The sequence below is a fragment of the Lepisma saccharinum genome (assembly GCF_977018435.1).
Source record: "Lepisma saccharinum chromosome 15 unlocalized genomic scaffold, izLepSacc3.1 SUPER_15_unloc_1, whole genome shotgun sequence".
Taxonomy (NCBI): Eukaryota; Metazoa; Arthropoda; class Insecta; order Zygentoma; family Lepismatidae; genus Lepisma; species Lepisma saccharinum.
This window is the reverse complement of record NW_028142892.1, coordinates 92,960-165,048: the sequence shown is the minus strand read 5'-3', so window position 1 is coordinate 165,048 and position 72,089 is coordinate 92,960. Positions and strand designations below refer to the sequence as shown.

The window sequence follows — 72,089 nt, the reverse complement described above, 5'->3', positions numbered from 1 at the left end:
TACCTAATTGTACAACATATACACAGACATAAAAGAGAGAGCCTTCCCGCAACTTACTTCATGTACAATTTATATGATTTTACAACTGTGAAAAGAAAACATATGTGTTCTGTATGCACACATTTATTCTTATTTTTCGAAGTTGAATGAAAGCACATGTTTTTACGCTCTCGTAATACTAACCTTGCTCCACTGATTTTAAATTGCTTCCATCCGCTTTTTTTTCTGTGTTAGTTCCACATGTATGCAACATTTGCTTTCAATAGACAGAAGGAATGTTAGTATAGCAGGCTCCGAGTTTACAATTTATTAAATTAAACAATAATTTATGTAAGAATATACTTGTACTTACCGAACACAAAATAATAAAAAGCACATGTGAATGTTTGCGTGTACAAAATGCTAATTAGCGAGAGTTAATTAAGCAAGGCAAGTAAAAGAAGCAAAATAGAACAACATATGGCGGCGTGAAAATATGTAAAAAATTCGATTCAGAGGTGGATCGAATTAAAGTTGGGGGATATTTTGCATTTTTTCCCTATAATGTACAAAACATTTACCGTACATAATCTTTTCCATTTACAACAGTATAAAATAAGAGGAATGTGTGACAATATCCATATTAATTAGGAAAGTATGTTGTATGCTAGGTTAGCTAATTGTGTCTTCTACAGCTTCACTGTATAGAGGGAAGATGGAAAAAGAGAGCTCTACGGAAACTGACGCTCTTAACAATATTGTACGCCCGTGAAAATTATATATAAATAAGGCATAAGCGTATTATCTGTTTTCATGTCAGATTTTACCAACCTGTGAGCTGTAGTGTTTAGGTGACAAGCGACCTGCTCAAATATAATACTGTTGACAATATTGTACGCCCCGTGAAAATTATATATAAATAAGGCATAAGCGTATTATCTGCTTTCATGTCAGATTTTCCCAACCTGTGAGCTGTAGTGTTTAGGTGACAAGCGACCTGCTCAAATATAATACTGTTGACAATATTGAACGCCCCGTGAAAATTATATATAAATAAGACTTAAGCGTATTATCTGCTTTCATGTCAGATTTTGCCAACCTGTGAGCTGTAGTGTTTAGGTGACAAACGACCTGCTCAAATATGATACTGTTGACAATATTGTACGTATATTGTATTGTATAGGAGACTAGAAACATATAATTTGGCGAAAAAAACAAAAAAAAACCCAAGTAAGGTCATAGAGAATAGTTAAAAAAAAATAAACAATTATATTTTGCATTGCACAGCATTGGATATTAAATAACATACCCCCAAAAAATCTCTGCATTATACGTTCTGTAAAAATTGCCTTACGTACCAAACTGCTGTGTCAAGTAAACATTTTCAAAGGCACTGTCGTACTTGTGTGCTGGGAAAACAAATATGTGCGAGCAAACTGTGCTCTAGGTGTGGGAAAAATATTTCTATTGCCAACTTCAAGCGACACCAGCTTACTTGCCACTTACACTTACTTGTAGCAAAAATAAGCACCACCCATATATAAATAAACCCCCCCAAACTAACGCTAATTAGAATTAGCTTACAAAATTTTTCTCGTAAGGCATTTTGTAAACACTCTACCACCAACAGATCACATATAAATAAACATACCCCCAAAAAAATGCGCTCCATGAAAAATTGCCCTGTGTGCAAAATAAGCATATCAAGCAAACATTTTGCAAGACATTGTCGCACCTGCGTGCCAGGCAAGCATTTGGCTGCCACCGAACTGTGTTCCGGATGCAATAAACGCTTCACAATTGCGTATGCCAAGAAGCATAAGCTTACTTGTCTAAGCGAAAGTACATCTGGGGCTCAGCCTTCGACCTCCACCAAGAGGAAGGCAGAAGCAACCTCCATCAATGCGCCACCCACGAAACGCGTCAAGCGTATGACGAAAGCGAACCAATCTGCTTTCGAGCGTTTGTTGGAGGATTTTGTCCTCACTTCGGAGGGCTTATGCGACGTTCGTAGCTTTTTAGAGGAGAAGCGAGCAGAGATAATTTCCATCCTCGGTGATGCGCTTGGAACGCACTCCACCAAATTCTACGCATCGCTACGTTGCCAGTACAAGAAGCCGTCCGATGAAATTTACAGCTTCTGCCACAGCACCAAGGCGAAGACGCTGCATCTGGCGGATGTCGACAACCTCGAGGTCATCTACAACCAGTTTGCCGAGGAGCTGGCGGTTAAACAAGAAGAACATGAAGCTGAGGGCTCGGGGGGTTCGCTGTGTGGCGGGCCTCACGAACTGCGCGTCAAACTTTGCAAGTTTACGCCTCTCTCCGCCTCCAGCTACGTCCCCTTACCACCTTCCATCGCGGCAAAGACGGCCGTCCTGAACATTCAGAACGGTGACGCCAAGTGCTTCGTATGGTCGGTGCTTGCAGCTTTGCACCCTGTCAGCAGGAAAAACCATCCACATCGAGTTAACCACTACCTACCCTACGAGTCGGAACTGGAAGATGCTATGGCTGGGATCGACTACCCGGTGGCGCTTTCGGACATTCGCAAGTTCGAGGCCCGTACACACAACCCTCGGTTGGCTATCAACGTTTACGGCCTCACCGACAAAAATGTGGTGTACCCTATCCGGGTGAGCGATGTAGACGACGATGATGCTCGGGAAATTCACCTTCTGCTCATCAAGGATGAAACTCATCACCACTACACCCTTATTCGCTCCCTCTCTAGACTTGTTTCGAGTCAACGGAGCAGTGAGAGTCACCACGTCGAGGTGTGTCGCAGGTGCATGTCAATTTTTGATAATCGAGAACAGCAAGATTACCAGCGCATCAGAGGTCCCAACATCGCTGCAGAGAAGCTCGCTCGCCACAAATTTTATTGCAATGCCAACGAGCCGGGTGTGGCAGTCTTGCCCAAACCTGGCACCGTGGAGCGTTTCCACATGCATGGTGCCATGGTGGAGCACCCCGCTATCATCATCGCGGACTTCGAGGCCTTCCTCAAGCCCCTGTCCACTTGCGATCCCGATCCCGAAGTTTCCTCCACCACCCCTTACCAACTCCACGAGGCATCCAGTTTCGCATACGTTGTGGTGCGACGAGACCAGCACATCGCCCCCGAGCCCTACGTGTATCGCGGTCCCGACGCAGTTAAACACTTCCTCGAGAGGATGGTTGTGGAAGCCAGCGAGATAGGGAAGGTACTGTTGACCCGCAAGCCTATGCTCCCACTGTCCCCCGACGATCAGCGTAGACACGACGAGACCATCGCTTGCCCTGTCTGCGTCGAGGAGTACACTGCCAACAACCGTAAAGTCCAACACCACGATCACTTTACCGGTAGGTATGTTGGTCCTTGGTGCAACGGATGCAACCTAATGGCTCGGGACCCGCGCTTCATCCCTGTGTTTTTTCACAATGGCTCGGGATACGACTTCCACCATCTGGTGCTTCACTTGGGGTACGACGACATGCGAATCAACGTCCTGGCGCAGAACGAGGAGCGTTACATTAGCTTGAGCAAGTGGGTTCGAATCCCGGAATCACGCTCTACCGTCGAGCTTCGCTTCCTCGACTCCCTGAGGTTCCTCCCGGCCAGCCTCGATGCTCTCGCGGGGAAGCTCAGCGACGAGCAAACACTCATCACCTCTGCGAATTTTCCGAACTTGGACGCCGGTCTCTTCAGGCGTAAGGGGGTCTACCCCTACGAATACGTCACGGACCCTACCAAGTTCGCGGAGACGATGCTACCTCCTCGAGCAAACTTCTATAGCAAGCTGCGAGGCTCGGACATATCTGAGGATGACTATAACCATGCTCAGTCCATGTGGCGCGAGCTGGATTGCCAAAATCTCGGGGACTACCACGATGCGTACCTCAAACTTGATGTGACGCTCCTCGCCGACGTGTTCCAGGCGTTTCGTGCAACTGCGAAGACCATCTACAAGCTGGACCCTGCATACTTCTACAGTCTTCCCGGACTGGCTTGGTCGGCCATGCTTCTTCTTACGAAAATCAGGCTTGAGCTTCTTTCGGACGTGGACATGATGCTGTTCGTGGAACGTGCCGTGCGGGGTGGAATGGTCCAGGTGCCGCTGCGATACGCACGCGCCAACAATCACCACATGGCCACCGGTTACGACCCTTCGCAACCGTCCAGCTACATCATGCACACGGACGTCAACAACCTCTACGGATACTGCATGATGAAGCCACTCCCCTTTGGAGGCTTCGAGTGGGCCGATCCCTCCAACTTCGACGTTGAAGGTTTCCACGATTCGGAACGCGGATTTTTTGCCGAGGTGGACATCGAGTTCTCCGAGAAGGTGCAGGATTTGTTCTGCGATCTTCCGCCAGTCCCGGAATTCAAATGCCCACCCGGCTCGAACCAAGCAAAGCTCATCATGGACTTTGTGCCCAAAGAGCGTTATGTCCTGCACTACCAAACCTCCGGTGGTTGATGAAGCGAGGGGTTACCGTCCGCACGGTACATCGAGTTTTGATGTTCGAGCATTCTCCATGGATGAGGCCATACATCGAGCTCAACACCAAACATCGCACAGTCGCCACTTCTGTTTTCGATCGCGATTTCTTCAAGTTAATGAACAATGCGGTGTTCGGGAAAACTATGGAGAATGTGCGAAATCGTGTAGATGTGAGGTTAATATCAAACAAAGCACAATGTTGCAGGCTCGCAGCAAACCCGTTATTCAAATCAAGCACCATTTACAATGAGCAGCTGGCTCTGATTCACATGAATCGAGGTGAGGTGAGGCTCACCAAGCCCATCTACGTTGGAGTCGCGGTTCTGGATCTGAGCAAGCTACACATGTTCGAGACGTACTACGACATATTACGTGCACACTACGGCCACAACATCTCGCTTCTCTACATAGACACGGACAGTTTAATATATCAGGTTCACACAGCCGACGCGTACAAGGATATGGCCACGGTTCCATCTTTGGTTGACCTCTTCGACAACTGCCTGGCGCCTGGCAAACTCAAAGACGAGAAGAAAGGTGATCTGGTGCTCGAGGATGCCGGTCTTCGCTCCTAAACCTATGCTATTCGGGCAGAAGGATCCATCACGAAAAAGGCTAAGGGTGTGGACAGGCGGGTCGTCCGAGAGGACCTCAAGTTCGCGGATTACGTCAAAGCCCTTATAAATGGGACGTCAATTGCAGGAGTGGAGCAGCGCATCCAGAGCGTCGACCATGTGTTGACAACCAACCAGGTGAGAAAGGTTGCCCTGGACCCACGCGACGACAAGATTTGCGTTCTGAAATGTGGGATTCACACGCTCCCATGGGGCTACCATCATCTAAAAATTAGCTTAGAATGTGGTAAATGGCATGTATGTATGGTTGTATGAAAAAAAAACAATTTATGTAACAGAAGTTCTAATTTAATATACCCAAAATATAAACAATATTTTGTTTATCTTCAAATGCGAAAAAAAACAGGTGGAGGTTTGGAATTTTTAGCGGGACTAACTCCCTGCCGCGCCCTACGGGGTGAATATGGGGCACACGCAGGGCCAAAGGGGAAGTTCCTTTGTGCGCTCAAGTGTGATTTATTATAAATGCATTAAAATTAATTTGTTTTTTTTTATTATTTTTTATTCCAGATTATTCTCACAAATGTAAGAAGGTGTTCCTCGCAGTACATCCTAAACATTGCGTTGCAGGTTAATCTAATATTTGAACCTGCGGTCAGTATAATTTTTGAGAATTATGTGATTTTTTTTTTTTTTTACTTAAAACTGTTCGGTCACTCTTTCATTTTTGACATCATACACAAAAAACTTCTCTGCAATCAGGATGACGCTGCACAGAGTATCGGCAGGCAGCGCGTCGTGGAACTCGCACACGATCTTGATGTTGGTTCGATCGTTGACCACCACCTGCTTTCTCTTAGATGTGTTGATGACGAACATCGGCCTGCGTGTTTTGAATTCGCTGGGCGCGTAGTACACGTCCACGCTTCCCTCGGTCACGCGTTTGTAAGCCGTGTAAGCTTCGTAAAGTTTGAGGTAATCGTCTTTGGTCATGTCGAGGTTGTAATTCTCGCGCGGGAACACTTCGTTGCGTCCATTTTTGAGATAAACGTTCTTGATCTTGCAGTCGTCGAACTTGCTGGAATCTTTTTCCTGATCGTTATTGCGTCCGGTCTGAAAGAGCACAACAACGAAATCTGGCATGTCGAACTGTATGTTGTTGAACTGCGTCGTCACGTCGAATTCCATGTGACTTCCCGACGCCATCTTCTGCACGCACTGGTAACCGTGAAAGTGAATCGGCACCTGCGGACTTTTCAAGATCTCCGCTTTGTACTTGAGGGCGTAGTTCGTTTCGTATTCCACCACCGGCATTCTCAATTCCATGCTCCGGATGACGCATTTCGCCGCTTCGGGTAAAGTGTTGGGCAGCGGCGTGGTGCCGTCCGGACCCAAAGTAGCGTATCGCATCAGTGCGTCGTTGTCGTTGGCCGCTCTTCGAAACGTGACGCGCAGTCCTCCCTTCCACATGATCTCCTTGTAGCCCGAGAAGAAACCAGGCAGCAGACGCATGGGAAAGAGCACCGTGTGACTTTTCGTCGATATTTTGGTCCCGGCTTCGAATCCCCCGGCCTGGTAGTACGTTGCGTCCGTTTTGGATAATTTCAACGTTCCCACTGCCGTCGACGTGATGCCTGGATAATCGATTCTGTCGATGACGGTGTTATGTTTCCTCACCTCCACCTGCGAGAACAGGTGAGGCACGAAGTTGTCCACGAGTATCAAGTTTGCTGCTGCGGGAAACGCGTCTCCGCTTTCTTTCTTCACCACGTCGAATTGAAGGTAGAGGTCCGCTCTGTGAGGATGAACAAACCCATCCCCTACGTCCACGTCGTATTCGATCTCCCTGTTCGCTTCGTTCAGATTGGCGAACGTGCGACGGTTGGGAGGGAAAGATTGCAATTCGTAACTTTCGATTTGCTCCATTTTACATGTATGGTTATTTATTATACGTTGATCTCCACGATGGCCGTCGTAGTGGCACCTGCGAAATCCACCACGTCTCCTTTCTCGTTCGTCACCACCAACTCTATGTCGTCTATGCGGTTGCGACATACTGGAAAATAGATCGGCGAAGAGGGCGTGTAGATGATCGGTTCCATGAACTCGGAACTTGGTTTGAAAGTGGCTATGATTCCCGTCTGCTTGTGACTTCCTAACAATCCGTCCGAAGATTTCGTGATCATGCCTTCGGCCACGTTACAGTGTACGTTCAGAGTCTCTATGGCCAAGAATTTAGGAATGTTGGTTGCCGTGTGCTTGATGCCAGCTTCGAGTTTGGCGTCGTTCTCGAAACCTAAAAGTTCTCCCATGGTGCCCAGGTCCACGGTCTCCGTAGCGGATAGGATTTCCACTCTGTGCGTGACCGAATTTTGAGAAAGGTATGTGCCTTTGGGTAACTGAGCTTGCAAAGTGGAAAGATTGTATTGTCCTGGCGTGACGACGATGTGTTCGCTTCCGACGCTAATTTTGTTGTTGTGCTGCGTAACATTAGGTATGAGGTACATGCTGTAGAATGCACGCAGAGCCACGGATTTAGGATAGACGATGTCGTCGTGCAGCGTGAGTTTCAAGATTGAAGATTCGCTCGTGAGATGGAACACGCCCATCCTAGTGATGCTGTTTGAGGTTCCACAGTGCTTTCTGGAAATCCTCGATCGTAGGGTTATTTATTTTAGAGAGAAACGTGAGTACAGAAAGGCAGAGATGACCGCAGTTCACGTCTTCGAAATTTTGAATGCGTTCGTCGTTGTAGTATATAGAGGTTTTGTTCGTCTTCAGATAATAAATTAAATTTGTAGGTGGAACACCTCCGAAAGAATCGAAAACGAATGCTTTGTTATTGTCGTTTTTGTGGTAACATATCCAATGCGTGCCTGGATTTTCTTGACCGTCCAAGTTGACTACCCCGCATTCTCTTCTTTTAACGCTTGAAGGTAACGAGTCGGACATGAAAACTCCTCTGAAGTGTTTGATTTGTAACGGTTCGATCAGAGATTCAATATCTCGGTTGGTGAGTGCCGTTGTTTCTTTTTTTTAAACTTTTTCATCACGCCCTTGCCTCCTTTTTTCTCCATGGCCAGGTTGTGACGTTTCTGTTCTTCCAATTCCGCCTTGTTCTTCTTCGAGTCGATGACGGTTTTCGCGATGGCGGCGCTACCGCCGGCTAAACTTCCAACGGCCCCCAATGCTGCCAGGATGGCCGGGATGCTGAATATGAAACCTCCGACCTTTTGCTGTTTCCGCGAACGCTGCAAGCGTCTCAATTGAGGTGTGCTGAGAAGTAATTTCATTCCGTGTCCTTTGCTCAAGCAAGAACGTTTCTTCTCGCGTTGTTTCTTGGTGAGTAACCCATCGAGGGCACCTAGATTTTTAAGATTGGAGTATGGTATCTGGTACACGACACCCTTGGGCTTCATGTTGATGCTCTATGTGTTATTTTTACGGTATGTTATTTATATATATATTCTGAGATTTTTCTCGTGTAGTTTTTTTACGGTATGTTATTTATATATAAATGTTCCGAGATATTTTTTTTACGGCCTCGCAGTCGTTACACAAATTCTATTACGTGCTTCGTTTTCTTGCCAAGAAGTTCCTTTGTCCCCTTGTACACGATTCGAGTTTTGTTCTCGATTAAAATAGATAGCTTCTCGTCGGATAACATGTTAGCGTATCGATCTGGTAAAAATAGACTGTATTGTGCGTTGAGCAACAAGCGTACCTTGGGACCATACTGGGTAGAAACGATTGAACCGGAAGTTATCGTGTAAGGTTTGTCGACTTCCAATTCCTGAATTTTTACATACTCGACTGACAAATTTAGCATTTGTTTTAATGCTTGGAGATCGCTCATTTTTTCAGTCGTCATATCAAAAAAATTTCAGAGTGTTAGAGAGAAATTTAATTGTTTTTCACTATGTGTGTTATTTATATATACCAAAAATTATTTTTTTATGATGTGTGTTATTTATATATCAAGTTTTTTTTTTACTGGATGTTATTTATATACCCCACCCCAATTTTTGTTTCGTGTTCATGGCGATGGTGGTACCCAGTGCGGCGACCCGTTCACCCAACGATGCGTCTCTGCTCACGAACCTTTCGAAAGCTGCATGCTCCAATTTTCTGTCTGCTTCGTGACGTGCGTCCAGATCCGTCTGCGTGGTGTTGTAGGCGATGTCGTGATCTTTGCATGCGGCGTCCAACGGATTCACACCCTTGTCTCCTCTCTCCAATCTTTTCTCGAGTTTGGTACCCGGTCCGCAGTACTGGTAGCCAGGTAGATGCATCTCGAAAGGTAACTTGTTGATGATGTCGTTCACGAGTCCCTTTCCTTCGGCCACGTTCCAAAATTTCGGAGGCAGCGTGTTGATGATTTTGATCAGGTAACCTATGCCCTTGTCGTCGTTCACGATGAAGTTGGAAAGTTTCGTGCTGATCATGTCCACGATGCCAACCTTCTCGTTGTAGAAATTACGGTTGCCTGCATTCTCTTCGCCGGCTATCACCAACAATCGGTCCACGAGTTTCCTAACGTCGTCCACCCAAACGAATTCTTTGGGTAACGTGTTGTAGCGTTTGACGCCGCTGCCTGTTTTGACCTGGTTCCAAATCGGTTTGATGAGATTCCTGTACTTCTCGCCGCTGCTCGATTTCACCCTATTCTGCGAGGCGTCGTTGTTCTGGTACAAGGCATCCGTCATGATCAGAATTTCCTTGTAACTCTGGTAATCTTCGTCGGTGTAATCTTTCGGCTGCTTTTTGGCGACGAGTTCCCACAGTCCCACCGTACCCGGATACCTGTTCCAACTATCCTTGTCGCCTAAATTGACTTTAATGTCGTTGCCTTCGAAGGTCACCTTCGATTTCCCAATCTTCCACACCACACCGCCGCCTTCGCTGGTTTCCATGCTGGGATACAATCCGAACACTTCATCCTTGTCGAATTTCCCCGTACTCAGGTAGTCTCGCGCCAAAGGTCCCAACTCGATTTTATCCGAAGACGACGACGTGCTACCTATGGCTCGACGTCGTGCCGGTGCATCCTTCAGTTCGAACGGTGTCGAAGGAATGCTCGAAATAGGCGTGGGTACGGCGTAACTTTTAGCTGCGAGCGGTACGAGTTCGTTGATCAAATTTTTATTTTGTTCCGTGACACTTTTAATTTCTTTACCTAGACTGCTGATGGCATCGATCACGGGTTGATCCTGACGTTTCTTCTCTTCGTAGAATCCGCGATTCTCGGATTTCCAACCTTTGAAGCGTTTCGCGAGGTATTTTCGCAACTTGAGATTTTCGTCTTCGATTTTTCGTTTCGTCATGACGTTATTTATATACGTCGTTTCTCACAACGTTGCAACGTTTAGAAAGTCGTTGATTTTGTTTCTGTATTTTCCGTCGTTGGGTTTCCTCGTCATGTCGATCGTCGCGAATCCGAAATCGTCACCGTTCCAGCAAGTAGAGCAGCAGCTTTCCGAAAATTGATTGTAGTTCATGTCTCCGCCTACGTAGTCATCGTACGCGTGCTTGAGGTTGGTGTGATCTTGACGAAACAAACATATGAAATTAGCGTTGTCGCGTACTAACTGTTTTGGAATTTTGGAAAACGTTTGAGCTAGGTAGAAGCAATCCATTCCTTTGTGACGACCTTGCGTGAAAAAGTTGCGAATTTCATTTTGATTTTCCAGGATGGCGTCGTCGAACACAACAACTGAATTTTCACGACAATCGTCGAGTGGTTTTATTTCCGATGCGAACGTTGCAATGTCCAGACCATCGTACAGTTTCATCAGTTGCTGGTATTTGGATTGCTCCAAACTTTTCGAGAACACGTACAGGTGCCTGTTCTTCCAATCTAACCAATTCGGCGCGAGGAGAAAATTGTCCACGAGCAGTGTCGTTTTCCCACACCCCGAAGGACCTACGATCAGACAGCGGATGCTGTTGGGAAGCAACTCACCGTTCTTTTTCTTTCTCGTTTGACTTTCCGGATCCGGTAGACGCTTCACCACGTTCCACGTACTCACAAGATTACTTCGTTCGCGTCGATCCAACTCTTTTCCGGAAGTCCCAGCCATTTGACAAACAGTTTGTCACCTTTCCTACGCAATACTTTCTCGATGAGGTACGTGTCGGGGTGTTTCGTTTTAGAGAGTTCCTCTTCGTAAAATCTTCCTTTCAAAATCTCGCCGCTACTATCTTTTATTATATACGTGTGTCGGTTTCCGGGTAGAACTCGAACCACCGTAAAAAGTTCCGTGCTCCAATTTTTTGTGAACCCCTTCTCAAAGGTGCGTTTGAATTTGCTGATCCTCACCCGGTCTCCAATTTTGTATTTAGCTTTTTTTGTCGTGGGTGTGTACTTTGGACAGTAAACTGTAGAAATTAAACGCTGCTCGTCGGACTTGGTAACGTCGGCTGGCTTCATGCCTATCGTTCTGTGTACCGTATCATTATAGGTGTCGACGAGTTCCGGCAGGATGTCGACCCATTTGTAATTTCCCCGAAGCGTGAATCGTTTCCACATGTGTGTTTTCAAGGTTCGATTGAATCTTTCCACGATGCTGGCTTTGATGTGACTGAAGGTCGAATAATGTCGAATCTTGTGTTTTTGAATAAACTTTTGGAATACGGCGTTGTAAAATTCTTTACCGTTGTCCGTTTGCAGAAACCGAGGTCGTCTGCCGCCGCTTTCGCGAAAAATTAATTTGAATGCTTCCGCGACGCACGATCCCGTTTTCGCCTTCAAAGGTAGAGCCCATGCGAATTTCGAAAACGTGTCTATGACGGTGAGAAGGTACTTGTTGCCCTTGTTCCATTTATGTACGTTTTTCAAATTGCCGCTACTCATCTCCACGAGGTCGCTTTGCCAGAGGTCGTCGATGCCCTTGGTTACCACAGCCAAACGTTCGTAGTTGCGGCGTGCAGGTTTATGCAATTCTTCGACGATGGCTTGCCTAGACATTTTTTGTTTAGAGATTACGTTTCAAGAGAAGCACCAGCGTGATGGGATTCAAAGATGGTGGCACTTCGCTCGTGTTTTGAATGATCAGCTTATCGCCGGCACTCACGTCGAAAACGGTGAGATCTTCGTCTTCGTGTATTTCATATATGTTGCGCGTTTCGTTCCAACGTGCCAGAGGAATGTTTCCTGCTTTCTGGACACCACGATTCGATATCAAAGTCATGGTGGGAACGCTAGCTTTTCTGCCGTGAGACCAGTACGAAAATTCGTTTATCCAACATGAGAATCTCTTCTGCATGGTCTACACGCTTGGTGTTGCCGAAAATGTCGTTAGGCATTTTTGGTTAACGGTTATTTATAATAGGATAGACGATTCGTAATTCTACGAAGAGGGGAATAAGTTTGTCGTAATCTCCGAGGAGTTCCACGTACAGGTAATCTCCTGCGGAAACATCGTACGTAATGTTAGAAAGCATCTAGTCGTGCTTGATTCGAAAAATATTCTTGCCGGTAGAAATTTTGATTTCGCCTGCGTTCACCGGATTCACGGTGATTTGAAGTTTCCCGTCGATCGGAATTTCGTAGAAATGTAAATTGTTATTAAAAACATAAAACATCTTGCCCACATCGTCATTCAGTTTCGTCCAAATGCTGTTGAGATGAACGATCAGTAAACCATTGAGTTTAGATAACACGGAAGGTAAGAGGTTATTGAAATTTGGCGGTGCAGTCTCCATGTTGATCTGTTTGCGGAAGCCAAAAAGATTCATTGTTCTTGTTAGTTATTTAAGAATACGGTCAAAGTTTTTTTTTTTAATAATAAGAGGCAAAGTTTTTTTTCCACATGTATGTAATGCATCACAATACAAGCGCGCGCGCGCGTGCGTGTGTGTGTGGCACATCGTTCCCCCGAGAGAGGTTTACAAAAATCACGATATACGGAGTTGGAAAATTACGATATGGCGCATTCGCTTATTACTGTTGCCGGCCATAAATCTCTCTCTCTCTCTCTTTCATCTTACACCAACGTCGACATCTCTATTTTTTTAGTTGGAAGTAAATTGTTAATATACTCTAGTTAATAATGCTACATATTATACACACACACGCACGCGCGCGCGCGCGCGCTTGTGTTGCCATCCACCCACCTCTCACTCTTTTACGGCAGTACCAACTCTCCTTGTTTAGTATATGTAGGTTGGCAAAAATTGCTTTATGTACTGTAAGCCAAGCCTCAAGCAAAGTTGCCAGCTCCTTGCTTGAGGTTAGGTTACACCAAAAAAGTTGTAGGTAAACTGTCGGTTGTTTATCTCTTTCCTCTCTCTCTCTCTCCTCTCTCTTTTTTGTAAAAAGCTATGGCAAAACCACCAGGTTGCCAGCTTCTTGCTTTATGCCCCTGCAAACCAAGCCTCAAGCAAAATTGGCAGCTCCTTGTTTTAGGCTACGTTACCCCCCCCAAAAAAAACCTTGGTGATTTTTTCGAGTAAAATATTGGCAACACTGCGAGAAAATAAAACTTATGCCTTACAAAAAAAATCCATTAAAATAAGCCTCAAGCAAGATTGCCAGCTCCTTGCTTGAGGCTACGTTACCCCCAAAAAAACCTTGGTGATTTTTTCGAGTAAGCAGCTGGCAACACTGCCAGAAAATGGGGCTCATTGCCTTACGAGACAAGTCCATTAAGGCGAGCCCCACCGAGCCCCATTTTCGGGCGCGGTACCGGTCCACTTGCACTACTGATGTTAACGTCTTGAAGTGTAGACCTCAGCGTTGCTGTTTGCGATATCGGCGACCGTGGCGCTCGCGGCCGTATGTCGGCACTATAAACACTGTCCGTGAATTAAGCGCCCAAGTTTCCGTAACTACTTTAAAGAGTGATTTATTTACTTACAATTTATGAAAGAAGGTGCTGAAACTGGCCGCCACACATTTTTCACACCTCTTGATGATGTTACCCATAACCCGCAGTTCCCGTTGATTAATATTGGTAATTTCTGTAAAGATGTTACGTTTCAGTTCTTCCAGGGTGCGTGGATTTTTACTTGTACGCAGCATTGTATACAGTACCTTGGACTGGGCTTTTCTCAGCGGCGTGCATCGTGTTGCTTCGGTCTGTTCGTGTATGCGCGGTGAATGATTTCCATGTGGAGCTTTCAAACAGAAGCGGCAAGTGACACGAGGCCATTCAGCCTAAAGCTTGTTTGTTTGTTAAATTCAGCCTAAAGCAAAACATTCACCGCGCGTTCGCGTTCAACAGACCGAGGCGGCATGATGCACGGTATTGAGAAAACGGCTCTCTCCGAGCGAAACGTGCAGCTTGTCTCAAGGAATATAGAGATTAGGTAAAGCCATCCGAAGATTGCCGATCTTGCACGAACGCGTGACGTCGCCGGAGAAGCAGTGAGCTCGGCTGAAGCAGACTGTCCCTAGCATTTATATGGGAGATTCAGAGAGCGAAAGTATATTATTACTTTTAGGAGGGGGAAAATAATAATTGTCATCCTCCAAGATGGTATTGAGGCATCCTTTTAATGATAAGTAACATAATTGAAAACGCGCTACTTTTAAAAGGGGGCAAAGTACATGTGAAAGAATGTATTTTGAAAATCCATATTCCTGAAACTTTCTGACCGATGCGCTACAAAGAAATTTGCGTGTTCTCCTTTAGAATTTCGTCATTTTACAAATCATAATATAATTTTAACAAAAACGTGGCATGCTAAAGAAGAATTAAAGAGATTAAAAAAATTATTGATTAATAGACTTAGTTTATTTTACTTCGCTTATCTGTTACATATGGCTAATCGCAAAGATGAGGATGCGTGATGATATGATGAAATTGAAGAAAGGAAAGTAGACTAATGGCCGGGCGGGGATTCGAACCTGGGGGCCCTTGGCATCGTAAAGCGTTGTGCTAACCACTTCGCCACGGAGGTCAGCATTACAAGGAAATAAACAGAAATTGACATCTATGTTTTAATATGCGAGAAACATTTGCGAGGAGGTTATTGAAGTAACAACTAATTATTACAAGACGTTGTGATGAAAATTTTTAATATATCTGAAATATCGAGAGTTGACCTTGCAATCTCTAAATGTACTTTTAGGGTTACGCAAAACCTTTACTCAAAATTGATAGTGTAAATTTATAAGCTATTAAAATTTAAAACTTATTCCTGTTCGAAAAGAGAAACTGCTAAGTCAAATTAATATTTCGTAGAAATACATATACGAGGGCCACTATTTATATTTTGAGCCTTGGCAACACTGATTGAAGTTAGGCGCGATTTGACGTTTGCACGGAATCGTCTGGCATTATTGACCATAACGTACTTCAAATGTTTTGTCAATAGCTTCATTTGTGTTGTTTATGTTGCCTTGGAGATTGCGCGACAACAATAAAATTGAATTAACTCGTGAACATTTTCGTGCGATGATTTTTTACGATTTTCGACGTGGATTATCAAGACAAGAGTGTATCGATCAACTTACTTCCACATTTGGCGATGAAGCCCCATCCTTTGCCACTGTGAAACGCTGGTATAACGAATTTAATCGTCGCCGCCATTCGCTCACCGACGAGATTCGCGAACGTCGTCCAAAATCAGTTGTTGTTCAAAAAAACATTGATGCTGTGCAAAACGTAATACTGCAAGATCGTCATGTGACATACTGTGAGATTGAGGCAACCATAGGCATTAGTTCCACCAGCATATATAAAATATTACATGATCATTTAGCTGTGAGAAAGGTATGTTCTCGTTGGATCCCACACAATTTGACAAAAACTCAAAAAGACGCTAGCGTCAATTGGTGCAAACAAATGGTCAATAAATACAATCGTGATGCTTCAAAAGACGTATATAAGATTGTTCCAGGTGACGAATCATGGATATATGCATATGAGCCGGAACGTAAACAGCAGTCGACTGTATGGGTGTTTCAAGATGAACCCAATCCAACAAAAGTTGTTCGCGCTCGAAGCACATCGAAACAAATGGTCGCCTGATTTTTCGGGAAAACTGGTCATGTGGCAACTGTGCCTTTAGAGGAACGTAGAACAGTCAACTCTGAATGGTACACAACAATTTGTTTGCCAGAGGTCTTCGGTCAAATATGGAAAACAAACAAACGCCGTTGGATCATTCTTCATCAAGACAATGCCAGCTGTCACACATCTCGTCTAACAACCGACTTTATGAACAGTCAAAAAATAGAATTGATGGGTCATCCGCCGTACAGTCCTGATTTGGCACCCAATGACTTCTTCTTGTTCCCGAATGTCAAGAATAAATTGCGTGGACAACGATTTTCGTCGGCGGAAGACGCCGTTGATGCGTTCAAAAACCATATTATGGAGGTGTCTCAAGAAGATTGGAAAAACTGCTTTGACAAATGGTTTGAACGAATGCAAAAGTGTATTGACCATAAAGGAGAATACTTCGAAAAACAATAAAGCAGTTTTCAATGCCAAATTCCTGTTTTTTCATTGTTAGGCTCAAAATATAAATAGTGACCCTCGTATTTGTCTTTCATGAGGCCAAGAGAGTATTTGGAGGGGACACTGGCTTGGGAAGGCTATAGCCCCGGATCTCGATCTGCAAAGGGGCTTTCCAGAAGAAGGGGCGAAATGATTTTTTTTAAAATGGCTCAAGAATACAAAGATATAAGTGGATATTTGACAAGCTTAGTCTAAAATTTACAACTGAAGTCGTACGTGTGTGGGGGGGGGGGGGCTACGTGTGGTAACACAGTGGAATATGATTCACAATATTAAAATTAAAATAAATATGTGGGAACAATAGAAATCAAAATATGTTGTAGCTAGTGACAGCGCAATAGTAAAGATGGAGGGGTAAATCATATTTTCCCGGGGCAATCATTTTTATTATTCCGTCGTTTTACTGGGGGCAGATAAGAGAGAGAGAGAGAAATTGTCGAACGTGAATTGGGGGGCGTTCCTGTCCCCCCCCCCGTAGTGTGGTCACTGCCTATGGCTATGCTGGAGAAGAATGCACCAATTAATACGCTATTAAGTAAAATAGATACTTTTAAAACTTTTAATCAAATTATTTGTGAACTATGATTTAAATTTAGAGAGAGCACATACCTGTTTAATTTAATTTGGATGAGTTAACTTCTGAAGCCTGGCATTTCCGAGCCTTCTTCCGGTGTAACTACACTGCCCTTTGAGCCATATCTGCTGCGTTCAGGTGGCGGAACGAGCAGAATACTAATTAAAACAAATATGTATATAAAAAACAACGTGTTGAAGCTATTGACGGCGCCAAAGAAAAGACAGAAGAACAACGGGGAGTTCAGTGATATTTTACGGGAAGCAGCAGGCACGTATCCAGGAATTCCTTTCGGGGCGGCGGCTGAACACCATTTTTTAAAGGGGTATCACAATTGTATGTTTAAGGCCAGTGGTGGCAATTGGGTTCCAAAATGTGGGGGGGGGGGGTGGACAAGGAGACAAGCATTAAGAGGCCATAGTGTGATAGTGTGGAGGCAAAAGAATGGGGAGCAACTATCTCCTAAATCGTCGCCACTGTTTAAGGCTGTCTTTGTTTGTTTGTTTGATTTGTTTTATTTTACTTCGCGTTTTGTGCCTCTTGGCTAAGTTGCGAAGATGGGGATGAGGGATGAAATTATGAAATTGATGAATGGACATTTACAAACAACCATGCCCGAGCGGGATTCGAACCCGGGACCCCCAGCGTCGCAGCGCGATGTGCTAACCACTCGGCCACGGGGTGCGGTGTTTAAGGCTGTAATTTTAATCAGAATGTGAAATCGGGACATTTTCTACCACTCAACTCCTCTGTTTCCATGCATTAATATTGTGTGCCGGAACCATCTCAGTATGTATGTTTGTCCATTTCTTCTCATCAGGCATCAAAACATCTATGTACCAGAAGTGTGTTTACGAAGGTATTACACATGCACGGAATGCACAATCCACTCGACAACGCAAGATTCAAACTGTGTGCTGGGAACTGGAATCAGACAGTTCACGAATATTTCTCTCTCATTCGAGCCTGAACACCACTAATGTGTCTTGTCCTCCCATGTTTGCAGCTCTTATAAAAGCCGAAACCCACCAAATTTGCTCATATTCATGCCTAAGCACTCGCAAGTGTCCAAAATTGCCTGTTGACTGTGTGTCGATCCCAGTAGCCTTAAACAAAAGTATTTTTATGCCATGAAATTATTGGACTGCATACACAAAATTTGGTCCTGGTACAACCAAATCATCACTCAAAACTTTGATTTTCAGTTGATCTGTGCAGCTTATTTCTTTTTTAATAAATCGCTCCAATGCCCAGCCCGATACTGCCGAAATATTCACTTTAGAGAGAGAGAGACCTTCGATCTCTTCGTCTTTCGACCCGAACTACTCGTAGAACTACTCGACGTTCCGCTGTCGTCAATGTCTTTTGCTTTGGGACCGAACTGGAACTAGTGGTAGACTTCGTTACTTTACGGTATTTAGTCCATTTCATTTTCGAATCACTAGATCTTATAAAGCAACCAATGGACACTGACTTATCACTAATCGACTGTATGAATTGTCGCACTTACCTCTGAAGTCTCCACCTATTATGTTGTACAGATCAACCGGGAAATTGAAGCTGCGTATTAATATCCTCATTATATTCTAGAACGTTTCGCAGATATCACGATTCGTAAATATTGCCAGTAGTTCGACTCCTCTTTTTCAAGAACGTTCCCTCTCGCGCTTTCCAGAGATTAAAAAATTACAATGAATCCGAATCGCCCTACCTGCGGCGCTACCTTTGTTGTGCAGCTTCTAAATGCTGACAAGTCTCTTCTACATGGTGTTCAAGGTCGCTACGACAACACCGAAAGCGTAAGAAAAGTTTACGTGCAATATTATCAACAACAGGGTTATAGAACATTCTCCGTCTTGTCTCGATAATTATTCCTCTCCTTAAATCATCGTCACATTATTCAAGAAGTCAAAAACCTAATTTTATCAGTGTAAACTGAAAAATTTCCTTGGGGAGCGGGGGGCCTCGAACCACCTGATCCCTACCTTGGATACGCGCTATTAACAATAACAGGCTTATAGAACATTCTCCGTCTTGCCTAGATAATTATCTCTCTCAAGTTATCACCATATTATTCAAGAAGCCAAAAACCTAATTTTATCTAGCGTAAACTGAAAATTTTCTGAAGGGGGGCTTGAGCCCCCTGATTCCCACCTTGGATACGAGCTGTTACCAATAACAGGGTTATAGAATATTCTCCGTCTTGCCTCGATAATTATTTCTCTCCTTAAATTAACGTCACATTATTTTATTTGACACCACAAGAAACAAAAAATCGCATTTTATCTAGTGTAAACCGAAAACTTTCGGGGGGGCTTGATCCCCCTAAGCCCCCCCTTGGATACGTGCCTGGGAAGCAGTCACGTTTATTACACCCTTACATTTACATACAATATTATAAAGTTCTGCTTTTAGATCTCGCACAATGCCTTTTTCACAAAAATGGGCAATCTCGCATTTTTTATATCAATCAAGCTGTGATATTTTAGATTTCTTCCGTTAGTTTTCTGATAATAGTTTCACAGCTTTCCATAGCATTTAGGCATGATTTCAGTTGACAAGAACAAAATTATATTATTTCAAAACATAGAGCAAAGAGAAATCCAAACGCGCTTAAGTTAAAACTCCCTTACATTGGAAGCCTGGAGAGAACAAAACAGAGGTTCCTTCGTAACACGATTTCTTGAAAACCATTTTACACATTTGAATCAACTTTGTGATAAATTGTTTGGAAAGGATGAATCTTAACAGTAAAAGTTGTAACTTTTCCCTTGCTACTATATTTTAGAAGATATTCGTTGTCAAATTTCTCAATATTTGCATAAGGAACCAGCCTTTTCCGTGCCGAGTGTTTCGATGGTGACGTCATGCATCCACGGACAACTGCGCATACGATCTGCGCCGCCGAACGAGCACCCCCTGAGCTTGTCTCTCTTCGGTTCGCTTCCAAGCAACACGTGTCGCTTGTCGGTATGAAATCTCCTGTAGACTGAAGTGGTCGGTGTCGCTTCGGTGTGAAACTCCAGTGTCGTTTGTCGCGTGTCACTTCCGTCTGAAACCTCCCTAAGAAATGTTCGCGTACGTGTGATTTCAAAGAACTTCATTGTTGACTTTCTTAAAGTTGGTAGGAATTTCTGATTCTTGTCTACAATAGCAAAATTTTCGTAAGATGAGTTGAATATTGAGTAGTAATGCAAATTGAACACCGAAATATTTCAAATTCTCTCCAGGGTTGCATTTTTAGCTTACGGTGCAAGGTCTGGACCTTGCACGGTACCTGTGGGACAACGAATGACCGTACATGGGAGTTTTAGCACAAATAACATATGTTCTTTGTCTGTGGTTTTAGGAACCTATACTTGGCAGCACTGATTTGTGTTTAGTGGATATTAGAAGCTTTCTAATTTATTTCAAGACTGTTTTGGTTCTGGCAATCTTTATCTTATCTTGTTTGCAATGCAATTGATTTCATTCAATGTACGCAGAATTCTATCGTTTCTGATACAGCAAACATGCCAATGGAATAACCAAATACTAAAATATGCCCTTTCAATTGTTGCTTGTGTACAGTTAAACAAAACACTCTTTTTGAAGACTGCTTTTGTATTTCGTCCTATCTTTATTAATAATATCAGAACACCAACGCAATACTTGTAACGAGAGTTTTCTTACAGTGTGGAATATGTTATGTAAACAATTGCAAGAGAAGTTGTTTGAAGCACGTAATATCAGAAAGAAAAAATAATTCAAACTGCAATATTTCTCAACACTCGCTTCGTAACGTCGAAAATACTTTTCTGTGGCGTTACGGGCTATAAATATGTTTTACATTGTTCTTGGTTTCAGAAGCCTCCGTTAAAGTATACGTTTTTTCTTCTTTTTCTATTTTTTGATGCAAGAAAGCAAGGAGCGCAGCTATGAGTATTTCTATCGAAGTGTCCAGCGCAATTCTTATAATTGTGGCGTTGTTAACAAAGGTTAGTAGGTTTTAAATGCTATTTATAAACTTAAAGTACTTCACCATATTCAACTTGCGTTACTTCCGGGAAAATGAAAATCAACGCTAGTGAGCGTGAAGATAAATGTAACGTAAAAAATCTCATTCTGAATTATGAGTGAAATAACTTTCAGTTTGCAGTCTGTGAATTAATATAATTTAAGCCTAGCAACTCAACATGAATATGCTTGAGGTTTCCTTCACAGTGGCGAGCCGTTGAATTTCGTAAAGGAGGGGTTACGGCGACCTTTGAAATGGCCAATCTAATTTTTATATTATTTTTCGTGCATTTGACAGTGGTGTATTTCGGTTCATGGACAGCAATATAGCATTTTCGTCTGTTATCGAAGCTCCAGTATATTTCCAAGTTTTGCAATTTGTGATTATTTTTATGAATATCATGGCTTAATCTACATACCAAGTTTATGTAAATTAAATCTCTTAAATCACAGTTTTCTTTTAAAGGTAAAAGCTCATTGCAATTTTATCGCATTGGTAGAAATCGGTTACCGTTATTGACATATTTCCTCACATTTTGCTTCTGCACGCTCATTCCCAGTGAGGTATCAATCTACATGTGTAATAATATGAAATTCCTTTATAGCAAGGCGACTGTAGACGTTACTGTACAGTGGGATCCATGAGTATTACCGTGCAAATTATCCATGACTATTTTCATTAATTTTTCTCTTGCATCCTGTGTATTTTGAAGCGATGGATTTTTATGTATGCTGGTGCAGAAGTTGTCAACAGCTTGTTTTGAGTTTTCTTTTAATTCTTGAAGCTCTTATTGGGTCAAATAAAGTGCACGAACATGGTGATGGACAATTTGCACGGTAATACTCTTGGATCCCACTGTACATAGTTTCCATCGGATGGGGAAGATGCTATGCGACATTTCCGTCGGAATCAGAAGTCATTAGCGCCGTCAAACGGATTGGAAGACAACTAACAACCCCAAAGTCATTAACAACAAATGAAGACTAAAATTGGTAAACGATGTAAGTGCCACAAGAATTCAAACACCGTTTTCCACGTTAAACTGTGAAATGCTTTATAATGTGGTATACGTGAAAAGTGGCTGGTAGCCCTCTAAGTAGTTCAAAGGGCGTGTAAAGAGGTCACTAGTGTGTACGTTCTTACGGGCTGATGTGCGGAACGATGCGATTTCCCAACACTTTCGGTTTTGGAACTTACAACGTTTACCAATTTTAATCCTCAAATAATATCTACCCTGACTAGTTGTGCTTTAAAACAATGGCCAGGGACAACTCGTAAAATGATTGTATCAATTCAATTGATTTACGCTGGAAAGTACATTATTTGTATTACATTTGCTGTAGTGAGACGTTGTGTATATTCAGTTCAAGCACAGTTAAAAAAAAAAAACCAAAAAAAAACAACAACTTGTATTTGACTTGGCTGGACATTGTGACTTTTTGGAAGATTTCGACGCGTTAAGCCACTCTCTCACGTTGGTTATTGACTAAACGTTAATTACAGTGCAAGGGAATATATTTCTCCATTATTAATCTCATTGTAAGTATATCATGTGAATTAGAATCACTGAACTCTAGTGGGATTCCGTAAATTTAAGTCAGAGCTTTAGTAAGAATTAAAATGTTATTTCTTGTCTTGAATTGCACGAAAGACAGATAATGAGTTAATATCATAATTATTTGGCAAATATCTAGATCTTCTTCTATTAAGGCGCTACAGCTCTTATGGGCTTTAGCCTGCTCAATTACATTCTTCTCTATTCAACACACATTTTTTCCAGTTCTGGACCCTCATGCATCTTATGTCATTTCTAACGTCGTCTATCCATCTGGTCTTGGGCCTTCCTTGGGATCTTGTACCAATAGGCTTCCAGTTGTAAATTTGCTTTACAATTCTTTCTTCAGGCATTCTTTCAATGCGACCCAACCAGCTCAGTCTTTGAGCTTTGATGAATCTTCTTATATTCTTATATTTTATTAATATATCAAGCTCTTCTTTGTTTTTATTTGCCATATGTCATTAGACTGTCTCGTTGGGCCATATATTGTCCTTAATATCTTTCTTGCAAATACCATCAGCTTCCGAATTATATCCTCTTTGAGCACCCAGGTTTCACAGCCATATGTAACACCAGGTCTTATTATGGATTGGTACAGTTTTAATTTTGTTTTCCTGAAAACTAGTTTAGATTGGAATATCTTTTTATTTGCATAGTATGCTCTGTTTCCAGCTGCAATCCTTTCTTTAATTTCCTCTTCAATTAAACTGTTTCCATTTACTATTGACCCGAGATATTTAAATGACTGAACCTGCTCTATTTGCATCGTATCTATATCTGCTTTTTGTTCTTGGATTCTTCTTCTTGTACATCTCATAATATGTAGATAATGGATATATTCTTCACATTCCCTTTGCACAATCCAAGACAGGACACAGCATGGGTGTTCTTTGTGAATGTCTCTTCATCGATTTCATATGGTAATCATTCATCCTTATCGTCACGATTAGCCGAAAGTGTTAGAAAATGGACGTAAGGTAACAAACGACAAATACATATAAACACACGTTTATTTCCAGGGCGAAGAGTATTCAGATTACAGCTACCAAGAGCCATCGGTGCCCCAGGGATTGAGAGCAGGGGCCCCGCCAAAGAGTCGCTCAGGGCAGGCCTTCACACCGCCAAACTGCGGTAAGTCTATTTCTGACAGAACTGTGCTCTTAATACATAGGGTGGCGCGCGGGAGTGGGAGATTTTGAATCACATAGTACAAGGTTATTGTTAAATTTGGCAACGCTGTGAGACCATGAGAATGTTGCGTAGACAATGCCATTTCAGTAGCTATGGAGAAGTGGTCAGGGGAGCCTTTTTGGAAGGCGTATCATGTCCAGGAACGGCGATATGAACTGGCCTGCAAGATCACCCGATCTGACAGTGTGTGATTTCTTTTTATGGGGACATTTAAAGGATCGTGTATTTACTACTCGTCCTAATACACTGGATGAACTAAAGGCTACGATATGTGAAGAGATTCGGTCTATCACTGCGGACATACTGCAGAAAGTTATGAGAAACGTCCATTCCCGAATGCAGGAATGTTGCCTCAGGACGCCATTTAGGGGACGTTATTTTCAAAACGTGAGATATGTTTTGTTTTTTTGCAAATGGCATATATGTACCTTTATATGTCCAGATTTATGTAACAATATATATATTGTAGAGATATGGTGATTGAAAGTACGAGAAGAACTCGTCAAGAGATTATTCACGCTTGTTCATACCTGGTAGACGGATGATGTATCACTGTCCAAATGCTCCCAGCTGACCGTATTGTGACTGATGCCAAGGTTCTATACCGTGACCCTCGGCTCACTCTTCCGAGCAATCACGCACGAGTGGCTGAAAGGCTTATGCAGCCGTAAACTTCGTGCACCGTTGATAAAGTTCAGTTCGACGTAAAGTAAATAAGTAAAATGAGAGCGAGCCCTGGGGCGACCTTGCTTTTATAATATTTTACTTCGAAAGGTTATTACACCTTTCGAACACGCTGGATCAAGATAGATCCACGTATTTATCTCTCAGTCAAAGTTCTGAGGAAATATCGATGCGTGCACATTCTTGAGATTGCTCGGCGGTCGGACAATTCCAGTCAAAATGTCCCACTCCCGCGCCCCACCCTGTACAATCTCTATCAAAGAAATAATATTGGGGGAAAGTGAAGGATATATTCAAATATTCATAACATAATACAGTATTATTACATAAAATACAGAAATGGAAAACAAATTTGTTTTGCCTCGCTCTTTGTGCCACTTTTGGCTAATTGCGAAGATTGGGATGAGTGATGAAATTGATGAATGGACACTCACAAACATCCATGCCCAGCCCGGGCTTCGAACCCAGGACCCCTGGCGTCGTAGCGCGATGTGATAACTCCTCGGCTACAAATGGAAAATAAAGGCTTACAAACCCACAAAGTCAACCTGTGTCAGTACTCTAATGGCTTTCATAAATTTTTGGTTTGAACTTTAGCCAGATATGAACTGCAACAGAAACAAAAACTTATCAATACATCAACGTACTTCGCCAGCTCCCGTGGCGGGGTGGTTATTCCATCGCGCTACGATGCCAGGGGTCCCGGGTTCGAATCCCGGAATGGGCATGGATGTTTCTGAGTGTCCATTCATCAATTTCATCACTCATCCTCATCTTCGCAATTAGCCAAAAGTGGCACAAAAAGCGAAGAAAAATAAAGCAAATCAATCAATCAGTCAATTAAAGTACTTCATTGCAAAATACTTGACATACGTATATATTATTCTTTCTGACCTAGCAGTAGGAACATTTCTTCTTGCCTTTCTTTTTCCTCCAAGCTGGGAGCAGAGCCATCATGTTATGTATTAGAGAGTATTTTTCTTTGCCTACAATCTCTCCAACTGACTTTACACTAACTAACTAACTAACTCCCTAGCCTTCTTAAACCCGAAGGTTCATGGCTGCAGCAACACAGGCCTTCCATCTTTCCCTATCTTGAGCAAGATCTATATACTCTTTTCCATCCCTACCGATTTCCCTTAGGTCCATCTCAACGTTGTCCCTCCATCTTCGTCTTGGCCTTCCTACAGGTCTCTTACCATCAAGTTTCCCAACAAGAATCCTGTAAACTTCTCTTTCCTCTCCCATTCGTGCCACATGGCCTGCCCACCTAAGTCTTCTTGATTTAATCATTCTAATAATATCTGGACATGCATACAAATTATGTAGTTCTAAATTATGTAACCTTCTCCACTCACCTGTCTCCTCATCCCTTTTAGGTCCAAAGATTTTCCTAAGGATCTTATTTTCAAATACTCTCAATTTATGTTCCTCTTTCAATGTAAGGGACCAAGTTTCGCATCCATATAATACTACAGGCAAAATTACTGTTTTGTATATTTTAACTTTTAGTTTCTTAGATATTAAACGAGAAGACAAAAGTTTATGAAGAGAGAAGTAACATGCATTTCCTGAATTAAGCCTACTTTTTATTTCCTCTTTAATATCATTTTCATTTGTTAATATTACTCCTAAGTATTTGAATTTGGAAACTGGTTCAAACGAGTTGTTATCAATAATTAGATTTTGATTATTACCTAACACTTGGTTTCGGCCTGTAAGCATATATTTAGTTTTCTCTTTGTTAACTTCGAAACCTATCTCTTTAGCAGTTTTGAAAAATATTTTAGCATTATTCTTAATTGTATTCACATTGTAAGTCTACATCATCTGCATATGCTAACAACTGAGTCACACCATTTAATTTTAGTCCTTCTTTAGTTTCTTTTATCTTCCTTACAGCATATTCTAAGGCAAAATTAAAGAGCAATGGAGATAATGCATCTCCTTGTTTTAACCCATCATGAATTGTAAATTTGTCAGACATATTAATACCTACACGAATTTTACTTTCTGTTTCACTGGTGCATATTTTTATCATATTAACAAGCTTCTTAGGTATTCCAAACTCTACTAATATATTATATAATTTATCTCTTTTGACCGAATCATATGCTTTTTTGAAATCAATAGCTGATGGACATTTTGATTATATTCCCACTTATTTTCAAGTGTCTTTCTGATGTGAAAAATTTGATCTGTAGTTGATCTGTTACGTTTAAATCCACATTGATAATCACCTATAATTTCATTAGCATATGGGGTTAGTCTTGTTAAAAGAATGTTAGATAATATTTTATATGTTGTTGAGAGTAAAGAAATTCCACGGTAATTATTGCAGTTCATTTTATCACCTTTTTTAAACACAGGAACAATTATGGATTCTTTCCACTGTTGAGGGATTTCTTCTTTATTCTATATTAAACAAATTAATTTATGAATTTGACATATTAATGAATTTCCACCATATTTAATTAACTCAGCTGGTATTAAATCAATGCCAGGTGCTTTGTTATTCTTTAGCCTTTTAATAGCATCTTTAACTTCAGTCAAGTTAGGTTCTGGAACTAAAGGTTCTGCTGTGTGGACTTCATTTACTTCTGATTTATCTCCTACATGAACATTTAAAAGGTCATTAAAGTAGTTCTTCCATCTATTTAGAATATCGCTTGGTTCAGCTAGAAAATCACCGTCTTTATCTTTTATCAAGTTTACTTTAGGTTGCCACCCCTTTCTAAACTCATTTACACCTTTATATAAATCTCTGATATTTTTATTTTTGCTGTTTGTTTCAATTTCGTTAATTTTGCTTTTCAAGTAATCTCTTTTTTTTACTTCTAAACATGCGGTTAACTTCTCGCTTTATTCTATTATAATTGTTTAGATTTGTATCATCAGAGTTATTTAACCACCTAAGTCTAGCCTGATTTCTTATTTCTATTAGATTATGACATTCATTATCAAACCATGGCTTACTTTTTCTCGATTTATGGTATCCTATACTTTCTTTAGCTGCTGATTCTATTGCATTACGTATGTGCTCCCAATTCTTATTTACGTCTGTTTCATTTATATTTTCATCATCATTTAAATCCTGCAAAACATCAAATCTATTTGACAGTTTAATTTGGTAATCTTTCTTAATTCTTTCATCAGTAAACTTTCCTGTATCAAATTTTAGAACTTTTAGATTTTGTTGTTTATATTTATCACTGAGAGTCTTTCTCTTAATTTAGCAATTACTAAATAATGGTCACTGGCACAGTCAGCCTCTCTATGTGTACGAACGTCAATTATACTAGTATGCCTTCTCTTATCAATGAGAATATGATGTATCTGATTATGAGTTTTACCATCTGGAGAAGACCAGGTATATTTATGGATATCTTTATGTTTAAAAGTGGTAGTTTTCACAATTAAATTCTTTGAGGTTGCAAAAGTAATCAATCTTATACCATTATCATTACTTAATTCATGAAGACTTTCTTTACCAATCGTTGGTTTACATGTCTCTTCTTTGCCAATCTGTGCATTACAGTCACCTAACAGAATTTTCATATCATACTGAGAAAATTTATCAAAGACCTGTTCTAACTCTGTATAAAAAATCATCTTTAGTATTATCATCTTTATCTTCCGTTGGTGCATGTATGTTTATTAAAATAATTTTACACCACCTACCCTGTAAAACTGCATAATATATCTTAATTAATTAATAAATTCTACTGTTTTAAGAGCCGAGATAATTCTATTATTTATGAAAAAGCCTGTTCCAAAATTATGATTTTCAGTACCACCATAGAAAAAAGTATAATTTTTAGTTTTACAATTCCCTTCTCCTGGCCACCTAACTTCCTGGACAGCTACTACATCTAATTCATACTTAAGTATCTCATTAACTGTACACTGAAATGCCCCAGGCCGGTAAAGGCTCAGAACATTCCAGGTGCCTAATTTAATATCCATATTCCCAATGTAGATCTTATCCTTAGTCCAGGGACCTCCCAAAGTAGTCCCCACCCGGAGATCCGAACGGGGGGACTATTTTACCTCCGGAATATTTTACCTTGGGAACATCCATGGTCTTATATTGCTGTTTCTTGACAATTTTTTTTACAGTGCAGAGTTGTCAGCTCTACGCCTGACCCCCAATGTGAATGGAGGAACTACTACGCAAGGCAAACACAAACACATTAGACAGCACAATTACTACACAAGACGAACACGAACACATTAGATAGTACAACTACTACACAAGTCACACATAAACACATCACAACTATAACACAATATAAACACAAACACACAACAACTACTACACAATATAAACATAAACAAACTACACACCACAACTACTACACAAGACAAACACAAACAAAATAGACAGCACAACTACTACACAAGACAAACCAAACATACTAGACAGCACAACTACTACCCAAACATACTAGACAGCACAACTACAACACAAGACACATATATACACATCACCGATACTACACAAGACAAACAGAAATACATTAGACAGCATAACTACTACATAAGATAAACACAAACACACTAGACATGCACAAGTGTCCAATTAATCTGAAAGCGAATTTTTATGAGTTATATTTTACGCCAGACAAGACTACAAAAGGTAGAAACACTTATTCGGGTTTATATGGTGGCTTCGTTGCAACTGCGATGGAGAAAATGAACTTCACTTTGCAAACAAACAACATTTATAAGTTACAAATAATTTTGCAACATGAAGCATGTAAGACAATACTACTTCCATGTCTTTCCTGTATTAGCCCTTTTTCAACAAAGGAAGCAGAATAGTTTCAAACGATACCTGTCTGTGCCATTCTCATCCTTAAATGTATCAACGGTGCCAAATGCAAAAGCAGCTTACAGCAGGAAATGGATAATGGGTTCAATTTCAGTTCCTTTCTGCACATGATATCCACAGTTGTCATCCACTTGAGTTTTTATGGCATCAAGACGACCCCTGACTTGTTATGAAGTTCCTTGAGTGCATCTGCCACATCACAGCAGGTTACATGTGCCTTTCTTGTTGCTTGACTTGCCTTTCCGTCTCTATCTGTAATTTGATTTCGTCATACTTTTCCCAAATTTACAAGGTCTGGAAATTTGGAACAAAGCATATAGGTAGGCACTAGAGTAGGGGAGAGCGGGGTCAATTGTAACAATTTTGACAAATGTTGCATTTTCTATTAAACTATTTATCTTTGCAGCGTGAAAATCGGCATGGAAACACTACAATATGTTGTTATTGATATTATGGAGTCACAATCCCGCCATATATAATATGCTAATCATAATTAATGTTTTAAAAATGTGTGACAAATGTTACAATTGACCCTTGCTCGGGGGCAAATGTAACACACTACAGGGGCAAATGTAACATACTAACATTTACCAGAAATACAATTTATTTATTTGCTGGAAATAACATGTACCCTTACACAATGATTAAGAATTAGCTAACTGTGCCTTTGTTAATAAGTAGGATAATCGAACCATACCAGGTCCCAAACACTGTTTCTAACAAAGATATATCTGATCATTCTGATTGACAGTTATGACAAATGTAAAAGCTGTCTCCTTTGGTGCACTTCTCACGTGACCAGTTGTCACAAGTTAAGCACTGCACCCATTGCTCACCAGATGCACTATTGGACCACTTCTCAAGGCAAATTAAACAAAAACATTCGTCGCCTTCAGAGCTGCTTTCCTGACACCTTCTTGCGCTTCTGCTTGCAGAAGCTAAGCACTAACGGCTAAGCACATCGTTACCAAGGTGCCACTCTCATGAGAATTAATTCCTCCAACTTGCTTGCTTCCCTTTGGTGTGACTATTTTGTCTGGCTTAGGGGCTGTTGATATGCCTGTTTCATCGACATTGTAGATGTCTTGAGGTTCGAATTGATATTGCTCCAAAACCTTCGATAGTTTTTTTAAAAAAAATTAACATTCTCTTTATTAAAGTTCATAGCACACGCTAAGGATGTTGACTCTGGGGTCCTTATTGCTAAAGTAGGATTTCTCTTTATAAATGCGGTTAACCAGTCTGGACCAGCCATTTGACGATCTGCCCAGGACTCTGGAAACTTACACTGATTTTGGTTTGCATATTGGTAGGCTAGCTGTCTGACTTCTTTTGGGGTGAGTCCATAAAATATATTTGCACATGTCTTTATATACTCAGTTAACTGGGTCTCCATGTAGGCAGAGAACACTTTATTGTGTGGTTTATAACCCAGAAAAGGAATCCCTTTTTCTTGTCTCTTCTTAACAAAACGGGTCAATGTCACATGACAAATATTGTGCGCTTTTGCTGCGTGTCGGATTGAAACATTGCTTTCCTACAATGTTTTTTTATTACAATGCAAGTGAATGTTTTACATAAGAAACGCATAAGGGGCAATTGTAACAGTGTTACAACTGCCCCGGTTACATTTGTTACATTTGCCCCATCCTGACGCCATATTGTTTGCTGGCTTGCAGCTACTAACCCCGACACCAGAAATTGATCACAACTATCTTAACAAATGCATCAAATATTGTGTATTGCGATGATATATACAAACCTTGATCAGACGACATCGCGAAATCACTATTAAAAAAATGTTTTTACTTTGAAAAACTCCCAATAATAGCCGGAACAATCGGTACGTAAGCACCACCGCCACATGAGTCACTACCAACTGACGTCTCCTTTCTACAGGTTTGAATAGTTTTAAAAAATACCTCACGAGAGCAGCACAGTAGCGATTGTTACATTTGCCCCGTGTTACAATTGACCCCGCTCTCCCCTACTACATCGGATCACTTTAGCTCGAAAATACTCGATCGAATTTCCCACGCTCGAGTGAGATACACTCGATCGTACTGCACTCGTAGTGGAATGATTGACAACGTCCTGTATTTCAGAGTAAGCAACACTGTCAACCTAAAGCCCATACATGGAAGGAAACCACTCCATGCAATTACAAGGAATTGTAAGGAAAATAGCAGCTGTAGCTATTATGCTACGACATTCTATCTCAGGCCATTCGTCCATCTTTTTAGCTTATCTGCTCTGCGCAATGCCTTGTGAGAATAAGAGTTTGTGAATAAAAGTCTAGCAACAAATGTATGTATGTACACACCACTTGTCCAAGTCCAATTGGAAAATCCAGCAGGAAACCTAGCTTCGTGTGATTCTGTCTTTATTTTTACTTTCTTTGGTTTAGTCCATCATTCATTGATGCGTTATAAAACCAATCATCATAATAAAACGTGATATCTTGTCATTTTCCCCCAGCGTGTGGGATTATGAACCTGGAAGGGAGAATCGTTGGTGGCAATGTTGCCAGTCCCCACAAGATGCCGTGGTTGGCCGTCATATTTACAGGGAACACTCTCTGTGGTGGCAGCATCATCAACACCAGATACATTCTCACTGCAGGGCACTGCGTCGTTAAGTAAGTATCCTTTAGGCATGGCGGTGCAGTTGAACCTGAGTTATACATATATCAAGGTGAAGAGAAAATAATATGTATAACTGAGAATTAATTAGATTTAGATACCATGTCATATTAGTATTAAAATACTGTAATTGTATCTATTTTGAGGAACAAGATATACGTGATACAGGTTATTTCTGTCATAAAGTGCTAAATTAACGAATCTAAACGTTTGATTCTTAAACACATTACATTAGGGGGAACACTTGGATACTGAAATATTACTGTAGACACCATAGTTTTACTACCCAACTTTAATAAATCGTCTAAAATAGCATTTCTTTTACTAATAACTGTGCAAAGTGTGGTATTAGCGATGCCTAAATCTGCAGCTATATTACGAGGGAGAATCAAATGAAAACAGCAATTAATTTTTTTCCACTATTTTAATGCAGGGATAATGTTTGATTGTACATTATTTTTCTATATAGTCCCCTCCCAGTTCAATGCACTTACGCCATCGGATAGGTAGTTCTTTGATACTGTGTGAGAAAAGTTCTTTCGGTTGACTGTGTAGCCACTCGTGCACCGCCGATTGGACGTCTTCATCACACTTGCACCTCTGCCCTCCAAGGTGCTCCTTTAATGGACCAAAGATGTGGAAATCAGATGGTGCCAAATCTGGTGAGTATGGCGGATGTGGTAGGCACTTGAAGCGTAGGTCATCGATGGTTTTCATGGTTGCACGAGCAAAATGAGGACGGGCGTTATCATGTTGAAGCAAAACACCTGCACTCAGCAATCCCCTTCGCTTTGTGCGTATCGCTGGCCTCAAATGGTTCTTGAGAAGGTCGGTGTAGGTGGCATTAGTCACTGTCGTACGTGGGGGCATGTAGTGTTCCAGAATAGGACCTTTATTATCCCAGAATAAAGTCAACATGACTTTCCCTGCAGAAGGCTGGCTGCGAAACTTCTTTGGTTTCGACGAAGATGAATGTCGTCATTCTTTGCTTGTACGTTTCGTCTCCGGTTGAAAATGGTGCACCCAACTTTCATCCCCGGTGACAATGTAAGCTAGAAAATCCTCACCCTCCTCTTCATAACGTCTCAGCAGCTCTTGACACGCGTCAACCCAACGGACTCCGTTTCTGCGTCAGCTGTCGAGGAACCCACCTGGCGGACACTTTTCTGTAGCGGAGTTCGTCATGCGCTATGTGTTGTACTGAACCGAAGCTCATGTTCAGCAAGGAAGCCATTTCAGCCAGGGTGACACGCCGGTTTTCCAGAATAAGCCTATCTGCTGCGGCTATGGACCCCCGTGTCACAACTCGCTGAGCCTGACCCGGACGGGGAGCATCAGTCAATAAAGTCGTACCTTCTGCGAATTTCTTGCAGCAATCGTAGACGTGCCGCTGTGACAGACAGGCGTCCCCATACTTCGTCTGCATTCTCCGATGAATATAAACCGGTTTCACGCCTTCACTCCATAAAAATCGAACGCCTTCACTCCATAAAAATCGAATAACTCCACGCTGTTCCTGCTTGGTGCAACTGCGTAGGGGTGCCGCCATCTTGAATCAGCTGTTACTCACATCCAACCCCACCTACCGACACTGCTTCGTACTACCAGCTCGGAAAGACGTCAAGGACTGTCTGCAAATTTCCAAACGCCTAGAAAGAAAAAAAAGATTTTCAATGGCACTTTTGCGGTTTTCTTTTGATTCTCCCTCGTAGTTTTAGTTTTACGTGGATTAGCGTACACTTCTCGTATAAATTTAACTTTCTGGTCAAGCGTGTAACTTTTCCTCTTTCTGTTCTCCATGGCTAGTAGCTGCTGAAAACTGTCACTTCTGTGACATTGTTGTAGCTTGGTTTCGTACAAATCAATTGTATTTTATGAAAATTACTACGTGTAACACCGAATTACGTATAAGTGCATTACGTACAAATAAGGTTTAACTAACACTTTTAAATTATATTTTTCCGGAACCTACAGTTACGTATAAAACAGAATTACGCAGAACTGAGCTACGTATGAAGCAGTTTCAACTGTATTTGAAGGGGGATAAGGAGGGATTCTCCTCTCCTGCTTGTTAATTTTTTGCTCTTGGGGAGAAGTTAGATGTACAGTGGGATCCATGAGTATTACAGTGCAAATTGTCCATTACTATTTTCATTAATTTTTCTCTTGCATGCAATGTGTTTTTAAGCGAAGCATTTTTATGTATGCTGGTGTAGAAGTTGTCAACAGCATGCTTTGAGTTTTATTTTAATTCTTGAAGCTCTTATTGGGTCAAATAAAATGCATGAACATGGTGATGGACAATTTGCACGGTAATACTCGTGGATCCCACTGTACCTATCATGGGAGTCGAGAGGGTCCTGGAAATTAGCATCTTTCATTTCAAGTTACTAAAAAAGCAGAAAGCTTGTGATTTTTATCGTTAATAACATGAATAAAGCTAAATTAGTTAGTTTTCGAATAGCGTAACCAAGAAAATGACAGATATGATTTTTAAGGGTTTTGATCTCTGTAAAAATATCAAAATTCTCAACTAGTTTTATAAAGTAAAAACAGCATTAGATCGAAAATTTTCAAAATGACCCACCACTATGCGTTCTGTCTGTCTCCCTGCAGCTCCCCCAACGACATCACGGTGGTTTTAGGCGTTCATGACCTTGACGAGAAAGAGGGCCAAGAAACTTATTCCATAGACTATTATATTCTTCACAAAGGCTACAGCGCCACGCCACAAGCACAGTATCGAGATATAGCTGTCATTCGAGTGGCGAGGGATATCGAATTCAGCAGGATTATTAGTCCCGTATGCTTGGACACCATCGCAAGTAAGTAATTTGAAATGCAGACTAAATTCAGGATTTAGGAATTAAAACCAAAGAGCAGGGTGCGAAATCATTTAAGACTGGTGGGGGAGAAAGATCTTAATCTACAAACCCCCCTCCCCACAAACATACATATAAATTATACGATATACATATTTATAATGTTATAAATAGTAAAAATAAATTACTAAATTAAAACTATATAATCATAATAATTATTGATATTATAAAGTAGCAAACTACTTCCATTACTAACTGGTTAAAGATGTTAATAAATTATGAAATAGTTGCAGTGGTTTTATTATATGTAAGTTTTTTTAAAGTTTTGATTTATGTTAATATATATCAATTAGATGTCACAGTTATTATTGTTTTGCATTATTGTTTTAGTTTTATTGTGCGTTTTGATGTAGATTTGTTAATAATCTCTTGAGAGAGATAAAGCATTGGAAATTCACAACTACACTAATTTGTATTCGATATTATTATATTATTTTTAGTACAGTATATTTCAAATTAAAAGTAATTGCTTATCTTTTGTTTGTTGTAACAAAAACTCAGCCCCGCCCGAAAATTTTTCGGTGGGGGAATTTTTGAGGTCAATATTGTTGGTGGGGGAAATCCCCCAGGATTTCGCACCCTGCCAAAGAGTGAATAATGTTATTATTGTTGAACTATGTTTATTATAATATATATTATAACTCCTCAGTAGCGGCGATTATGGGGGCAGTTGCCCCCTACTTTTTGCCACTTTTACCCCCTCATAATGCTAAACCTTATCTACTATGCTAAACCTTATCTACCAAGGTAAAGTAAACCTGCCTTGCCCCGCCCCCTCCGGCCACCACTGTAACCGCTCATAACATGATGACTGCTATTACGCAAAACTCTACTACGCGTAGTTCTAGCTAGTCCCTAGATCAAGTGGGTTGCCCAGTGCGAATCCTTACTATCGGATTGAAAATTATGGATTCTCAAGTTCGGACTTCAATTTAAAATTAACCAGTAGACATACATAAAAACGCAGTTTCCACGGTTAAACGGACATCGCTATAGTGACTGAACGTGCAGTGTTGCCACGTTCAACACATATCTTTACTCCGTTGAATAAATATCTGTATAAAATCGGTTTCGCAATGTGAATTGACAATTATAATGGGTTTCGCAAACAGCTGCAAGGAGCTTCATCATAACAAAACCAAGGCTCTGTCCGAAAGGTACAAAGTGCAGACTTGAAGTATGGTCTTGGCGGAAGTGACGTCACCTAGTACAGTTCGAAAGCGCCAAGAACAGAAGGACGCAAGTACACAGCGTGCAGTACAGATGGTTGGTGACTAGGTCACGTGGTTTCCACACTCGTTGTTCATTTGTTTAAAATCACGGAGGTAGAAAGCGAACAGCACAGTTTAAATGTACGTTATTGGCCAGCAAGTTGTTAGTTATAGTTCTTCTAATGTGTGGAAATGTATGTGTACGAGCATTTGAAAATGCTATGTGATTTCTATTGTGAAAAGCAAGTGTTTAAATGCCGAGGAAAACAACGAGTACTCAGTTTTATCTCCTGATCGTATTTGGCGCTGCAGTCGAAGTGCAATTCGAAAGACAACATTTCCAGTCCACGACTTGAAGACCGCACTCCAAGACCATTCTCGGAGGTTCAAGTACGGTCTTGCACTTTTCGGACACGGCCCAAGATCGTATTTGTAAGACTATCCAATACTAAGAAAAAGTTGGTTCACAAAATTCATAAAAGCGTTTTCTTGGCCGATTAAAATAATCTGAAAATACGTCATAGTCGAAAAAAATTGGTTAACATAAGTTAACGCAAGCTAAAGCCCCTATCACACGGAACTGGATTTCTAGTTGGAATGCCCTGGTTGGCTATGAACTGACTTTCCAGGTAGAAATCATGGCCGCCTGGCTGACTGTTTGACTAGTTTTGAGGAATAGGACATGTTCTAATTGCTACTAACTTCTTCGACTAGATTCTGTGGAACAGCCAATCAGAGCAAAGTTTGGCCATGTGAAGATAATCTGTGAGTTTGCAAAGTAGCCTTTCTTGTCTGTGGTTTCCGAGTGCATACAGCACGAAAGGTATGTTTACAATTGAAAAAGCTAAAATATTCTTCCATACGTGTATAGTAAACGTTGTAAAGTACGTATTTTATCAGCGCCGTTCTTCTCTACCTAAAACCATTTAATGCGAAGCGATATTCCTCTCCGTTGAATAGTTATCGTATTTTAAAAGTGTGAAGTGATACGTTGTTTACATTTCGCGCGGCCGCCATTATGGGAACGAAAGACTATCGACAAGTACGGTATAACAAGTACCGTGTGAGGCGAAAACTAGCAAATGGGTAGCCAGTCCAGCGTCAACTAGAAATCCAGTTCCGTGTGATAGGGGCTTTACTCAACGCGCCTTTCATGCTGTATACGTTATACATAGCTGGAGTAACACTCGGAAACCACAGACAAAAACGCTCCTTTGCACACTCACAGATTATCTTCACTTTGCTCTGATTGGCTGTTCCACAGAATCCAGTCGAGGAAAGCAAGTAGCAATTAGAACATGTCCTATTCCTCCAAACCAGTCAGCCAGGCAGCCATGATTGCTACCTAGAAAGTTAGTTCAGCGCCAACTAGGGCATTCCTACTAGAAATCCAGTTCCGTGTGATAGGGGCTTTAGTACGCTTGCTTCTAATCTACGTATATATCGATTACAGTGGAATAAGTGGCGGCGATTGGGCGGTTCCAAAAGTGGGAGGGGGCAGGGTGCCAAAAATAGGGGGAGGACAGTTTACTTTCCGTTGGTAGATAAGATTTAGAGTAGCACGGGGGCCCCTCCACGCCCCCCCCCTTATCGCCGCCACAAATGGAATGCATATATGGAATAAACGTTCGGGTGTCATTTCGCAAAACAAGAAACAACCAACTTTTCGCTTCTCATCCAGCGTTCTACAGACTGCCCAGCCAATTCTACAAGTTAACAGGACAAGTAGACAATTTTTATAATCAGGCACGCTTTAAAAGGCTATTGTACAGTAGGATCCATGAGTATTACCGTGCAAATTGTCCATGACTATTTTCATTAATCTTTCTCTTACATCCTATGTTGATTGATTGATTTAGTTCATTTTACTTCGCGTTTTGTGCCTCTTGGCTAATTTGCGAAGATGGGGATGAGTGATGAATGATGAATGGACATTCACAAACAACCAAACCCGACCGGGATTCGAACCCGGGACCCTTGGTGTCGCAACGCGATGTGCTAACCACTCGGCCACAGGGTCGGGAATTACATCCTGTGTGTTTTTTAAGCGACGGATTCTTATGTACGCTGGTGCAGAAGATGTCAACAGCTTGTTTTGAGTTTTCTTTTAATTCTTGAAGCTCTTATGGGGTCAAATAAAGCGCATGAACATGGTGATGAACAATTTGCGCGGTAATACTCATGGGTCCCACTGTACAAAAATGTGTAAGGCTCTTAATCTGATATAATTTTTTGTTTGTTATTATTTTTGTTGTTCTTTTTCCACTGTTATACATTCCAATGTAAAATAGCTAACGCTGTATTTGGAACTCTTGTTAAATAAATTACCGGGTAAAATAGAGTAAGACGGAGCGAGACTGCTCATTTTGCATTCAATGTTTTTTTTATGGAACTTAATGTATATTGACATGAAAAAGTAAGACATGATTCATTATCGGTTTCAAACATGCGATCAATTTCTGACAACGCAACGATACTGGTGCAGATGCAGACGTTATCTACTTATAACACCATTAAGCCTTGTTTCCATGATTATGAAAAACTAAGTATGCTGACCAAGGCAGTAATTTATTTTATTAAGAACATAAACTAAACGTAACGTTTCAACCTTCTAGCAAGGTCTTCATCAGACTCTGTATCAAGGACTTTTGTACTTGATACAGAGTCTGATGAAGACCTTGCTAGAAGGTTGAAACGTTACGTTTAGTTTATGTTCTTAATAAAATAAATTACTGCCTTGGTCAGCATACTTAGTTTTTCACGTTATCTACTGTTTCGTTGGAGTTGTATACAACTCTTGAATTTCGTATTGTGTAAAATAAAACCAAGCAACATGGTGATGGACAATTTGCCCTTTAATATTTATGCATTCTACTATGCAGTGTACACTTGTCCTATCTTGTCCACCACCAGACATCGGAGACCACGCCAATTTGTCCGTTGCCGGCTGGGGGAAGGAAGGTGAAACCATGGCGACCATCAGCAACATTCTGCGGTACACAACAGTCTCCTACGTCCCTCTAGCGAAGTGCAAGGGCCCGCAGTACACGTACGCCAAAATTCTGGACTACGATATGTTCTGCGGCGTGGGGAGAGCCACCGATGCTTGCCAGGTATAATCTTCATTACTTATACACTACGTCCCAAAATGTACTTTAAAACTTTGATGTCATACAGTACAACTTGTAATTGACCTAGAGGAATATACTTTGTTGAAAATGATTCACCAACGCATAAAGTTTTTTTGTCAGGTATTGAATAAGATGGTGCACCACCACACTTGGCCCCAGACATGAGAGATGTACTGGACAGGACATTTCCTACACGTTGGGTTGGAAGACATGGTCCAATTTCCTGGCCTTCTAGATCCCCTGACATTATACCCCTGGACCCCTTTTTGTGGGGCTATGTCAAAGACACAATGTACAGCACTCCTTCCATTGATCTTTATGATTTGAAGGCCAGAATAACAGCTACCATTGCCCCAGTTGACAGGAGGATATGGACAGAGTTTGAATTTCGATTAGATGTTCTACGCGCCACCAGAGGCGCGCATGTTGAAGTGGACTTTCTTTCTTCTTTCTTTTTGTGTTTTTTTATTTTCTTTGGTATTTTGATGTTTTATATTTCGCAAACTGTTAGATATTTAAACTAAATTTGTAAAATGTGAAGTAGAGATGGTTAAGTGTAAGAAAAGGCTTGTGCCTTAACTTCGCCATCCAAAAGAAGAAGTAAATAAATTAATAAATAAATAAAAAATAAAACTTCATGAGTTAGTAAATCAAATGGGACATGGTTGTCAATTGTGCCGGCCCCCGTGGCGGAGTGGATAGCACATCGCGCTACGACGCCAGGGGTTCCGAGTTCGAATCCTGGCCTGGGCAAGGATGTTTGTGAGTGTCCATTCATTAATTTCATCGTATCATCACTTATCCCCATCTTCGCAAATGAGCCAAAAGTGGCACAAAAAGCGAAGTAAAATAAAGCAAATCAATCAATTTATGTCAATTGTAAGTTGTGCTGTATGGCATCAAAGTTGTAAAGTAACTTTGGATACCGTGTGTTACTCCCGTGACACACAGGCCATGTTCGAAAGGTACCTGAAGTGAACACACTTAGAGAATCGAAGATGGTCTCGCAGTTCAGTCTCGAAGTCTTGGACTGAAAGCGAAAATCTTTCGAATTGCACTTCGACTGCAGCGCCTCATGCGATCAGTAGATAAAACTAAGAACACGTTGTCCCTCCCCTGCGTTATAAACACTTATTTTACACCATAGAAATCACATAAAAAAGTAAAGTGCTCCCCTGTGCTTTGCACCACGCCATGAAGGAGTATAGAAATCACATAGCATTTTGAAAAGTTCTTATGCTTACATTTCCATACAATAGAAGAACTACAACCAACACCTGGCTGACTTTCGACTTCCACGATTTCAAATAAGCGACGAGGTATGCATTACTGCGTGCTCCTCGTTTAATTGGAGCTTTCGAACTGCACTATACCGCGTTTGTTACAACCTGTCCCGGTTCCCGCGCTAGCTGGTCGCTGGCTTTTCTCCGTGCTGGGGAAAGTCAAAGCCAGGCATCCAATTAAAATACGCAACGTCGCAACAGCGTCTACGTAAGCGCCTCTCTTTTGGCTTCCAATCGCTCCTCGCTGCGCAGCAGACGATTTTTTCCTCGTTTCCCATTGGCACCGAAACTGTCGAGCGATCGCTAGCGCGGGAAACGGGACAGGTTCTAACAAACGCGGTATAGGTGACGTCACTTCCACAAGACCTTACTTCAAGTCTGCTTTTTGTACCTTTTGGACACAGAGTTAATTTATCGTAAATAGATATGCACATTTTCGTTGATTACAAGCCGGACCGCGTGGCGGAGTGGTTAGCACATCGCGCTACGACGCCGGTTAGGGGTTCGAATCCTGGCCTGGGCATGGATGTTTGTGAGTGTCCATTAATCAATTTCATCATATCATCACACATCCCCATGTTCGCAAATTAGCCAAAAGTGTCACAAAAAATGAAGTAAAATAAAGCAAATCAGTCAATCGCTCTGAGTTTTTGCAACATTGTGCTGCAGAACATATTTTTCCTAATTCCCAGACGAATTTATTTCCCCTTGATAAAGTCGCCCGTTTCAAAATTCCAAAGTGAAGGGTGTCGCGCCGGGCAAAGAAATCTAGTCTCCGAAATCTCGAACTAGAGCTCTGCTCGTAACTGATTTGCAGGATTATGTTTACCATGAACAAACGAACCAACTAAAAGAGTGTTCTCAATAATGAATAACATTTCGACAGAAACAAGTTAAAGGTCAGAATCGCGTTTGCATCTTTGTGTAGTAAAAGCAGATTTATTTCATTCATGTAGAGTCTTATAATTTCTTGTAATAATCATGTACTCTGTTATATTGTGTTACTTTTGTGGGGTTAGGTGACAGATCAGTATTTGCTGAACTTCATCCAAGAATATAAACTATTGCATATTAAAGTTCACTTGATGATACGATTACAGAAGTTATCACGAGTTTTGGGTTTTTATAAAAGAAACATAAGTGTAATCGTTAATAACCATAAATAGTAAGAAGTATAACAACAACATCCAGTTTATCTATGAGACTTGGAGAAGGAGAGAAGAGAAGTAAGTTCAATAATAGAGAAATTACAGAAGAGGAAAATGTATGAATGTACCGGGTGGTCCATTTATAATGATAGTATGGAATATCGCATGCAGAATGCATCCAATCAAAAAATTGCACAGAATAAAAGTTTGATACTATTGAGGGGGTAAGTCAATGCCGCAAAAATTTCGTCGCCGCCACCCACCCCTTAGGGGGGGCGGGGGGTGAATTTGAAATTTCAAATGGAACACCCCCATTGTTTTACATATTTGGATTCCGTGTTGAAAAAGAAGATTTTTTTTGTTTTAAAAATTTTATAAAAAAATTGCAAACTTCGAACATTTATAAACATTTGGTAGTTTCAGATCCATTCTGTTCCCTTTATGTAATAACGGTTTTGGTTTCCGTTGAGAACATTGCATAAACGAATTTTATTCAGAAAATGTTTGCAAAGAATTTTGCAAGAGAAAATTGTTTGCAATTTAGGTTTTTGTGTAACAATAAATAATATTAATTTGTTCCAACTCTTTGGTTTCAAGGAACAATTTCTTATGAACAACACAATTAAGTGTGTTACTACAAATTAGTTATCATTTGAGGTACACAAACAAATGTTTAAAGGAGCAAATGTACAAAATGATGACCGTTCTCTTCAATGCATTTCAAGACACGGTGTCTGAAGCTCCACACTGTTCGTCCCAAAAAGTCAGGAGTGATAGAGCCACAAGAATCAATCGTGGTAGCACTTTTGTTTAAGTAGTCCCCAAAGGCAGAAATCAGGGGACGTGAGATCGGGTGAACGAGCTGGTCAAGAAACATGTCCTCCACGTCCTATAAATTGACCAGGAAACTTTGTGTCCAATATGGCTCGAGCCTGAATTTAGTAGTGAGTAGTGTTGTTCATATGAAATTGTTCCTTGAAACCAAAGAGCTTGAACAAATTAATATTATTTATTGTTACACAAAAACCTAAATTGCAAACAATTTTCTCTTGCAAAATTCTTTGCAAACATTTTCTGAATAAAATTCGTTCCATTTGAAATTTCAAATTCACCCCCCGCCCCCCCTAAGGGGTGGGTGGCGGCGACGAAATTTTTGCGGCATTGACTTACCCCCTCAATAGTATCAAACTTTTATTCTGTGCAATTTTTTGATTGGATGCATTCTGCATGCGATATTCCATACTATCATTATAAATGGACCACCCGGTATATACATATATCAAAGGAATAAATGAATAAAAGGAAAATGTGTAAGTAAAAAGAGAATTGATTAAAGAGAACTATGTATTATGTAAGTAGTCGTGAAGGCAGTACGACATTTCCTTTAACTCATCCCTCCTCCTCCTCTGCTTGGAGGATGCCATCCTCCCCCCCCCACCAATTGCATTATTCATCACACCTTAGAGGTTTAGGTTACGTTTATGTTCAGCAATCAAAAACTTGTTCTTTAAGGATGATTGATTAGCAGTTATCGTTACTTACTTAAACATAGCCATTTCTGCAGCTATTGGATGTTCATAAATTATCATCTCTCACGAAGAGGTGCTTTTTATATCACCTTCATAAATGACTTTAGGAATGAGAAAGAACTGCATTTTGTTCTAATATGTATATCGATTGATTCCTATTATTGTATCGATTAGCTAACAAACATTGAATTGGAACTGATCTTCTAGTTCACCAACTTTTATATTTATAGGTTGCATAGTTTCTGAGATTATCGTGATGTCAATCATTGACTTTCGATTACTTGTCTCTTATGGACAGACGAATGTAAATCACTATTACAGATAATATTCACTGAATTTTATCAACTTTATCACTTGTTGAGGTTTCGCAAAGTTACGTGATCTTTGTACCTCATAGACGTGTTGACAGACCAGTATCGGTAATTTCCTTTATCTTTGTATCTGTAGTGTTTTCTGAGATGTTCGCAGTTGGCACTACTTTTACATGCAATAGCTGACCTCCGTGGCGGAGTGGTTAGCATAGTGTGCTACAACGCCAGGAGTCCGGGTTCGAATCCTGGCCTGGACATGGATATTTGTGAGTGTCCATTCATCAATTCCCCCATCTCAAGCACAATTCTAATATTTGCCAATGATTGCAAGATTACTAGAGGAATAAAACAGCCATCAGACATGCAACTTCTCCAAAATGACATTAACAGATTCTCTGAATGGTGTAAGCGATGGAAACTGTCCACAAACCCTTCTAAATGCTCTTACATAACAATTTCATTGAAACAAAATATTCTCGAAGGTATTTATACACTCACCAAACTCCCTCTAGCAAAAGAAGCACAACACCGAGATCTAGGTATCCTCATAGATTCTAAACTAACTTTCGATAATCACATATCAACCATCACAAAAAAGGTAATGCGTATGCTAGGTCTACTTTACACATTCACCGAAATAAATAACCCGAAAGCACTTTCCATTTACTTCAAGACATCTGTGTCTCCCATTCTAGAATATTGATCACCAATCTGGAACATGGCTGCCCCTTCTCATACCTCCAAGATCGAAAGTGTTCTCAGCTTTTTCCTCTCCATCGTTCGATATAGAGTGCCTGCCCTGAGACACCTACCTGAGAGAAATCTGCTTGTAAATCTGCACATTAATACCCCAGAAACTAGTAGATACATTGCAGATAAAAATTGCTATACAAGATAATAAATGGAAACTTAAGATGCAAAATCGCACTCAGAGCCGGATTAACCTATGGGCAATTGGGGTAATTGCCCCGGGACCCCCACCAAAAGGAAGCTGTGAAGGGCCTCCACCAAAAAATCTTTTAACCAGCTGGCTATGCTTGTGAAAAATTACATAAGATGTTGTATTTTGAAAATCAAAAGAACTTCAATATTGTCGTTACCGTGACTCGAACCCTCAACCTGCATGTTACCATACCGTCACGCTATCTTGCATGTCTGCACTCTTCTCGATCCAATTGTAGCACAGCTCTCAGTCGATCTGTTTGTAGATGCCTGAAGCTCAGTATACTTTATACCATGGATTGTTTTGGCTGTGGTGCGGAAAAAAGGTACTCTTATTCAAACAATCAATTCTCAGATACGATTAAGGTAATAAATAATCCTACGAAGTACATAACTTTCTTTCGTTAACTGTGAGTTCTAAGCAGTAGCAATATCAAACATCAGAAAGACATCCCAATGGAACTGTCTATGTATAATGTTAGAGGCACATATTTTTGGTAAATAAAAATGCAAAATATCAGTACAAAACCAGAGTCAATTTCGGGTTCAAAAGCAGTAAATAAAATGAAATCTCGCTGTTATAGCGGTGAAAAAGCGCCATATAAAATTACATTTTGGTTTTAAAAAATGTGAATATAATCCCAAATTTGATTTAAAAACTGCACTATTACACAAAACAAACATATCCCTTCTAATAGCACATTAAATCATTACCAGAATATCAAGTTTATTTATGTACAATAGGGCCCATTTCTGCTTCTCAAATATTTACAGCAGAATTAATCAATTTTCCGTGAATTGCGTAACTAACAGGATACTTCATACTTCAGAAAGTGTCGCGTCGGTATATAAACGGTAAATTTCGTGTTTAAGAGTCAATTTCGCATTTTGCAGTTCATTTCGCATCATTTCGTGACAAAACAGGGTAAGAAAATGCACCTCACACCTTTCAGAAACATGAAAAATTAACGAAATATGCGTGCCTCTAAAATATTGTATGTACGGAAGGACCCGTTCCGCAGTACATTTCCCAATGTCGAAATTCTCTTTAAAATGTATTTGGTCTTAATGGTAACAAACTGCAGCGGACAAAGATCTTTCTCAAAAATGAAATTAGTGAAAAACAGGCTTCGTACTGCCATGAGACGGGATCGCTTATCCAATCTTTCTTTATTAAGCATTGAACATGAACTTCTTCGTGAATTGAACTTCCATGATATAGTAGATGAATTTTCGGCGAAGAAGGCAAGAAAACTGTGTCTACTATAAGTGTTATGCCTTGGGAATGTTCTTGAAGAAGATGTAATTACTACAATTTCCACAATGAACCTGTCGGTAATTGTCCAGCAGATGGACCGTGCATATGTAGTGACATATTTACCTTTAATTGTAAATAATATCATTTATAATAAATTATGTCCGCAAGTACAGTCTACTGCTCAGTTCTCTGTTTCCGTCTGAACCCCCTTAGTATTTACCATATATTGTAGTTACGGTGTTCACTCTTCATAATATACTGTAGACATTTAGACGCAGAATTTTACTGCTGCTATAGCGCTACAAATTTCGCCCTGTAACTTTATTTCACTGCGCTATTCTCCCTGCAAACCTATCTGCAATATGTTCAATTGTGAATGACTACTGATTCTAAAATCAGGTCTACCATTTCAACTGCTGAAAATTGGTGGTTAACATATTGAGCTAATAAAGCTTCTAGTAAAATATAATAACAAAAATAAGGGGCCTCCACAAAACATTTTGCCCAGGGGCCTCCACAAGCCTTGATACGGCCCTGATCCCACTCCACGAACTCTCACTCAGAGTGCCTAGACATAAAAACACGGAGCAAGGAAACTTTCCACACTACAACTCCCAGGCTCTCACTCGTACAACGTTCATTATTCCATAGGCTACCGAATCAGCTCAATATCATCTCCAACCAAATAGATATATTCACTTCATATTAATTTTTTATCACCAACATAGAAAAAATTGTACATTGCTTTTGTGAAACTGATCTCTTTACCTTGGTACTGTTTCGGCTTGTTAATTTTTGTTTATTTTATGTTATCCTTTTTCTGTGTTTTTAATCTTAGTCTATCGTTTTACTGTTGTTTCTTTCTGGTTTAAAATGGCTTCTGCTGTTCTGGAAAGTTCAATAAATAAATAAATATCATCACTCATTCCACCTTCGCAAATTAACCAAAAGTGGCACAATAAGCGAACTAAAATAAAGCAAATCAATCAGTCCAAACCGGCCTGTTTATAGATGTTATTTGTTAGTGTCGCTCTATCAATTAAATGCTAAATAACACGAATCAAATCAAAACCAAGTCGTATGTGCAGCAGATTTTCTTATTAATGAAGTTTACAATTTCGATAGAAGTTTGTAAATAACAACAACAACTGAGTTCCAGTTGCTAACTGAAAGACGTAACCAGGCTAAAGATACAAACAGTTCTCTTCTTGCAGGGTGACAGCGGTGGACCCATCTTCTACATCTCAAGCAGAAAGGCTTACCAAGTGGGTGAGTGTTCTGAGAATTCTATCTGTGCTACTGGTGTGTCAAATGACAAGAATGAAAGAAGTTACGTAGAGAACGCATGAAAGAGGGCGGTTGGTTAGACAAATGTGATAGACACATTAGATTAAATTTGAAAGAAAACACGGTTGCATTCAGGGGTGCCCATTACCCCAAAGCCCATGACGCACTCTCCCCCCCAAAAGGTAGAATTATGCCGAATTAATTACTCAAATTATTTTTGTCACAAAATTTGCGGAAAAATATAATACCAGAGGTGCTACCAAAATTTTTTGTCTGGGGGGGGGGGGCCAGTACCAGGATAAACGTACCAATAATAATAATAATAACATTAATAATGGCTTAATTATTATTATTATTACTACTACTACCAGTAGTAGCAGTAGTAGTAGTAGTAATAATAATAATAATAATAATAATAATAAAGCAATTATAAACATTTCAAATAGTTTGTTCCAAACAAATGCTTTAGCACAGATTTCTATCCCCTTTTTGCATAATTTACGAGGATGATAACGTCTGGTACTAGTATCAAAGACGTTATTATCCTCATAAATTACGCAAAAAGGGGGGTAGAAGTCTGTGCTAAAGCATTTGTTTGGAACAAACTATTTGAAATATTTTTTCAACACCATCAATTTCACATTAGCTAATAATGGAAATCAAGCACAAACTGTATTTTTGAATGGCAGAAAATGAAAGATAAATGCATTCCGAAGATACATGTGTAACTTTCATGTACAACATATGTTTTACACATATGCAATATGGAGCGACATAAAATAGAAAATACATATGAAACAAGCTAACACTAAATTGTGTACGTTCAAAGCTTACTCAATACAAATATACAACACATTATTTAAATACATTACATTACAAAAAAGAAGCAGAATGCGAGCGAAGCGAGCAGGAAAATTTTTAGATTTAATTTTTGCAATTGAAAACAACATTGATTTAATACGGCGCAAATAATCTCACTGGACGCGATGGCATTCTCTCTTTTACAACTTTTTTTTAGATCATTTGGCGCCCATGGCCGACTCCCGCTACCCTTAGCTACAGCTCTGAACTTGTCGAAAACGAGAAAAGCAGATAATGCGAGCGAAGCAAGCAAGAAAATTTTACAAAATGTATTTTTATTTGCATAAAATTTGAAATAGAAGGGGGTAATTGCTCCTCTGTGCCCCCCTGCATTTGCCCTAGGCCGTCAATGTTTGCCCCCTATTTGCCCCTGCGCAAATAATATCACAGGGCGCCAAGGCAGGTGACATGGGCCGTCGATGTTGCCCCCCCTTGCTACTTTAGAATTTGAGTTCCGCCGAAGGTTGGTGGGGAGCAATGACCCCCTGCCCCCTTGTGGTTGCGTCACTGTATAATACAGACATATTTAAGCAATATATGTTTACTTTAGATACTTTAGGCTCACTGCCATTGTTAGTCAACCTTATTCTGTACAGTTTGTCTGCTCGACTAACCTTGTATTAATGCGAATAGCACGTCCCCCCGCCTTCCAAACCGATTCTAAAGACATAAGAGGTGGTGTTTTATTTCAACCCTATCGCCGCGATCACCCACAGGTAGGTAGAAAAACTGTACATAATAATCAAAAGTAAAAATCAATAACAAGTCAACCATTTTTGTGTATAAAGTTTTGTCCCCCCCAAAAATTCCCATGACGCAGGCGCGTCATGAACCCCCTCTCCCTGTGGGCACCCCTGGTTGCATTCATTTGTGACGCACATTGGAGATATTTTAACAGTACAATAGCGTAAAAGTGCGAACTTAGTTTTGATTCCATATATCTAAGTAACCAAAGCAGTCACATTCTCAAAATTTATGCCTCACAAACCTCAAACATTCTTCTTTCAGTATCTCTAGACCTGAGATTAACATTTTGAATATATTTGTTGTGATATATATTTTTTGTAACGAATGGCGAATACGTACAGTGGGATCCATGAGTATTACCGTGCAAATTGTCCATCACCATGTTCGTGCACTTTATTTGACCCAATAAGAGCTTCAGGAATTAAAAGAAAACTCAAAACAAGCTGTTGACAACTTCTGCACCAGCATACATAAAAATGCATCTCTTAAAAACACATAGGATGTAAGAAAAAAATTAATAAAAATAGTCATGGACAATTTGCAGGGTAATACTCATGGATCCCACTGTACGTCTATCCCACCAATTATAACATTAAGCTGTTATAATTATAATTTTCCTTTTTGTATGAGAACAAGAAGCCATTGATAGGCGTCATTATTTATCTAAAGGTTACCAAGAACTTGTTTTAGATGTATCGAATTCACGTACAGTGGGATCTATGAGTATTACAGTGCAAATTGTCCATGACTATTTTCATTAATATTTCTATTACATCCTATGCGTTTTTAAGCAATGGATTATTATGTATGCTGGTGCAGAAGGTGTTAACAGCTTGTTTTGAGTTTTCTTTTAATTTTTGAAGCTCTTATTGGGTCAAATAAAGTGCACGAACATGGTGATGGACAAGTTGCACGGTAATACTCATGGATCCCACTGTACCGATATCCATGAAACAAGATGTCCATACTTTCCCACTTCAGCAGTTTGATATTTCTGAATATTAATATCTAAATTGTATATTTTTATCGCTGACCACTTAATCTGAGTTAATTTTACTCTGATTATTTCGGTGCAGTTATGAATTGCGTTTTGTTTGATCCTTTCGTTCTTTTATTGAAATTACATAAGAATGGCCCATAGAAGATCATAGTTGTCCTGTGTATTTTTGCTTGTGATTTCGCAATTGACCACAGTTTAATTTCGATGTATTTCTTCTTTTGTGATTAAGAAAATTATATGCCTAGTTGCACTTCCACTTACTATAAAGTGATCTTCAGTTAACCGTTAACCAATGCCCTTTCACCGCCTTTACTTGACACACCTGTCATCTATCCACCTTGGTTTCGAATGTTACATTTATACATTAGACTAACTTTGCATTATTTCCACAGGAGTTGTCTCGTGGGGCCTGGGTTGCGCAAGGCCCAACTCTCCAGGCGTTTACGTGGATCTTTCGTTTTACATGGATTGGATTTACGAAAGAACTAAGGATGCTGAATTCTGTGCTTTCTAAATCATGTAGTTCTCTTGCAAATAAAACCCCGATTTAAATCATTGTGCGTGAATTATTTTGTACCGGTTTCCCGTTTTTTTGTATCCTCCAAATGTTGCTATAAATCTAGGGCAAGGCAGTCAAACGGGAAGATTTAAAAGAAGTCACAAAAAGTAGAGATCAAATATTAGTTAATTCTTGAACATGAATGTAGTTTACATGAGTTGAAATTACTAGTTTACCTGAAAAATGTTCATTTGTTTTAATATGGTGTCAGTAAGATGGTGTCCTTGGTGTTACACACATTGTCGGAGTCTCAGAGTAAATCCGCCCATCGTAGGATCTCCAACGGAATGTTGTGGATTTCTTGCCGAATTCGCTCCTTCGAATTATCCCTGGTTCTTGGAGGGTTCTCCTTGAATACTTTAGATTTGAGGTAATCCGAAAGGAAAATCTCAGGAGCCGGTCCCATCGGGTGAACGGGCAGGCCACGGAATATCGCCGAATGTGCTGATGAGACGACCATGAAATGCGAGTCTAAACACATCCATAGACACTCTGGCAGTAGGGCTAGTTGCACCATCTTGCTGGAAGAGTGCTTCTTCATCTGGGTCATAGTCATCGAGGACAGGCAGGAAAAAGGTTACAATATGTCAGCATAACGTCATGGGCGGATTTACTCTGAGACTCCGACAATGTGTGCAAAACCAAGGACGCCATCTTATTGCCACCATATTAAAAAAATATATTAACATTTTTCACGTCCACTAGCAATTTCAACTCATGTACAGTACATTCATGTTCAAAAATTAACTATAATATTTGCTTTCTCTATTTTTTGTGAATCTTCCCGTTTGATTGCCTCACCCGATATTTTTAAACCCAGAACATTTCGTTCCTCGTTTTGTTTATATTGACTTGATGTTGCAAAACAACCCAGAAGTTGAAGTACATTTGGGTCAAGAAATGAAGACGCAATTTGATACCAGCCAAGTAGTTTAAACTTCCTTGCAAAAGTTCTACTTGCATCGTCGCTTTGTAATCAAGGGGTCCTGGGTTCGATACCGGTGGAGGCACATAGTGGTTCGGATCCCACTTTAAACTGTAGGTCCAGTCCCGATTACCCTCACTATGCATAAAGGGACTTAAGACACCAAATCAATCAATCAATCAAAAAGTTCTACTTGGTTCGTCCGAAGTACGTAACCTGGAAATGTGCATGCACTGGATCAGAGGGGCCGTTTCTTCATTTTTATATTATTATTATTTGTCGTGTAGGCAGGAATGAGCCAAAAAGTATATCATCTAAGAATTTTTTTACGAAAACACATATGGAACAACCCTCGTACATTGATTTATATTGTAATTCCATTACAAACATCTCTGGCTAGTGTCGTGTATGTCCTTGCCACTGAAACTGCAAAATAGAAACTACGGTTCGGGTTTTTGCCTATTTTTATTCTTTTGTAATATAACTTAGGCTTTAATATTTTTAGTTCGTTTCAAACTGTTTCGGGCATAATAACTAATTATTAACGGCCTACTAAAATGCCCTCTTGATTTTCTCTAAAGTTCAAATCACCAACCCTGAGACCTTCTGTAAACAAAACAAAACCACTCATAGAAGTAAAATAATCCACACGAAAATCCAGCGTTGTTACAGGATTCATTACGTAAGGTAAAACAACGGCCAATTTGTAGTATGGGATTCGCTGCCGCAAATGACGTCTCGCTTTAAACCCAATGCTCTTTCTTTTGTACTTATTGCTTCACCTTTATGGTTAACTCTTTGCACCAATAATCATTTCCCATAAATTTGGTTTCTTTCTTGCATTCGAATTGAATATATTTTACTTGCATTTTTTTTTAGACAAAATGATATAACATGGTAATGTGTATTTCTAAGGTTTGATATAGATAGGAGTGTATTTGAAATTTGTTTGTAGATTTTATGTAAATAAAATATATAATGGGAATAAACAGCCATATTCAATGCTGTAAGTCCAATAAATATATTGATGATCAAAACAAGACAAAGAAAGTTCGTAAGTTTATTGCGGTTGGAAACTTTGACAAGCATCCTAATAACGATTTTTGTTCCGCCAAATATAGTGCACTTCGTAAAATAACTTGGTGACATGGCAAGGCAAGATAAGTGTGAACATTTTGTAGGAATATGCATTGTAACTTTTAGTGAGCTTAGAGATTTGTGTACATAATGATATTTTATAACATTGGTTATTTTCTAAATATAATCATGTGAACAGCAAGGAAGTAGTGCCACTTTCAACATGGCGAATTCTATGCGTGCGGGAAGGTCTCCGTGTTCAGTGATACATCGAATCAGCGAGACGGTTTGTTTACAGAATGTCTCAGGGTTGGTGATTTACACTATAGTCCTTTTTTAAAATTGAAATAAAAATAGGTGTTCCTTTGTAAGTGTCATTCACTAATGTAATTAAATCAGTGAGCCCTCGGCCCGGTAAAAAAGGAAAAATAAGTCGATGTCCCGGATCCCAACAATTTTACTCGAAAATAGTTTTCTATTTTTTAATATTTAATATTAATAAATAAATTATGACATAGTCACAGGGAATATTGGTTCGATTATGTCCAGGCTTGTTGAAAAATATAAAATTTGGTTTTAGTTGACAACGACTGGATCTAAAGAATCAGAGTTTCATGTGGCCAATGTCATTAATTTGGTAAGTGCTGATTTCCATTGGTATATTCCATTTCGGACACAGCAAAATCCCACTTATCAGAATAGTTCCACTTCAATATACAGGGTGTCCGGATTAGAGCTATATATATAAAAAAAGAAACGGTCCCAAAATCTGTTTGACCAAGAATTTATTGGGAATGAAGATGCATCCTGATGCACAATACCTTGCCATTACACATCACAAAATGAGAGACACTGGCTCCGTCACTGTCACTAAAGCCTGGTTTGCATTGGTCGAGTAGACGGGAGAGTAGCTGGAGCGAGTAAGGAAAAGCGAGCTACTCTCCTCGTGTAAACAACTGGGGAGAGCACTGGAGCCAGTACTCGCTCCAGTAGTCAGGACAGTCGAGTGGCTGTCCACGGAGGACAGCGACTCGACCGAGTTGCTTCCTCTCCCATCGAATTTTTCACTCATGCGTAAACTTTACAGACCACTCGGTCAGTGTAAACGCTTTCTGAGGACAGTATAGAGTCTGTGTTGTGTGAGAGCAGTGGCGTACGCAAGGGAGGGGTTACGGGGTTTAACCCCCCCCCCTTGAGCTTGTGAAATATTATGAAAAATGCTGTGGAAAAAAATGAAATGGCCAATTTTTCACAGTCAAAGATCTGGGACAATAATATTACTATTACTACTTATACTACTAATAATAATAATTTGAATTATTATTTCCATGCAGCATGGAGAAAAGCACAGCATTCCAAACACAGGCGTCTTTCAGAGTGATGCCTTGAAAATAATCACGAGTTTATGAGGTTAGGTTAGGGTAACTGATTTAAAAGAGAAAAAAGTTGTTTTGTATCTCAGTTGCAACAATGTTCAATACACTGCCGCACGCAGGATTTTTTTTTTCGGGAGCTGGAATAGTAAATGTGGATAGCACATGGCTTCGTTTTGGAGGGCAGGATGCATAATAAAATATTTCGTATTTTTGGAGCTTTTCAGTCTATTAAAATTGTATTCAAAGACAAAAATGGTCATCGGGATTCACTTTAAAAGAGGTTTCGCATTTACACATTTTGATTTTTTAAAGTTCTTAACGGATTTTTATTTGAAAATGCTGATTTTTCTCAAAATTTCGGTAGGGGCTGGAACACCATCGGCCACCCCTCTACGTACGCCAGTGTTCAACAAACATGTATTTTCTTTGTGTGTGAACAATGAGAATTAACTAAATAAAGTTATTGGTACGTTGTAAGAGGCTAATGTATAGACAAAGGCAAGGCTGACAAGAATACAGTCACCAATTCGCCTTCCCATTGTATTGTTTACCGCAGACGTTTTAATGTCTCTCTTTAAAATGTCTCACCTTGTTGACTAGACAATTATTTAAACGACAATAAGCTTAACTATTGTAAAATGTTTTATTGGTAAGAACAGGGAGACCATCCAGATGTGAATCATAGGGGACATTTATGCGGGGAAAAAGCCGGAAAAATTCCAACCAATTCCGGGAATCGAATCCGGATCTCCCGCGTGATTGTCACTTGTCAGACGCTCTACCGACCAGATTACTGCAGCTCCTTGGATGAGTTCCATACTTTGATTATTTCAATTTATTTTAATATATTTCTTGTATTTATGGATCTTCTTCACCCTTGAAATGTCTCACCTCGTTGACCAGACAATTATTTCGTAACAAAGAAACAAAAAAATGCTCCCAAAATTTGATAAAAATCGAATGACTAGAAAGTAATTTCGTTCTAATGTTTTCATAAATACTATATTTATGTAGATCTCTACTACTTAATAGTAGTAGTAGTGGTATTAGTAGTATTATTAGTATTAATTTAGCTAATTAATTAATTATAAGTATTATTAATTAATTGTGATTATTATTTAATTAAAGTATATTAAAACAATGGTAATGTGAATTTGGAAAAAAGTTTTAGAAATAACACCCCCCTTGATGAAATCCTGCGTACGCCACTGTGTGAGAGTATAGAGTCTGTGTCCAATGCCCATAGAATTTGTGTCGATTATAATAATAATCGTTCATTTTAAGTGTTGAGCACAGTATGAAACCTAATACAGCACTAAGTCAAATACAAAAGTACAAAGTTACACGAATAAAATACATAAGCTGTAGAATAACATAACATAAGTTAGCATATTTACACTTCAAGTTACAGTTTTCAACGAGATCTATTATATCTCTGATACTAATAATTGTTTATTGTTATATAATAATGTGCAATTAACTGTGTATTGTTCTAATAATAATAATAATCATATTGATTTAAGTGATGATAACGATTAAACAACCAGGTCAAAATTTGTTATACAAAATTGAAAAATTGAATACATAATTATAAAATAAAACAGTGGATCCTACAATCTAATACATCATCATAAATTCAAATTGTAGGTTTCAACAACATCAGCTACTAAACCTCTGGCCTTGTTTAGGCATGTGAGAATTGAGATATACCTATGGGAATATCTGGGAATTTTATAAGCTATACTCGCGTACTTTCGACGTGGCCTTTGGCCACGTCTTGTACGCTCTCATACGTGACCTTCGGCCACGTTGTGGGCGCAATCATGTTATAGGTGGGGTTCCTCAATGACCTTAATGACTTTGAAAATGTCTGCATGTTGTATTGGATGATGGGGAACATGTGTACAAGTTCACTAATTTGTAAAGTTTAGAAAGTAACTTTACGTGTGTATGGGCTCTAATAAGGTACAAATATTCAAAATATTATTGTATATTTTCTTAATAATGAACTGAGTAAGTAATAACCGTTTCAAGATAAGTAGTTGGATGTTTTGAATTGAAAATTCAATATTTACATATTTTGTTATTTTCACATTTTGGAACGTAATTGGATAATAACTGTTTTCTGTCATTCCCCTCAAAATCCTACCTTGCCTCTGTAATAAATGCTGATGCTCGTATTTTGAAATTCGAAAAGTCTAGCATAATTCCCTTACAGTAGCTTCCGGGGTGAAAATAAACTTTCTTTAAGTTCCCTAGCAATGTCCGTTTCCATGGACAACAACAGGCACGGCAAGCTCTAAGGAACTGCATGTCATTATACCCCTAAACATTTAGTTAAAACAAGCACGATGTAGATATTTACGCATTGAGTATAACGTAATTGTATCTGGGCTGAAACTCCTTATTATGTAGATGTCACCCTTGTTTCAGGCACCTTTTCAAAGCCAGGAGTTCATTCATCTGTGTGCTATTGATCTGTGAGAAATATAATGTATCTCGACAATTAAGAATTGAAGGAAACAATGTGTGCAAAAGAAATGCCCGCGGCAACGGTTGCTAAGGACGTGAGAAAAGGGCATTTTCACCCTTAAGGAAGGGCCGATTGAGCGATTTTTGAATTTTCTTGGACTTTTGGGACGATTTCATGGGGGGTCGTAATCGGGCGTTTTTCGCCTCCGGGGCTTCCTTCATGGAGAACATTTATGTCAGTGAGTGAGTGGTGGGATTGGGGCTTTATATATATTGGACTCGCGTACTTTCGACGTGGCCTTTGGCCACGTCTTGTACGCTCGCATGCATTACATTCGGCCACGTTGTTGGCGCAATCATGTTATAGTGGGGTTCTTCATGACTTTGAAAATGTCTGCATGTTGTATTGGATGATGGGAAACATATGTATAAGTTTGAAAAGTTTAGAAAGTAACTTTGTGCGTATGGGCTCTAATAAGGTACAAATATTCGAACTATTTTTGTCTATTTTCTTCATAATGAACTGAGTAAATAATAACCGTTTCAAGATAAGTAGTTGGATGTTTTGCATCAACGAAATGAATAGCGACTAAATTGAAAATGCAATATTTACGTATTTTGTTATTTTCACATTTTTGAACGTAATTGGATAATAACTGTTTTCCGTCAAATCCCTACCTTGCCTCTGTAATAAATTCTGATGCTTGTATTTTGAAATTTGAAATGTCTAGCATAATTCCCTTACAGTAGTTTCCGGGGTGAAAATAAACTTTCTTTAAGTTCCCTAGCAACGTCCGTTTCCATGGACAACAACAGGCACGGCAAGCTCTAAGGAATTGCATGTCATTATACTCCCTAAACATTTAGTTAAAACAAGCACGATGTAGATATTTACGCATTGAGTATAACAATATATACGTAATTGTATCTGGGCTGAAACTCCTTATTATGTAGATGTCACCCTTGTTTCAGGCACCTTTCCAAACCAAGAGTTCATTCATCTGTGTGCTATTGATCTGTGAGAAATATAATGTATCTCGACAATTAAGAATTGAAGGAAACAATGTGTGCTGCAAAAAATGTCCGTGGCAACTGTTGCTAAGGACGTGAGAAAAGGGCATTTTCACCCTTAAGGAAGGGCCGATTGAGAGATTTTTGAATTTTCTCGGCCTTTTGGGACGATTTCATGGGGGGTCGTAATCGGGCGTTTTTCGCCTCCGGGGCTTCCTTCATGGAGAACATTTATGTCAGTGAGTCAGTGAGTGGGATTGGGGCTTTATATATATTGGATTATTCAAAAAGTATTCACTGTCAACTTGGAAAGTTGTAATTATAGGAACAATCAAAATAAACTACGGGCGTATGATACTTTAAGTGTAGGAGACGAGACTTGGTGTATTTGGCGTAGGAGAAGTAAAATTAAAAATAAGTAATTTACGTTCTACACAACCAAGAACGATCCTAAAATAGAAAAATCAAGGAAACTGGTTGGTTTTGTTTCCAGACATGTCCCCGTGCATTGTTGTATTCATTTCTCGTGAAAAAGAGTGTGTAAACCGTTTCAGAACTTTTTTTTTAAATCGCCAACGACGTCGATGGTTCATTCTGTCAAAAGAGCACCACACAGCTGAAGCTACTATCCCACTTTGCTGGAGTCGACTAGAAAGTGTGTATCGTCATAGAAGGGTCGAGTGAAGCAGACAGGCCAGTAACTCGTTCCAGTAACTCTCCCGCTCACTCGACCAATATAAACCAGCCATAACAACGTCAATACACTTGCACTACGGTCACGGACTTGAATTCGACAAATGACAACCTCTTCTGTTGTGGAGTTCACTCCGCCATATTTGTTTACCGTGTCCATGCGCATGCGCGCGACACAGTTTCGTGTTTTTCGTAAATGGCAACAGATGGCAGTACCGTATATACACAGGTTTTGACCGTGGCAGGTATTCGTAAACTGCAGTGCACGTCTCTCTTATTATAGCTATAAGTTGAACACGCTGTAAATGTTAATGATGATTGCTGCATAAACTAAATTTACCATGGTGCCCGTCCGTCAACCTCCAAATTTGGAGGCGGGAAGCAAAGTGTCAAAACATTTTCTGTTACTGCAGTGGAAACTCAAAGGAAACATCTCTCCAGGTGGTTGTCAGCTGGGGCTGCAAGCCGCTTCATCATTTCGGCCCCAATCCGAAAATGACCCCACGGCTGCGTGGATGACTGTACCCTCTCAGCGGCTTCGAATTCTCACTAGCGCTGCCGATAAAGAATGACCTCTTATCGCTGGTGAACCCCGAACGAAAGGGCATCTTTACAGGTGGTTGTCAGTTCGGGCTCAACTTGAGGACAATCTCTATTGGCTCGTGGTGGTATGTGATAAGATTATTGGGAGGTATTCTGGCTTAAATCTCCTTAGTTAAATTTCACATATGTATTTAGTATAGAGGTAAAAATATTCCGCTACCCCTGGTGGGTTGATGGTTGTAATGTTGTTTGGTGGTTGGCAGTGTATAGATTTGTTTTGGTTTAGATTACAGGGTTATGATTTTTAATAATGTTGTCCGGCCAAAGGCGTGCCAGCTGCCGCGGTTAGACGAGGGGGCATAAATGGAAGGTTGATTGGCTTAATTGTACTAATAATTAATTTTTAGTTGTTTATATTTTATTTGTGAAGTGAAATTTTTAAAATATATCAAAAGCAGGCTTGTGTGGCCTATCGTGCCGCTACGGTGTGAAACGTTGCTGTTGATTGGCTCGTGTCCCTTCGGTTTGAAATATTTTTAAGTCTTGAAGATCCAAGTCATAAGGATGGGAAATTATGGCTTTTCGTTTTTTAGCCGGGTTCGAATCCCTGTTAAGAAATGAATGTTTGTATTTATATGTCCTGAAAAGTATAGAATTGAGTTTAATTAATATGAGGAACTTGTGTGAGGGAAACTGCACTTAGGAGTTTTCCATTTAATAAAAAAGAAAATCGATAAGGCGCCTGACTGCCGCGCTGGAGACCCGGATTCGATGCTGATCTAAGGTCGGATTTTCTTTCGGCCTTGTCTCTGCATGCAGTGGCTCTGTGGTTCACAGAGTCTAATAAAAATAGTACCTGGGGGTAAAGGCGGCCGGAGCGTGTTGCTGATCACATCACAAAAACAGCCAAGAACTACACTGTGTGGGGTTCTCCCGCCCCCACGTCCTTCCAATTCTAACCTACACTCGTTTGCACTGTTCCATGAAAACAAAATTATATACAGGTCCCAAGCACACTACAGATTAGCGTATTGTTTTGCAAAAACACGGGTCCAGCAGGCACGTATCTAGAAATATGTTTCGGGGGTGGGGGTGGGGGGTGGGATGGGTCCGAACCAAGTGTATGAAAATTATAATAATAATAATGTTTAAACAAAAATAATTATTATATTATATTTATGAAAAGAGTATTAATTAAAATATTCAAATTAATTAATATATTTTTATTATATAAATAGATAAAAGGACGGTATAAGAATAGTGATATATCGACACGTATTCATTATCTACCTTACGTGTAGTTAAGGTCGGCAAACTTGGTAAAAAAAATGACCTGGCAAAGAAATTAATGTCAAAGGAAAGAATTGAATATTTATTGAATATAGAATAAGATGTTAGAGTTAGTGGATGAAAAGTAAAGTTCCTGGTGATATGTTATGAATGTTATGTTAAAAGTAGTAATAAATCTTGCATAACTCTGTTTTGGTGCTGTCATTCAGTCCACAAAGTCCTGCTACCATTACAATGAAACATACTGTAGCTCCTAAACTATATGAGATAAAGACATGTGGTTTTTTGCAACGTGTTCTACAGCTCTCAAAGTTTTAATAAGTAGTGGTATTTTTTTGTTATTATTATTATTATTTTTTTGATTTTGCAGATTATGTTGTGAGGGACCTTTTGGATAGACATTTCCTGGCAACCGCGCTCCCCTGATATCACCCCCTTGGATTTTTTTTCCTTTGGGGGTATGTCAAGGATCGTGTCTACGAAACCCCTGTTCCAGATATTGTCATACTTCGTACACGGATTGCAGAAGTTCTCGAACAGGTTGATGCTGCTATGCTGCAGCATGTATGGATGGAGATCGAATACCGTCTCGACGTCCTGAGGGCAACTAACGGGGCGCATGTGGAAGTGTTGTAATTGTAAATAAAACTTTGAGAGCTGTAGTACACGTTGCAAAAAACTGCATGTATTTATCTCATATAGTTTAGGAGTTAAGTTTCATCGTAACTGTAGCAGGACTTTGTGGACATCCTGTATATTATAATATAATCCTTGCCTTCCGGTAAGTTTGGCGGAAATAAATAACTCTCGATTAAAGAACAAGTGTATTTTTAAATTTTAGTGATTGTATTATTTCATTATTTAATTTTTGTAATTAGTAAGTCTTTCGGGGGTCCGGACCCCCCCTGCCCCCCCTAAATACGTCCTTGGGGTCTAGGGCTGGAATGAATGCTTATTATTGTCATAATTCCTTCCATTGCCACGATAAACTGAAGGATAAGACGAGGAGTTTAGTAAATAAACAGAGAGATAAAAACCTAGAGAGGTCTCGCGTTCGATCCCTTTATCAGGCACATTGCATAGTGCTTGAGTTCCAAATTTAAAGCGTAGGGCCAATACCGATCAGCCTATCACGTGGAGACTTTCATCAAACTTAAAAACAACATGATGTCCTTGAGCCTGTTAAACCTGGTGATAAAACCCAGAATATTAGTCTTCAGAAATTTTAGGCACAATAATATATCCAAAAGCGTGGCAGTTGGAATGGGCGATCGCCCCTATCGTCCTCCCCTTGGATGCGCCTTCATGGCATGGCAGGCCCGTACCCATGGGGGGGGGGGGGGCAAAGGCCCCCCTCGAGCCATGAACATTTTTAACTTCAACGTATAAAACCTACAAAAATTACGTTGATGGCTTTTCAAATTTTGCATGAATTCGATTTTGTCCTTCCACAAATGAATAGGTTGTTTCTGGACAGAGGCAGGCTCTAGAAGTCTGCAGTTTGCAATATTGGACTATTTTAGTTCTATAACCATTGATGCAAGGCTATCAGATGTTCCGATTTAGTCGGGACAGTCCATTCCTTTTAATCCATGTCCCCACCATTTCGCCTCGGCTCGGTCACAAATGTTTCACATAATTAGAATAGAGGGGAATTTTCTATACTCTTTCCATTATGGAAGAAAGGCTCCTCAATGACTGCAATACAAACCAACCATATAACGGGTATTTAGCTCTCCACCCGCACCGCAAGATCTGTGATCCCTTTTCGACACCACTGAGCAGAAGGATAGAGAAAACTTTGTTTTCTTTCTCCCACATCAACGTTTTTCTGCATCTGATGTCCATTCTGCCACTCAAAGGCTTAGGGTTAATTAATATTATGTAAATAGGAGAATCCACTTCACAGCAGAATCGTTGCTAGATTTTTGGGGCAAAAAATTGCTTGAAGTACTTTTAACATATATTGTTATTTGTCCAAAACACTCAAGAAATTAAGCACATTATTATTTACGAAACTCTGTCAATCGGAGTTTGTTTTACTGCAACTTTTCTTCTTTTCTACTTGTAATTGTCTTGAACATAAATACACAGTGGTGTGACCGTACAGCAGACAACTTTCACAGTGTGCAGAGGACATCAAGGCCAAAACATTCGATGCTACGAGCCGTTGATAATGGCATTTTCTATCCCACATGTACGCATCCCCATTTAATAGCTTCTTGGTTGCCACTGGCATTTATTTTTACTGTCGAATAAGATTCTCAAAGCAATAATACATCATAGAAACAATATTAAGCCCGCAGACACACTGCCAGGGTGAAGTCACTTGACCGTCCCATTAGATAATTTATTTACAGGGTTCCAACAGACTCCAAAGTCCTGGACAACTGGAGGAATCAGGAAAACAAGGCTAGGACTGAGGTCATTGGAAACAAATGATTTAAAAATAAAAAAAAAGCTTTCAAAACCTGGAAAAGTCAGGGGAATTAAATGATTCTTGCTTGGCAGAATTTGTAATCGGAAACACATTTTGTTTTATCTTCCTTTTTGGGTAATATTGCTTGTAAGAAGGTTCTTTCATTCTATTTTTAATTTATTTAAAAAAAAAATGTTCAACAAACGTGATTCATTTGATTAACTTACAAAGTTGAAGTGTAACTCTTATTTTTTAGCATGTTAAATGATTACACAGTTATGTAAAATACGTGGAAAAGTCATGAACTTTGCTTTTCGTAGGCTATTTGAATTGTTTGCATTATGCACACATGTAGTCTACCTTTATCATACAATTTTTGTTCGCTCTCTGACAGAAACAAATGTCAGAGTCAACTGCAAATATTTGTCACGTGGTTGCATACATGCTGTTTCTTTTCAACATTCCGTAACAAAATGAGTAAATCTCTCTACCCACCCTCTCCTATACACCTCCACATACATACATATATATATATACACACACACATACAGCGTATAATATGAGAGCAAATGTATTTAAAATTTGCCTATGGGTCTGTTCCCCCCCTCAAAAAAATCCTGGGTACGGGCCTGTGGCATGGTGTAATGTACTAATGTACACGCGGAACTACTAGTAGATATAGTTACTCGAAATACATAACTGATTACAGTGGCGGCGATTGGGTTTCAAAACCGGGGAGGGACAAGGGACTAAAACTGAAGGGCAAGACAATATATTTCCCTTTGTAGATAAGATTTAGCATAGTGCCAGTTGCAAAAGTTGCGCAAAGTGGGGGGACTGCCCCCTTCGCTCCCCTTAATCGCCGCTACTGCTGATTACCTTCAAACACTAATGTTTTGGAAAGTGAGAAATTTTCAATTCTTGGGCTGTAATCTGTGTCAGTACTACAATAATTAAATACGCGTATTAAATACTCTGCACGTCAGAGTGAGATGGTTTCTGTGTTCACTGTCGCCTTGTATCACGTGGCCCCGTGATTAATTCCCAGTGGAGGTATACAGTGGGATCCATGAGTATTACCGTGCAAATTGTCCATGACTATTTTCATTAATTGTTCTCTTACTTTCTATGTGTTTTTAAGCGACGAATTTTTACGTATGCTTGTGCAGAAGTTGTCAACATCTTGTTTTGAGGTTTCTTTTAATTCTTGATGCTCTTATTGGGTCAAATAAAGTGCACGAACATGGTGATGGACAATTTGCACGGTAATACTCATGGATCCCACTGTACATAGCACAGTTGTTCAGAACCCACATGAAACTACTTGAAGTCCCGATTAGCCTATCTGACCATAAAAAAAGGTAAAAAGATAAAGTGTTCCCCTGTGCTTAGCACCACGCCATGAAGGCGTATAGGGGGTGTGGGGTAACACCCCACACTTTCTTGATCCGGTCGTGAGTAGGGGCAGATGTGATCAGCACCACGCCCCTGACCGCCTTTACCCCCCAGGGTTTCCCCCAGGTACCCATGTTATTCGACGCTGGGTGGTAAAGTAAACTTAAAACACACTTCTCAGTCGTCAGCGTCTACTGGACGCTTAGGAATAAAGATGCAAATGTTCGTTTAGGTTTACATGGCCTCCCGATCACGCACCCGGAGCCTTTAGTTTCGGAACGACCCTCGCATAACTATTGAAAGAAAATATATCTGACAATATTTCAAATTTAACATGTATTATGGAAGACGTTCATTGCACATTGGACGTATATCTTCAGCTCCTCTTCTTCTTCAGATCCATGTACATTCTGTGGTGTGTTTCGATACGATTCTCTGCCACGGAAGTCTCGGATTGGCGGAGTTATAGGTGTTAACACGTGACATTTTCCTCAAATAGAAACAAGACAATAATTAGAAATATACATACAGTGACGTCTCCAGGATTTTCGACAAGGGAGGGGCAGGGGGGGTTGCGTATACGCAGTCAGTCCTCATTTCACCAAGTTTCCTGCCTTTGCCGTTTTTTTTTAGGAATAATGGGCCAAACAGGAGCATATGACCCCACCAACCCCCTGTCTGAGCACGCCAGTGTATACACATCTTGCTTTAATGTAGATAATGAATATACATTATCCTTGCTAGTGCCATAAATATATTCTTAATATTATTAATTATATTACCTATGTAATACTTAAAAAACGGTTATGAACATTTTGTGATAGATTGATGGCGGCGTAAATTGACGGTTTTAGACCGTTATTTTTCGAGGACACTTTTTGCAGTGTAATGAAAGTAAAATTGGTTAAAGTTCTATCAATTTAGAACTTCTTGACAGTTTTATTTCATTTCGTCATGAAACCAGGAGAACTAAGTTTCAGACGGAACTTACACAATCAGTGCCATCAAATTTTGAGTTAACATTTTTTAAACTCCGCCTTTAGTCTATGAGAAATTTTAAAGAACCACGACCAATTAGTGTCATTATATATCATTTACTTTCTCCGTGTCAACTTGGAAGAGACAGATATTGGCCAATCCCAGTGGACACATATTGCATAACAGTTCAGATACAACTTTAACCCTAGCTTACCGAGAGGGGGACGAGATGGGGGGGGGGGGGGTTGTCGATATAATACTACTTAATACAACATAAGCACTAAGTAACATTTTGTAACTCTCACATGTTGGATGGCAAATATGGAAACTGTTTTCAAAACCAGAACATGTCTTTACTCATTAACTAACCAACGCAAATTATATACTCAAACTTAGTCATTCAAAGAGCTAGATTAATATGTCAACTAAATTAAATATCCATACATTTCGTTAAACAACATTCGCCCTATTAAATATATACAAGCCATAACTTTTCTGGATGCCATAATCGATCTTAATCATAAACATTTCTCAAAATGTATATAACCCGATATATAATGACAACCACAAAACAATATAACAACAAACTAAAGGGTGACAAGAAATAACCCGTACAAAGTTTGGCGTATCCTGTCAAGAATGTAGTGTACCGTAGCCAAATAATTGTTGTGTTATTGGATTCTCCATAGTCTTTTGTAACTGTACCTGTTGTTTCGACTTCATAACGATTACAGTCTTTGTGTTTCAGACTGTCAACCAAACGCAGTGCAATTTTTTAACTGTGGCGTCAGGGAAAGCGTCAATGTGAAATTGTTCGTTTGCTGTGTGTTCCAAAAATGACAGTCTCAGATGCAGTTCGGCGATTCAAGGAGCTCGGCCATGAAGACGACCGTCCCGGAAGAGGAAGAAAGCCTACCGTCAACACGTCCCAGAACCGCAAGATCATCAAAAAGCGAGTTCAGCGAAATCCGAGGGTCTCCATGAGAAAAGTCGCCCGTGAGATCGGGATCAACAGCGAATCGGTGCGGCAAATGGCGAAAAAGAACATCAACCTCAAGGCGCACAAGCTCCAAAAAGTTCAGCTTCTCACGGACGAAATCAAGCGCCTGCGACTCAAAAGATGCCGCCCTCCGAAGCGCCGGGCCGCAGGTCAGCGATGGGAGCGCATTCTTTTCACAGACGAGAAGCTGTTCACCGTGGAGCAGGCGCACAACCACCAAAACGACAGGACCTGGTCTGCAGAGGCTCCCGGTACCTCAGCCATCGTCGAACACCGCCAAAATCCGCAGTCGGTCATGGTGTGGGGTGGAATTTGCGCAAGCGGCAAGACGACCCAGGTTTTCGTGGATCAAGGGGTCAAAAGCAACCAAGAAATGTACCGCCGCGACATTCTCGAGAACGTTGTCCTTCCGTGTGCCCAGCAGCACTTCGGCGATACGCAATGGACATTCCAGCAAGTATCCGCTCCGGCCCACAGGGCGAAAATGACGCAAGCGTGGTGCAGAACCCATTTTCCGGACTTCATCGCATCGACGGAATGGCCGCCCTACTCGCCGGACCTCAACCCAATGGACTACAGTCTGTGGTCGATTTTGGAGGCCAGGGTATGTGCTAAATGCCACCACAGTTTGGAGTCGCTGAAGCAATTGCTGCGTCATGAGTGGAACCGATTGTCGCCCGAGGACCTGCGGCCCATTGCCCAAAATTCAAAAAGCCCGTTTGGACCTCTGTATCGCCGCCCAGGGAGGCCACTTCGAAACCAGTTGAACATCTTGTTCCTAAGGTCCCATGTCATTGTTCTTCAGTGTTGTTTTGCTCAATTGTTTCGGTTTAATAACTTTATGATCACAAACATTAGTACGGGTTATTTCTTGTCACCCGATAAAAATTAGCATTATAATAAAATATTTAATTTCATTGATATATTCAAATTTATACAGTACTCAAAACTTGGTATGTTCTGGCACCAGAATAGGACAGTAAACTTTCAAATTTTCACATAAACATATAACTACTCAAGATATCTTAATATATATATATATAACTACTAAATAGAAACGTATAAGTTTGATTTATTTTTCTTATTTAATAATGAGGCTTTCAAGTAACATAAAATTTTCTCCGTATATTTAGTTCGAATTTTGTCAACACTTTAATAAATAAGGCATTTTTTTAAAAAAAACAAAACAAAAAAAATACACGATTATTAGTAACGTTGTGTGACAGTCAGATTTACCGTCATTATTATTATCATTATTATTCATGTATGTAGCGGTAAAAAGACGAGTTGATTCAAAGTGTTAAGTGTTTTAATTTGTGAGATTACATATTTGATTTTTGCCAAGCCGACGGGAGGAACGAGACATCCGCTTGTGTTAAGGGCGAGCACCTGAAGGGTCACGCTATGCGTCTAAAGCTTAGGAAATTCGACCGTAATGACAAACATTTAAATATCTCGGTTTCCAACGGTCAGATTCATGTGAAACTTATACCAGCGCAGCGGCATGTGTGCAAGGACAGATATGTGAAGTTTCGTCACGATCAAGCGACAATTACGGACGCCAGATCAAATCGGTTCTAATTGCTCAGTTTGTGGACAGCGATTGCAATTGAGCTATGGGCGACAGCCAGGCGGAAGCTTAATCCGCGCGAGCTCAACTTCGGGCACGGCTCGTCCTAGTTTGGAGACAATAGAGCAAAGTGGACTGACCCCTTCGGAAGCGTCACTCCAACGTGCGCATAGCGTCGTTTTTCAAAAGCTAAATAAAACGAAGGACATGGTTTTTCGACACACAGTCTTACCGCGATCCTTGTAGCGAGAGCAGCTCCGAGCTACCTCTCCATATACAGTTTTTGCCGCGATTCTTGGAACGAGAGCACCTTTGTGCTACCTTTCGTGTACTGTGGACTTTGTTGTGTCGTGCGAACACCAGTGTGTGTGTGATAGGCAGTAAGTCTACACGAGTGCGCCTACCTCAACCGCTGGGGGAAGTTGAAGCGAAACGTGTTTCCGTGATTACCTTGCGCCATTTATAATTTTTGAGAAACAAGGAACACCGGAAACTATGGCGGGCTAGAGGAAGAAAGGAGATGAGGGCGTTACGTCGATTCGCCTGATGTCAGAAGAAGCTACGCCGACGATGCCTATCCGCCGCCAGGGAGAGAGAGAGAACGTCGAACGCCGCCCCATTGATACGCCCATGATGCCTATCCGCCGCCATGGAGAGAGAGAACGTCGAACGCCGCCCCATTGATACGCCGACGATGCCTACCATCCGCCACGTTGACGTCCCGACGACGCTTACCAGCCGCGACAGAGAGACGTAGAGAGAGATGTTGACGCCCCGACGACGCCTACAACGACCGCTCAGATGCGACGTCCGAACCGCGTCATGCCACGGAGATCCACCGATCCCGAGAGGAAGAGGAGCCGGGAAACTAGGTGTTTGAATCCTTCTCGCATCTTCATCGTCGCGACCAAAGGAACCTTTCGCGTGGATACTATGTGTTTTCAATCGCCCATAAAGACGCCAGGATGCACCCCGGGAGCTGAGAGATGGTAAAGTATTCATCTGTGTGAACCTTAACACGTGACGGCCCGATTGGTTTAGAGAACGCCCTTGAAATTCGTCGACATTTGGAAAACGCCCACTCAACTCGAAATTTTACATCAAACTCCCGTCGCGCTTGTCATTTGTAATCTATTCGTCTCAGGTCAATTTTTCTTATTCCTTGTGATATTTTTTTTATGATCTTAAATTCATTGTTGTTTGTGCTCCTTTGTATTTGTTTAAAGTGCGTACTATTAGAGTAAAGCGCCGCCCGCTTAATTGCATATTCTACTTGAGGTTTGTTCATTTTTATGTGTCAGCGCTGTGTCGCTGCTAGCTATGTCCGGTCGCATATGTGATTATTTGTTAAAGTATTTGCCTGGTAATGTGAATTGCTCGTCGCGGCGAAGTGTTTAAGTCCCGCCTGCTAGAGAGTACATGTTTGCGTCACTCAACGGAGGTTATTTGTTATGTTTGAACCACGTGAGGTCTTGTAAAAGGAAAACGTCCGCCCACGTGAATGTAATTGCCGTTGAGACGCCTTTGTTTATACTGGTCAAGTAATGTATGGTCACCGCGCCGACTAGTTTCTTTTTTAAAAAACAAAAGGTGAACTTAAGTAAGGGCTGGCTAGGATTTAAGTAGCACTGGAGCAAAATCACAAATGATCTGATTAGACAAAAAGTAAGATAATATTAATTGAGAATGCAATAATTAGGGCTTGTCGTCATAAAACCTGTACATGTCATGTATAATTTCTTGTGTCAATAACCCCATGAGGATTGAATCTGAGAGAGAATGTGAGAGTGCAAGTGTGGGGACCTGTAATGATTCCATTTTTGTTGGTTACAAATAGAATATATTATTTATTTTCATGTTAATTTTGGGCTATATCATTTTCGTATACATGTCGCTACCCGTGATTTTCAGGTATGCAGCTAGCCGCTTCCCGGCTACAGGTAAAGAGGTGGTAATTTGAAAGTACATATGTCTTTGTTTTTATTCGATATGGCTTATTACTATGCACTGTTGGTCACCGGTTCCTACACACGAACTTAACCTGGACCGTAACGCTATTTCGCTTGTCCGAGGGAGATTTTGCCGCCTCTATCTAGGTAGTGGTAGCATTTGTCTTCCCGGGCAAGGGAGGGTGTTTCATTCAGTCATACAACTTTTGGCGCCCGAACAGGGACCGGTTTTTTTTAAATCGAAAGCATCATCAGTGCAGGTGTTCATACAACTTTTGGCGCCGCGAACACAGGGACCGGTATATTTTTAAATCGAAAGCACCCTCAGTGCAGAGGTATATGTCGTTTTTGTAAGGGCTACGTCAGGCGTATTTTGGTGTCATGTAACTGTGTTTCATTGTGAGATTTTATTGTTTTATTTTTGACGTGAGGTGGTAATTGAGGCATTAGGCGTTTATTTTTGTCAAGGTAGTAGGGCAGCTACTTAAGGCGTTAGGCATTTTAAAATTTTTGTTTTGGCATATGGCATTAGGCGTTAAGTTGAGTTCTGGCAAAAGGGGAATCGACCGCCCTTATCTTTTTTCGTTTGTGAATTGTTTAAATATATATATTGGTATATATTGTGAGCGCTCACGTTTACGCTTGTCAGCGAGCATTGAAAGTCGACCGAGGGTTGAATTTTTGATTTCATGAGATTGCGCAACCGCCGCATCGAGAACTTGAACATGAGTGACGTAAGGGTGATTTGCGATGTCTGCAGCGAGGAGTTCCCAGAAAGTGAAAATGTCGGCACAGCTAGCCTCGTTTGCTCCCGGTGCGATGTCCCGTTAGGTCCGCGTGAAGAAACCAGTCTACCGAACAGCGGGGGGCAAGCCAATGAGACCATCGTGCAACAGGTATCTCTGGGAGAAGCAGAACGGGTCAACGAAGCAGCTAGCCTCAGTGGTACCAACTCCCAACAGATCATCGAGATGCTACTGCGGATGGGAGCCTCACTCGAAGCCAAGATGGAGGCTACGCGAAGCGGAATCGAAGCCTCGCTCGAAGCCAAGATGGAGGCTACCCAAAGCAAGATAGAGGCCATCAGCACCCAGATGCGAGTGACGGAAGACCGCCTCCAGGAAACCATCCGTACTTCCGGTGAGGTGATAACGCAAGAACTCGTCACTCGGGTACAGGAATGCGAATCCCGTGTCGAAGCCAAAATCACCGAAACCAACTTGCGGGTCGAGCGGCAAGAGAACCAGATGGCAACACTGTCTCAGAGCGTGCGCGACCAGGAGGAAGGTATGCAGCAGATGGCCCGACAATGCGTGCAGCTGGAAGCGACATGTGACCGTGGCATAGACACCCTGGGGCGACAAGTGAGAGGGATTTCAGTTCGAGCCGAAGGGAATTCCGAACGGATTGAAGACCTCGAGATGAAAGTGCGTCAACTGAGCATGACTAGCAGCGGCACTTCACAATCGTCGCGGGAGCCCAGATTGACGTCACCACCGGCAGCCGACGTCGCCACTTGTTCGAACGGGGAAAGCGACCAGCGAGCTCCAGGAACGCCCCGCCCCCTTCGAAGAGAAAACACTGCGTCACCACGATTGAGTCCGCGCCGCGAGCAGGGAGAGGAAAATTTACAGTTACTACAACCGTCCGCCAGAAGAGCTCTGTTTCCGCCCGAATACCGGAAGCACTTCAAAAAATTTTCGGGTGCTGACAGAATTCTTCCTTCCAAGTACCTCGAGGAATTTAATTCTACCGCCCGTGAGTTAGGTCTGACGGACGAGGATAGGCTTCTGATTCTGAAAGGTTTAATGCAGGACCGGGCCAAGAACTGGATGGACAGGAACGAGGGGAACTTCAATTCATATGAGGAGTTCAAAGAAGCGTTTCTCACTTATTTTCAACGTCCCCTGCAGGTCGAGAGGATGCTGATGCAGGTGCGAAACGAACGATACGACAGGGGCGGAGGACTCACGTATGCCCAGTACTTTTGGAAACGTTACAATGAGTTCAAGTCTCTGCAACCGCAAATGACCACGGCGGAGATAATAGCCGCTCTGGTGTACCATTTTCCACACGAAATTCGTCGTCACCTCAATGGAGCATGCGTGTTTGACGCCGACGCGATGTCCCTCACACTGGAAAACCTGTTTCAGTGCGAGGAGGAGAGGCAGAAAACCAGGGGTGAGAAGTTTAACAAGCGGCGCCGACCGGAAGATGATTCGTCGCACCGGAATAAACACCCGCGCGTTCATCTAGTCCAGCAGGGATGGAGAGGACAGCACCACGCTCCAGGGGCTGAAAGGAACCGCCAGCGGCAAGATCCACCTTCACCGCAACGAAGACGCCCGTTCCGAGGCAGGAGACGGCGTGGAGGTCCGACTCGTGCGTCGCCAAGGAGGAACGACAGCTTCTTTCAAAACGGCCAAGTCCGGGATGGATTTTATCAGCGTCACGCGGATAGCAGATCGGTCAGCCCGGAGTCAGATCGGGGAGATGCAGGACGCCGTGGAGCGAGGACGCAACGGAGCCCAGCGAGAGAAGAGACCAGGCCGAATTCCAGACGCGGTTCGCCCAGGCCAGGACCGTCGGGATACCAGCATCCGGGAAACTAATAAAAGTCTCGCGTCAGGGCTCGGATGCGGGGCAGACTACACCTGATCCACCTTCGCTTGAGCCGAACCACCCGGATGAAACAAAGACCACGCCGATCAGGATTCGTGCCGCTTGGCTGGACGAGGAGATCCACGCCGACGAAGAAGCCGAGGAAAGTCACGAGGACCGCTGGCCTTCGAAATCGCCACATGTACAACTGCGAGTGGGCGATGAAATTGTGATGGGGCTCCTGGACACGGGAAGTGAGGCAAGCTTATGCTCGGAGGCAACTTGGCGGCGCGTGACAAAGGGAGTGCGCAGGCCACAACTTCGGCACGTACGAGACTTTAGACTCATCGATTTCTCGGGCAAAGCGAGAGAGAGGCCTCTCGGTCACACCATTCTGCAGGCAACGCTGGATGAACACCACGTTGAGGTTGAGGTTCTGGTGGTCCAGTCATTGTCCGTGGACCTGCTGCTAGGAATGGATTTCCTGAGCCGGTATGCGTCTGTGCTCAACATCGGTCGACACTTTGTAACCTTGAATAATCGCGACGAAGAGTTTAACGTCGAATTCTGGAGGTCAGGCGCAGGAGAAGATGGCGAGTTCCAGCCCGTCGTCGCTTTATGTTCGGAGGTCGACCGCGACAAAGGAGTA

General features: G+C 40.9%; 1 protein-coding gene across 1 annotated transcript; it reads left to right on the top strand.

Annotated features, from left to right (window-relative positions):
- Positions 1-20,934: 20,934 nt before the first annotated feature.
- On the top strand, positions 20,935-50,125 carry LOC145982237 (trypsin beta-like). Its single transcript, XM_083115809.1, has 7 exons — positions 20,935-21,063; positions 23,661-23,772; positions 31,829-31,988; positions 34,609-34,817; positions 38,999-39,198; positions 46,902-46,956; positions 49,975-50,125. Exons 1-7 carry the CDS (start codon positions 21,004-21,006, stop codon positions 50,094-50,096), a joined length of 918 nt encoding a protein of 305 aa, XP_082971935.1. The 5' UTR covers positions 20,935-21,003; the 3' UTR covers positions 50,097-50,125.
- The last annotated feature ends 21,964 nt before the right edge of the window (positions 50,126-72,089 follow it).

Excerpts from the sequence above, each read along its gene's own strand:
- LOC145982237 (XM_083115809.1), top strand. The coding sequence starts at position 21,004 with ATGAGTATTTCTATCGAAGTGTCCAGCGCAATTCTTATAATTGTGGCG. Across the intron at positions 23,773-31,828 it reads CTTCACACCGCCAAACTGCG|CGTGTGGGATTATGAACCTG; the intron begins GTAAGTCTATTT and ends ATTTTCCCCCAG. Across the intron at positions 34,818-38,998 it reads ATGCTTGGACACCATCGCAA|ACATCGGAGACCACGCCAAT; the intron begins GTAAGTAATTTG and ends GTCCACCACCAG.